This window comes from Vigna unguiculata, chromosome 6 (assembly GCF_037176805.1).
Source record: "Vigna unguiculata cultivar grain cowpea cultivar isolate G323 ecotype 2 chromosome 6, ASM3717680v1, whole genome shotgun sequence".
Lineage (NCBI taxonomy): Eukaryota > Viridiplantae > Streptophyta > Magnoliopsida > Fabales > Fabaceae > Vigna > Vigna unguiculata.
The window spans coordinates 25,581,093-25,653,181 of NC_140797.1; the positions used below are offsets into that span (position 1 = coordinate 25,581,093).

At 34.1% G+C, this 72,089-nt stretch overlaps 2 protein-coding genes across 2 annotated transcripts; both read right to left on the bottom strand.

Moving 5' to 3' along the window:
- Window positions 1-18,588: 18,588 nt before the first annotated feature.
- Window positions 18,589-19,784, bottom strand: LOC146885685 (protein FAR-RED ELONGATED HYPOCOTYL 3-like). Its single transcript, XM_085675047.1, has 3 exons — window positions 19,249-19,784; window positions 18,740-19,175; window positions 18,589-18,597 (listed from the first exon to the last, which is right to left on the bottom strand). The coding sequence occupies exons 1-3, from the start codon at window positions 19,782-19,784 to the stop codon at window positions 18,589-18,591; spliced, it is 981 nt and encodes a 326-aa protein (XP_085531173.1).
- A 3,861-nt stretch (window positions 19,785-23,645) lies between these two features.
- On the bottom strand, window positions 23,646-49,106 carry NUDT3 (nudix hydrolase homolog 3). Its single transcript, XM_028076191.2, has 21 exons — window positions 48,890-49,106; window positions 48,615-48,794; window positions 47,708-47,785; window positions 47,192-47,288; window positions 46,304-46,437; window positions 45,354-45,435; window positions 37,790-37,876; window positions 37,335-37,441; window positions 36,796-36,967; window positions 36,490-36,719; window positions 33,339-33,420; window positions 32,602-32,667; window positions 30,376-30,453; window positions 30,177-30,272; window positions 29,774-29,880; window positions 29,477-29,645; window positions 26,488-26,571; window positions 25,808-25,902; window positions 25,632-25,722; window positions 25,387-25,533; window positions 23,646-23,929 (listed from the first exon to the last, which is right to left on the bottom strand). The coding sequence occupies exons 1-21, from the start codon at window positions 48,961-48,963 to the stop codon at window positions 23,876-23,878; spliced, it is 2,310 nt and encodes a 769-aa protein (XP_027931992.2). The 5' UTR covers window positions 48,964-49,106; the 3' UTR covers window positions 23,646-23,875.
- Between the last annotated feature and the right edge of the window lie 22,983 nt (window positions 49,107-72,089).

A 72,089-nucleotide genomic window follows, 5' to 3' on the forward strand; every position in this document is an offset into this window, starting at 1 on the left:
GGGATTTGTTGATCTAAACACTAATTATGGTTAAATATTTATTTTTTAAAATATTTTTGTAAATACCCGCGGATATCCGTGGATATCCGCGGATATGAAAAAAATAGACGGGTACCCGCATAACGGATACCCGACGGATATGGGTATGGGTACGGGGGAGTTACTACCCGTACCCTACCTACCCCGTTGACATCCCTACTAAGAAGTGTGATAAAGAAAAGGACTAAATTTGGATGGGGAGAAAAGTTATTTATAATAATTACTACAGAACATGGAAAGAAAGGGCACAACTGACATAACGTGGACAATTTTAAGTCATTATTTAATTTTTCTTTTATTTTGTTTGCAGTTTAACTCTCAGAAAAAGAGAAAAAAAATATAAATAAGTAATTAGGTGACAAATTGTGAATACAATTCAAACATTTTAAAAATGTCACCAATAGGAGAAATGACAAATTCAATAATGAATGTAACAATTTTGGTCATCGCTTTCATAAATTTTCTTTTACCAATTCTTGCTTATCCTTGATAATTTACTTTACTACAATTTATATTCTTGCAAACCTTCATCTCCATTATCTTTTTCATATATTTTCTTCTCCATTTTAATCTTTTTTATTTCTATCCACAATTCCATATCTGAATACAAAAAAAGACAACAAATATGATTGTTGAAGATAAATACATGAGTTCTTGATTGAAATACATATAAAAGGGAGTTCAATTATTTTGAAGATATTTGTGACATTAATCTACAGCAAAAGTGAATTATTCGACAAGTTCGTGTTAATGTGAATTCGTAAACATCAAAAACACTTTAATTCAAATTGAAAAACGTTAGTTTGGTAGTCCTTGTTGAAATTATAATTTCATTTGTGCAATACGTAGATATTCCATATTATAAAATTCGTAATACAAATTTATATTCTATATTATGCAATCCGTAATGTAAATTTGGAAAATAATCTATATATTATGAATTATATTATTTGTAATGTAAATTTGGAAAATAACCTAAAATGTAAATTGCATTCTAAATTGTGCAATTCCTAATGTAAATTTACATTATGAAATATACAATCTGTAAGGCAAAAGTCTCTTCGTCCACTGACCTCCACGGTTGTCCCTTTTGGCGTCGCTTCCCCAAATTTTGAGCATATCCCCTCATTGTTACATCATTCAGAAACACCACTACAACTTTGAATCCTTCGTCACAAACTCTGAGAGGAAATACCCCTAACCCACATCTCCCATTTGAAGCATATAGGTTTGACACAAGCATGAAGGGAATCTGCATGTACAAAAAAGTCATTACCTTTTTGCAAACTTTTCCATGATTCAATCTATCTTTTGAGCTTCCCTAAGAAGTCAAAATCCTTTAAGAAACTCTCTAATTGCAGTGTCGAATTTCAATCCAAAAAATTTCGAAACACTTAATCTGGAATATTCTTTATGTATTCTGGATCGAGTATTCTAGAAAGTATTTTTGATCTAGAAATGTCTTCCACAATACTCATTTTTTATTTTCTTCTATTCCAAAATATAAAAAACAATTCGGGGATGAGTGTTTAAGAAAATATTTATGGATCTAAAAATATTTTCTGAAATACTAAATCTAGGATGTATAAAAAAATATATTCCAAATTAAGTATTCCAAAATGTATTTCCAGATCGAGAGATACTTTTCGAATTAAAAAAAAAAATATGGTGAATCCAGAATGCATTGTTCTCTCTTTTTTGTCAATAAATGCACGTGAAGCATTCCTTCAATTGAGTTTTCTATGCTAATAGTCCAAGTCTTTACCATGAAAGATAGAAATACTAAGGAATGAAAATGCTCGTAGGATGAAAAAAAATAAAGGTAAATTTAGAAAACGCAAATTGTATGGCTGGTTGAAATCAATCCTCGTGTTAACAAAAATCATAACCTAAAAGGTGCAAATAATGGTAACCAGAATCAAAACCTAAGCAAGAGAAATGAATATTGACTTCAAGAATATCATGTCCTACAAAATTGAGAAATGTGGCTACAAATGCTCATGAGAGGAGGAATAAACATCAACTCGTGTACATAGAAAAAGTGAGTAACTCCCATCAGGATAACTTCTCTTTAAATCAATTTACATCTATTAAAAATGGAGTTGAGAATGGAAAGAGGTGCAGGGTCTGTCCCGCGCTTGAAAGAGAGGAAGGAATAATGAGTTTGATTTAAGGTTTTTTAAATAAGGTTAATTAGGGGTAAAATGGGTATATTAAGTTTTATGGAGGTGGAGGAAAAGAAAGGGTCGTGCAAGAAGTTATAGGTTAGGCTTCCTCTTGCAGAAAACAGAACAAAGAAATAGTACTGGATAATTCTCTGCCTTTATTTATGAAGAAACTCTCATACATACACCTCCCAAATAGAGAAAGATATCTATGAAGGATTCTAATAATTTGAGAAAATACTACTTTACTTTTAGCCCTAATTAGACTCAAAACATTTTTTTCATTATGCCTTTAACAGTGCAATTATAGTCATTAAGATGTTTAAGTTTGGTGTTGTTACGTTTGGAGCTGCTCGTTGCTATTAGGCTGCTCACTTGGGTTGCTACACTGTCATAATCTTTTGTTGCCCTTTTTTGGGCTATGACATCCCCTTCTGCATCAACAAACACTTTGTCCTCAAGGTGCAGTGTTGGATAGTCTTTTAGCATTGTGTCTAGGTTCTCCCAAGTTGCATCTTCGGGGTACAGTCCTTGTCACTGAACCAATGCTTCTGCTGCACCAGAATTTGTTGAAGTACGCTAATCAAGCACTACTAGAGGTTGCAACTTTGGTTGATTATTGAAATTTGTTGGTGGCAGTTCCAACTTAGGCGTCTCAGCTTGATTATTGAATGATTCCAAATTTAAAGCATGGAAAACTGGATGAATTTGAGCTCCAGGAGGTAAATCCAGTTCAAAAGCCACTTCTCCAATTTGTTTGACGATGTAGAAAGGCCTATAAAATCTTTAGGACAACTTTGATATTTTAGTATTCGTGTAGTCACTTGTCGATATGGTCGTAACTTAACTAGAACTTGATCGCCTATTTTGAAAGGATGAGACATTATTCTTTTATCAGCATAATACTTCATAACAAATTGTGTCTTGAGCAACTTGGAGCATAGCTCATCCAATATGTCTTAGCATTTTATCAAATCTTCATTCACAACTTCATTGCGACTAGTTCTTATAACATATTAAGGTAGTGAAGGTGGTGGTTGGCTATACACAAACTCATAAGGAGTCACCACAGTAGAAAAATGTTTGGTTGAATTATAGTGCCATTCTGCCCATTGTAAATATTTCCCCCACAATTTTGTTTCAACATGGACAAAAGCTCTTAAATATTGCTCCAACATCTTGTTGCTTCCGTTTGTCAATCACTTTGCATATGATAAGCGGAAGACATTCGTCGCTTTATGCCACTAATTCAGAAAAGTTCTTTCCAAAAATTACTCATAAAGATAGTGTCCCTATCAGAAATTATGTTTTTAGGCATGCCATGTAGCTTGCACACCACTGAAGCAAATAATTCAACAACCTTAACAGCTAAAAAGTTTGTTGGAAGCATTCCAAAATGTATTGCTTTTGTAAACCTATCAACAACCACCAAAATCACCGTATAAGTTTGGAAAGAAGGGAGCTCCGTGACAAAATCAAGGGATATATCCTCCCAAACTACAGTAGGAGGAGAAATAGGTTGTAGTAACCCATATGGCAGTTATGTGGGTGACTTGATTTGTTGACACACGACACACCCTTTAACGAATTCAACCATGTCTATCTTTATTCCTTTCCAAAAGAAGTTATCACTTAGACGCACATAAGTTCTATGTATTCCAACATGACCAACCATTGGTGTGGCATGGAATTCTTCCAAAAGAACTTGCTTAAGAGGGGATTGGAATATAAATCTTGTTGTGATAGAGCAAGATTCCTTTAAAATTCTTAAATCCTAGATGCTCCTATGGGCAACAAAGCATACTTTGGTACAATTGTTTAAGAGCTAAATTTGAATTGTAAGCCTCTTGTATATTTGCAACCAACTCACATTGTGGCATTGTCAATCCTATCATCTATGGTGAACTCTCATTGATCCTACTCAAGACATCGGCTACTCGATTAGCTGCCCTAAGTTTATACACAATTTCATAAGTGTAGCCGAGTAACTTTAACAAGTAATATTGTTGTTTAGGCATTTGCACCACTTGTGTCATCAATTCTCAAAGACTTTTCTGGTCTGTATGAATTGTGAATTTTCTGCCCAAAAGGTAAGTGCACCAATTTTTTACCGCATCAGTGATTGCATTCCCTCACACAAGTCAAAGCTGCGGGAAGCTTTAAGCAAACCTTTTTACTGAAATAGCAAATGGGATCATTATTCTGCATCAAGACTGCTCCCACTCCTTGACCCCATGCATCCGTTTCTATTATGGAATCCTTCTGAAAGTTAAGCAATGTTAACACGGTAGTACGACTTGTAGCTTTCTTCAACTGATCGAATGATTGTTATGCTTCTTTAGACCAAGTGAAAGAATATTTCTTAAGGAAGTTGGTGACAAGAGCGTTATTGAAGCATAATGTTGAACAAACTTTCTACAAAAACCAACCAGTCCCAAATATTCACACAACTGTTTAATAGTGGTAGGTGTTGGCCAAGCAATCATTGCATGAATTTTCTCTGGATCTAGATTGATGCCATCCCTAGATATTATACGGCCCAAGTATTCTATCAATTCCTGGGTAAAGAAGCACTTGTTCCGCTTGAGAAAAAAATTGTTAGTCACCAGCCATTGAAAAACAATATCCAGGTAAGAAATATGATCTTCTAATGACTTACTATATACTAGTATGTCATCATAGAAGACTATAACAAACTTACACAAATAAGACTGAAACAGTATATTCATAGTTGACTAGAACGAAGCAGGTGCATTACACAACCCAAAGGGTATTTCTAAAATTCAAAATGTCCCTCGTGTGTGCCAAAGGCAGTTTTTGAAATGTCACCCGTGTTCAGTCTGATCTGGTGGTACCCAAAGAATAAGTCTAGTTCAGAAAACCACTATGACCCATAAAGCTCATTTAGCAATTCTTCAATGGAGGGAATAATAAATCGATCTTTTACTGTTATTGCATTGAGAGCTCTGTAATCAACATCGAACCTCCATGATCTATCTTTCTCTCGCACTAGCAAGACCGGGGAGGAGAAAGCACTATTACTTCGTTGTATAATTCATTCAGCCATCTTCTCTTTGATCTGATGTTCAATCTCACGTTTTTGAAAGTATGAACATTTGTAGGGTCTGACATTCATAAGATTTGACCCTTCCAATAGGGGAATGTGGTGATCAGTTGCTTAGATAGGAGGAAGGCCTCATGGTTCCTTAAACAATTTGAGATATCTATTCAAAATTTCCTCAATTTCTGGTAGTAGTGAAGGTTTAGGAAGCACCTATGATGGGGAGAGCAACTATAATTGAAAATATTCTACTATGACATCAGTAGAAATCATCCTTTTGAATTGATGTATAGTTGTTTCTTGAGGTGTTGTCTAGTGTTGGCCTATGAGTTCAACCAAGACTAGCCCCAATGTCGTGAGTCATTGTACCCCTAATATTATCTCAACTCCACTTAAGGGTAACACAAATAGATAAACCAAAAGTTAGTGAGGGCCAATTGTAATAATACCTATCTACAAACAGTTGAACATGCAAACTCCTCTCCGTTTCCTACCAAGACGTGAAAGCCTTGAGCTGGAGCAACTTGAAGGCCCAAAAATTTAACATGCGAGCTTGGATGAAGTTATGCGTGCAACCACTATCCATCAGTACTGCAATTGGAGATGCATTAACATGGCCCAACACCTTGAGAGTTTGGGGAATTGAATGGCATATCAATGCATGTAAGATGATTTGGGTCAATGTTGTATCCAGAGGTTTCATTGGGTTATTAGGAGTCAAGTCACTATATGGAGGGGACTCAAGTCAAGGTCATCAGTTTCTGGGTCGTTCGGTTCAACAATCAATAGCATGGACTCCCTCTTACATTTGTGACCAGGCAGATACCACTCATCGCAATAATAACACAAGTTCTTCTCACAATGGGTTTTGTGCTCTGCAGGAGAGAGTCGTTTGATGGCAATTGAATTAGGGTTTGATTTGGGTTTGATGTGGAAAGAGTTCACACTTTGGGTGGTGTAAGAAAATGGGTTGATAATGGTTATGGGTTTCATGGTGGAGGAGGAAGATTGGGTGTAACGGTTTGTGGAAGAAGCTTTGATAAACTTTTCTTCCTGCAATTTTCCAAACTTATGGTTTGAGACAGTGAAATCAGTTGGAAAGCTTGCACCTCTCGTCATATTTCAGGTTTAAGTCCAGAAACAAAGCAATTGAGGAAAAATAGAGGGAGTAACCCCATAATCTAGTTTGCTAGATATTCAAATTGATTTTGATATTCATGGATAATGGAAGTTTGGCAACGCTTGAACAAGGCTCCTTCATAATGTGACAATGTAAAAAAAACTTCTAAAGCATGAAGGAAATTCTGCCAAGTTTAGATTAGTTTGTTATCATACATCCATTGGAACCAAGTAAGGGATTTCCCTTCCATGGAAAAGGCAACCATTTGAAGTCTTTGATCTTCTGGAGTCCTATGATAGTCCAAAAATTGTTTGATTTTGAAGATCCAAGATAATTATTCAGAACCATCAAATAGGGGCATATCTAATTTCAGAGAGGTTCGAGTAAAGGGTTGAAGGGTAGAGTCATTTGTTGTGAGATCTCCGGAAGCATTATGAATCGCCACTTGTGCTTCCAAATTGGCCATATGAATACTCATTGCTTTTTGGAACACTTTTTGACTCTCAAGCAGTTGAAGAATGGAATCCAGTCTTTTATCGCTCTTTGATGATGCCATGAACTCTCAATGAAAGCACCAAATGTAATGCCTATTTTATAGGTTAGGCTTCCTTCTACAGATGACAAAATAAATAAACAAATTTGGATAATTCTCTACCTTTATTTATGAAGAAGATCTCATACATATAATAGTTTCCATACGCCTCCCAAACAGAGAAAGATATATATGAAGGATTCTAACAACCTAAAAAGATATTGATTTGCCCTTGCCCTAATTAGACTAAAAATATTTACTAGATTATGCCTTTAATAGTGCAGTCATAGTCATTAAGATGTTTAAGTTTGATGTTGTTATGTTTGGGCATGCTCCTTGCTATTGGGCTACTGCTCACTTGGGTTGTTGCACTGTCATAATCTCCTATAACGGCTTCTTCCTGCACCCCAAACCATTTCTCCTGTACCCCTAAAACTTTCCTTATTTCCAATTTTGCCCACAGTTAAAGTTAAATGAAGAAAGAGAAAAAACAGTAAGAAATATTCAACTACACTACACACCTGCACCTAGCCAGGGAATTTGAATATGCTTTTGCTGTAGGCTTGTGCACCCCCAAAGAATCTTGTTGACCTAAACGCACATTTAAATTTAGCTTCTCTTTTTTCCATTCACGCTTGTTGCTGCCTCTTTCTTCGCCTTCATTTTTCCATTCACCCATTGACGTTGTTGTGTTGTTGTGTGGTGAAGATCATCAAGCACTAGCAAGCACCAATCCAAGAGCAGTTCGCGACGACGCTTCCAGCATTCACAAACAACCTTCCCCTTCTGCAGTTAATCCATACACGTCGTCTATTTAAGTTTTTTCAAATTTTTAATGTTTTTTCGTGAATGTTTACGGTGATTGATGAATCTATCTATCTATCTATCTATCTATCTATCTATCTATATATATATATATATATATATATATATATATATATATATATATATATATATATATATATATCATGATTCCATCTACGCCAAAACGGGTCTTTTGATATTTTTTTGTCTTATGAAATGGATTACAAAATCTGTTTCATGATTGTTAGCAACTGATTCCAAAAGTCGTTTCTTGCGTTTTTTATATGAAACGAATTACAAAATCTGTTTCATGATTTTTAGAAACGGATTCCGAAAGCCATTTCGTAAATATTGCGGTTTTTTATATGAAATGGATTACGCAATCCGTTTCACAACTTACAGAAACGAATTTTGAGATCCATTTTATAATTTGGTTTTGTTAATTTTTAGACAGATTTTGCGTTCCGTTTCATGTATTTGGAAAACGGATTTTGATATTCGTTTCTTTTTAATATTCTATTTTATTTTATTTTAGTTTTAATATTTATTTTGTTCAGTTTTTGACTTCATGGTTAACAGAGTGATATATATATATATATATATATATATAAATTTAAAGTTGAACTCATTTTAAATTTTACTTTTTTATTTAATTTATTTCTTAATTAATTATATAAAAGAAAAATTGTAAAACAAATTAAATTAAAAAATACTTAAACCGTAAATTAAAAAATTATTCATTCTATTATAACTATTTTTAATTTATTTAAAGTAATATGTTTTTTAAATTTTAAATGTTTTATTTATTTATTAATTTTTGTTTTATTTTATTATGTTTTCATATTTTTTAATATATATCTGAAAATAAAATTTTATATATATATATATATATTTAATTTAATTTAATTTAATTTTTAAATAACTTTTTGAAAAATAAATGTAATTATAAAAATAAATTAAATTAAATGATAATTAAACTTTAAATTAGATAAAAAACAAAAGCAAACATTTATTTCGGTTCTTTTTAAATTTATTTTAAATTTAATGTCTTGTGAATTTTAAGTATTCTTTTAGTATACTATTTTCGGTTTTAATCGTATTTACATATTTAATGTATACTTTAAAAATAAAATAATATGTTAATATATTTTAACAAATATTTTAAAATAAAATAAAATATTTATATTTATATAATTTTGCTTTTATATAATATGCTAAACCCTAAACAAAATTTAAAACAGTAGTTTTGTTTTATGATTTTTATTGGATTATAATGTTTCAAACTTTGAATTATAGATATGGCTAGGACACGAGAAAATTTATCTAGACATGGTTCACATGATGCATTCGAGAGTTCCAGACAGGATGCTGCACGGAGGAGACCGACAGCTTCAGCTCGTAGAAGGGGTCAGCACAAGGCTAATGTTGTTCAGGATGATGTTGTTGAGCATGAGGTTTCCGATGTTCCTCAAGACGAGGAGCAGGGGATTCATAACGATGCTGCAGGATTTCCAGGTGGTCCGTCTGATACATCTTTATTGACTCAGTACCAGGATCATGTTGCACGAATGATATAGGATGGTCAGGTAAGTAAGAAGTTTTTATAAATGTTTAATTTTATTGTTGTTATGTATTTTTATTCTTTTATGTTTCTTTTATGTTAGGATCGAGTTGTGAAAATAGTCTCCTATATTAAAAAAGTGAAGAAATTAGGACATCCTCACCCTTCTATTCTCCCATTTGTGGTAGCTTTTAGATTATCACCTCTGTGCGATATTTTATACGAATATACTAATCTTTGGTTAGTATTGGGTTTCGTGGAGAGATGACATCCTGAGACTAATACTTTTCATCTACCCATTGGGGATATGATCATCACTTTAGATGACGTCTGGTCGCTCCTCCATCTTCCCATCACTGGACAATTTTGCTCCACTGAAAATATTGAATATGAAGATTCAGTTGAGATTTTGATGACACTTCTTGGTGTTGATCGGGCCATGGCTTGCGATGAGCTGAATCAAAGTCGGGGTGCACAGGTCAGACTTAGCTGGTTGAGAGAGTTGTATGATAGTTGTTGTGATAACGAGCTATGGGAGTTTGCTGCACGTGCATATCTTTTGCACCTTGTAGGGTGCACGATATTTGCTAATAAAAATGCCACCTATGTTCGTACACATTACCTCGAGCTATTTAGAGATCTCCCGACATGTCGTAGATATGCTTGGGGAGTTGCTGCTCTTGTCTACTTATATGAGCAGCTAGGAGATGCCAACTTTGCAAATACAAAGCAATTAGCTGGATATCTACCTCTTCTACAAGTACCCTTTTATATTACATTTTGTTCATATTTTACTTGTTTTTTGTTTTATATCACAATAGTTAAATGAAATGTTATTTGATACAGGCTTGGATATATGAGCACTTCCCTGCATTGGGAAGGAAGCAATTACGGGATACATATGTGGAGACCGAACCCCGTGTCATACGTTATGTCACTGGACGCGCTATTTCTGCTATAACTGATGTTAGACTCCAGCTGGATGCCTTGACATATGATGAGATGATTTGGAATCCATATGTAGCACATAGAGCTGGTCGACCACTTCTAACAAATGGTATGTTTTCTGGCTTCCTGAGGCTTGGTACCCTCGTACACCGTCATCTACCAGAGCGTGTGCTGCGACAATTTGGCTTCATGCAGCCTATTCCATGACCACCGAGTTCGCTTCCCATGGTGGACTTTGGGACTATTGATGATCGGTGGAGAAACCACAAGCAGTTTGTCGTAGTTCAGGTGCTCTCCGCGCCAGCTCCTTTTTCATGTTCAGATGGATATTTGTAGTGGTTTAGGAGAGTCTCCCATCCATACATTTTACGCGGAGTTGAGACCGACCGACCTAGCCTTGTGATTGTGCCTCAACTTCGTCAGAATTTGCCAGATGACATAATAGTTCAGAGGCGTCACCGTCATCATCTTCTGGTGGTTTATTGGTATGTTACAAATTTATTTGTTCATATTTTTAGTAACTTAAATATTTGACATTAACTTGGTATTATCGTAGGGTGTCGTTAAACGCATTGTCAGTGGTCTTCAGCGGATAATAGACTGTAGAGACATTAGTGAGGGCACAATTGTTGGCAAAAGCAATACAAGTCTAAATGCTGAAGCAAGATTTTGATGATGATAAAAGAAGCCATGAAAGCCATCTGGAAGCCAAGATGAAGACCATGTGTTGTAGTGTTTAAAGCTATCTTGTAAAATGTAATTAGATTAGTTAGAATCAGTATTGTACAAGAAAATTATAGTGCTTCTCGAAAAATCAAAGTGATAATCGATTATCACTTAGAATAATCGATTATCCTGAGTTGAACAAATTTTTTCCAAGAAAACACTGGAATAATCGATTATCACCTCTGATAATCGATTATCTGCTAAAAAATTTGTTTTTCATAAACCACACTGGAATAATCGATTATCACTTGTGATAATCGATTATCCTGGTTAGTTGGGCGCGACTGTTCAGCTTTTTGACCTACTTTCTGAAACCCCTATTTAAGGAACCTCAAAGTTACTTCTCACTTACCTTTTTGAGAAGCTAGAGTACTAGTGTTGTGACTGCAAGAGAGTTCTCAATTGAAGCTTTGAAAAACCTAGTGTGGGTAGAGCGATAACTTTTCCTGAGAGGTGTTCTAGGAGATTAAGTGTTGCTGCTGTTGCTAGGAAAGCTAAGGTCAAGGTTCTCTGTGTGATTCAGAGAAAGGTGTTCATCTCTTGTGTGATTCAAGAGAGGTGTTTTCTTTCCTTACACTCTTAATATCTGATTGTAAATCTGTTACTTATTAGTGATTTAGTTAATCTCTTTTTTGAGAGATTAACAACTGGACATAGGGTCTTTTGATCCGAACCAGTATAAATACTTGTGTTCAATCTTCTTCTCTATCTCTTTATTGCATCTATTATTGTGTTTAAAGAAATTATTTGTTGATCCAATTGATAAATTTTGGAAAAATTTAAAATATTAATTTTATTTCTTAAAAACCAATTCATCCCCCTCTTGGTTTTGTCCGCACGCTCAAACATTCCGCTGCGCGATACCAACAATTGGTATCAGAGCTTGCTTTGATAGTTATTCAAAATTTTCGAAAATGGTTGGACAAAATCAAACCTTTGCCGAGGGTGCGTCTATCAACAGACCTCCTCTATTTACTGGTGAAAATTATCCTTTCTGGAAAGTTAGAATGCAAATTTTTCTGGAATATGTTGATAGAGGTATTTGGGATGCTGTTTTAAATGGTCCATTTGTTCTTGTTAATATTGTAAATGATGTGCAGGAACCAAAGCCATTCTCGCAATGGACAGCAGACGAAAATAGAAGAGCCCAGTATGATGTAAAAGCTAGAAATATAATTTCATCTACCTTAACCCTAGATGAGTTTTACAGGATCTCAGTTTGCACCAGTACACAAGAAATGTGGAAAATATTGCGTGTAACCCATGAAGGAACAGACGATGTGAAAAGAGCACGCAAGAACTCCTTGATCTAAGAATACGAAATGTTTCGGATGCAACAAGGAGAAACTATATACGATGTGCAGAAACGATTCACACATATCGTCAATCATCTCACAGGTCTAGGTAAAACTTTTGACACTGATGAATTAAATATAAAAGTTCTTAAATCCTTGAACAGGACTTGGCAGCCGAAGGTGACAATCATCACAGAGTCACAAAATTATGCGACAATGATGATGGCGGCTCTGTTTGGAAAGCTGAGAGAACATGAGCTTGAACTAGGCAGATTAAATGATGAAGAAGATATTGGAAGAAAGAAGAACATAGCCTTTAAAACTGAAATGGTTAAAGGCAAAAGACAAAAGGAAGAAGAAGATTCGGATGATGATGCAAATCTTAGTCTTATGATTAAGAAATTTACAAAATTCATGAAGGCCAAAGGTAAAAATCAATTCAAAAGCAACAAGAAGGATAATCAAGGATCATCCTCAAATTTCAAATGCTATGGATGTGGAGAATCTGGACACGTCAAAGATGACTGCCCAAATTCAAAGAAAAGTGAAGAAAAGAAGGGTAGAAAATTCTTCAAAAAGAAAGCATACATAGCTTGGGAAGACAATGCCTCAAGCTCATCAAATTCTAGCGATTCTGAAAATGAAGAAGCAAATCTATGTTTGATGGCTAATCATGATGATTCTGACAGTGAGATGACTTCTAAATCCAGAAGATCAATGTGGTATCTCGACAGTGGTTGTTCAAGACACATGACTGGAGATCAAAAGAAGTTTAAGAACTTTAAAAAGAAGGAACAAGGATTTGTCACTTATGGGGATAACAACAAAGGAAAAATACTTGGAACAGGTGATGTAGGTGGAGGAAATACTTTGGAGATCAAGGATGTACTTTATGTAGAAGGACTAAAGCACAATCTTCTCAGTATAAGCCAATTATGTGATAAAGGACTCAAAGTAATATTTGAGAGTGATTACTGCACTATTCATCAAAAGGAATCCAAAGAAATAGCCTTAAAAGGTATGAGACACAATAATATTTACTTGATTGATCTTGATACTACATCATCTAGTGATATAACTTGTCTGGTTGTTAAAGAAGAAAATCCCTGGTTATGGCATAAACGAGCTGCTCATATTAACATGCAACAATTAAACAAACTGATTTCTAAAGAATTAGTAATTGGATTGCCAAAAATAAAGTTTGAAAAAGATAAACTATGTGATGCATGTCAAAAAGGAAAACAAGTAAAATCTTCATTTCATTCAAAAAATGTGATTTCCACATCAAAACCTTTAGAACTTTTGCATATGGATTTGTTTGGTCCTTCAAGGACAAAAAGCTGTGGAGGGCACCTAGAACTCCTCAACAAAATGGAGTTGTAGAAAGGAAAAATAGATCTTTAGAAGAATTAGCTCGCACAATGTTGAACGAATATGATGTGCCTAAATATTTTTGGGCTGATGCTGTGAGCACTGCTTGTTATGTATTAAATAGAATGCTCATTAGACCAATTTTAAAAGTTACCCCCTATGAATTGTTTAAAGGAAGAAAGCCTAATGTAGCACATCTAAAAATATTTGGATGCAAATGCTTTGTTCTAAATAACGGAAAAGAAAATTTGGGTAAATTTGATTCTAAAGCTAATGAAGCTATTTTCTTAGGATATTCATTAACTAGTAAAGCCTATAGGATTTTTAATAGAAGAACCTTGAATATGGAAGAATCTATGCATGTTGTTTTTGATGAAATTGTGGACCTTGAGGAGAACCCTCTTGAGTCAAATAAAACAAATGCAGGTGATGAAGAATATTTCAAAGAAGCCCTTGATGAGATGTATCTAAATGAGAATCCACTGATTGAACCTGAAGATCTTGCCAAAAGTTGGAAATCACCTAGAAGATTATCTTTAGAAAATGTCATTGGAGATATATCAAAGGGAGTTGTTACTAGAAATATGTCAAATTTTTGTATGACTGTTGCCTTTGTTTCACAGATAAAACCCAAAAGTGTAGACGAAGCTCTTCAAGATGATCAATGGTGCATAGCAATGCAAGAAGAGCTGAATCAATTTGAAAGGAATGAAGTTTGGGAACTCATTCCTAGGGATGATTCACACCAAGTAATAGGAACAAAATGGGTGTTCAGAAACAAGCTGGATGAGGATGGAAACATCACTAAAAACAAAGCCAGACTTGTAGCAAAGGGATACAGACAAGAAGAAGGTATAGACTATGATGAGACTTATGCTCCAGTTGCCAGGTTAGAAGCTATACGTTTACTTCTTGCCTATGCTTCTCTCATGAAATTCAAACTATATCAGATGGATGTCAAAAGTGCTTTTTTTAATGGATTTATAAAAGAAAATGTGTATGTTGAACAACCACCTGGTTTTGAAGACTATAAGTTTCCTAATCATATTTATAAATTAAAGAAAGCATTGTATGGATTAAAACAAGCACCTAGATCTTGGTATGAACGATTAAGTACATTTCTGTTAGAAAATGATTTTGAAAGAGGAAAAATTGATTTAACCTTGTTTATTAAAAGAGTAAATAAGCACATTTTACTAGTTCAGATTTATGTAGATGACATAATATTTGGGTCTACTGATAGTTCACTATGTAAAGGATTTGCAAGCATAATGCAGGGAGAATTTGAAATTTCAATGATGGGAGAATTGACATTCTTTTTGGGTCTTCAAATTAAGCAAATGGAAAATGGAACCTTCATTTCTCAATCTAAGTACTGTAAAGAAGTACTTAAGAAATTTGGAATGGATACTGCTAAGGAAGCAAGTACTCCTATGGGAACCTCCTGCTATCTAGACAAAGATGAATTAGGAATAGAGGTAAATCAAACTATGTTTAGAGGCATGATAGGTTCTTTGTTGTATCTTACTGCTAGTAGGCCTGACATTATGCAATCTGTATGTGTGTGTGCTCGTTTTCAAGCCAATCCAAAAGAATCACATCTTACTGCAGTAAAAAGAATTTTAAAATACTTAAAAGGAACTGCATGTTTTGGACTATGGTATCCTTCAGGAGCATCTCCTAATTTGATAGGCTATTCAGATGCTGATTATAGTGGTTGTAAAATAGATAGAAAAAGTACCAGTGGTACTTGTCACCTCTTAGGTAGTTCATTAGTCTCTTGGCACTCTAAGAAACAAGCTTGTGTGGCTTTGTCAACTACAGAGGCTGAATACATAGCAGCTGGAAATTGTTGTGCTCAAATTCTTTGGATGAAACAACAACTAGAAGATTATAATATCTTTCTAAATCACATACCTCTGAAATGTGATAATACCAGTGCTATTAATTTAACCAAAAATCCCATAATGCACTCTAGGACAAAGCACATTGAAATAAGGCATCATTTCCTAAGAGATCACATTAATAAAGGAAATTGTGAGATAGAATATGTAGATACAAAGCACCAATTAGCTGATATCTTTACCAAACCTTTAGCTAAAGATAGATTTTATGAACTAAAAAGAGACTTAGGCATATTAGAAATCTCTTAAATTGCCAAAAACTCAAATTCCTTAAAAATCCGAAAAATAGCGTTAATAATCGATTATAAGTGTCAATAATCGATTATCAGACTCTCTTCAAAAATCCCAAAACATACTGGAATAATCGATTATTTTGGGTAATAATCGATTATCCTTAAATTCTCAAACTTAAAATTCAAAAATATTTTGTAATAATCGATTATTTTGGGCCATAATCGATTATCCTTAATTTTGAGCCAAAAATTAAAAACTCACTGGAATAATCGATTATCACTTAGGATAATCGATTATCAGCTCGTCAGACTTCATATTTTTGCCCAGTTCATGAACAAATAATTGATTATCATCTTAGAATAATTAATTATTACACGTCGTTGGACCAACAAATTTCAAAAACTAGCTGTTGCAACGGCTAGATTTGCATCAAATCGCGTGTATATGGTCGTTGGAGTCTTCTCTCTATAAATATTAGCCATTTTTGTCACCAGAACACTCTTTTCTCTTCATCAACACTCAAGACCCTCTCCTTTTCTCATTTTTCACAAACTCTCAAAGGCTTCCCTCTCCTTTACTTAAACCATGGCTGAATCCTCTCGTAGAAAGATTCCTACACGCAGAAGGACTGCATCTCATGCCTCTCAACCCTCAACTGCACCTAGAACAGCCTCCATTGAAGGATGGATTTCGGATGAAGAAAAAAAATCTGAGTTCATCACATTGTGGAAAGACAAACCCCTCATCACTCCAAAATTCATCCAGTCTCAATGGTTTGTAAATCGCCATTTCACAATTCAAAACTTTTTGGCTGAACAAGGTGTGAAATTCTTCACAGAGATGCAAGGCACCTACTACCCAGATTTGGTACGAGCCTTTTACTTCAATTACAAATTCAGAGATGGAGTTGGGTTCACAAAAGTGAAAGGTGTCCACATCATTTTAGATGATGATATTTGGGAAAATGTTGCACAATTTCCCATTCATGATGGCACATCTCCAATCCTCACGGCTGGCATTGAAGGGTTCAACAGAATTTTTGCATATAGATCCTTTATGCGACGCGCAGATCAAGAAATAGGCCGCCAATTATTAGCTGAACCTCTCAAAATCGATGAGCGTCTACTTCACTATCTCATTGTTTGGATTTTATGTCCACGTGGTACAAACCACGCACAGTGTAGTGAAGCAGATCTTATGATCATATATGCCATGCTCAACCACATCCCTATCTATTGGCCAAGCATCATTCTTGACACCATGCTCAAAGCCAAGAGATTGCCTCAATATCCTCTCCCGTATTCCTTGCTCATCTCTCGTGTTTGTGAGTATAAAGGGGTAACTGTCTCTGATGAACACTCTCATAAGACAACTGCAACAAACAAAATTACGGAAAACTCCTTGAAGCAGATGAAATATTTTCCTTTTGGGAATACCTACATTCACAAGGATGATATGCCGCCCTCCGACAATGAAGAGGAAGAAAATCCTCCCACTGCTCCTATTACTCCTGTTGACACAAATATTGGATCATCCAGTGGCGTTAGTGGCTCATCCTCTTCTTTAGAGGATCACATTCTAAATCTCAACTAGAGATTTGAAGAATTCTTTCTTCTCTCCACTCACAGACATGAAGAAGTCACTAGCTTAATTAGAGGATTAGATTCTAGGATCTCTAACTTAGAACATAAATTTGATAAATATGAGGAAGATGATGACATGAGTCAAGACTTTTAAAGTCTCTATCATAGTCTATTTTTTAAATTGTAATCTATTTTCCAGTTTTATTATTTTCAATAAAAGTATATTTGTCTTGTTATTCTTTACCATTGCCTAATTGAGGGGGAGCTTCTTTATTAAAATTTTTTTTCATATGATCAAAACAGGGGGAGAAAAAGTTTAAACGTTTAAACCAAACAGTGCTACTAACAAATCTACTTGTAAGATATTTTGATTCTAGATACTTTAAACATATTGTTTTGATCATCATCAAAAAGGGGGAGATTGTTGGCAAAAGCAATACAAGTCTAAATGCTGAAGCAAGATTTTGATGATGATAAAAGAAGCCATGAAAGCCATCTGGAAGCCAAGATGAAGACCATGTGTTGTAGTGTTTAAAGCTATCTTGTAAAATGTAATTAGATTAGTTAGAATCAGTATTGTACAAGAAAATTATAGTGCTTCTCGAAAAATCAAAGTGATAATCGATTATCACTTAGAATAATTGATTATCCTGAGTTGAACAAATTTTTTCCAAGAAAACACTGGAATAATCGATTATCACCTCTAATAATCAATTATATGCTAAAAAATTTGTTTTTCATAAACCACACTGGAATAATCGATTATCACTTGTGATAATCGATTATCCTGGTTAGTTGGGCGCGACTGTTCAGCTTTTTGACCTAATTTCTGAAACCCCTATTTAAGGAACCTTAGAGTTACTTCTCACTTACCTTTTTGAGAAGCTAGAGTACTAGTGTTGTGACTGCAAGAGAGTTCTCTGAGTGTTCTTAATTGAAGCTTTGAAAAACCTAGTGTGGGTAGAGCGATAACTTTTCCTGAGAGGTGTTCTAGGAGATTGAGTGCTGCTGCTGTTGCTAGGAAAGCTAAGGTCAAGGTTCTCTGTGTGATTCAGAGAAAGGTATTCATCTCTTGTGTGATTCAAGAGAGGTGTTTTCTTTCCTTACACTCTTAATATCTGATTGTAAATCTGTTACTTATTAGTGATTTAGTTAATCTCTTTTTTGAGAGATTAACAACTGGACGTAGGGTCTTTTGATCCGAACCAGTATAAATACTTGTGTTCAATCTTCTTCTCTATCTCTTTATTTCATCTATTATTATGTTTACAGAAATTATTTGTTGATCCAATTGATAAATTTTGGAAACATTTAAAATATTAATTTTATTTCTTAAAAACCAATTCACTCCCCTCTTGGTTTTGTCTGCACGCTCAAACATTCCGCTGCGCGATACCAACAACAATTGCTTGGGATCGCACGCATGAGTTATTGCAGATGACTCGTGATGCCAGTGAAGAGGAATGGTCCACATGACATGAATTTCTTGGAGAGGAATCATCTCAGGATCATATCGTGCTAATTCACACGCACATGGAAGACCATAAGTTTGTATGAGAATGCAGCCACAACGACTAGTATCGAATCCAATCTTCTTTACTCTTTCTAACTCTGGAATAAGGAGTTCTAAGGCACATCTAGAAATATTTCCCACTAATCTTCTATAAATCAATGCCTTGTAAGAGTCACTCATCAGATTTAGACTTCTTTCAAAAGATGCCTTTATTTCGTTATGTTGCAAGATAATAACGTGAATTTCATCCCAACACGAACAAAGGTCTCCCACACTACTTCCAAGAACTTTCTTCAGACTCCAGTGAGCAGACTCAACCCTAGTATAATTTATACATGGAATCATATAAACCATTAATAAAAAAATGAATTAATAGCAAAATGCAAACATACCTGTTTGATGTTGTATTCCCTAAATGCATAACTTTGTTCGTCCATGCCTTCACAAAGTATTTATTGTAAGGAATGATCCACGAGTCATTAACATATTCAAATAATACAGGCCATGACTGGCAAACAAGCTCAAGACGGTTAACACAATCATTAAACTTTAACTTATCTTCGCAGTCCATGACATTCTCCCAGGCTTGTAGTACAACATCCCATGCATCAATAGAATTCACTAACATTTTGCACTTTGCCTGCACATATTTTTGAATATGGAAACGACATAGAAGATGATAACACTCAGGGAACACAGTGCCAACAACATTCATTAGAGCCAGATCCCTGTCAGTTACAATGACTTGTGGACCACCCTTAGACGTCATAAACAGACCTCTTAGCCTTTCAAGAGCCCAAGTGAAATTATTTTGCTTTTCATTGGATAAAAATGCAAACGCAACTGAGAAAGTTAATCTTGTTGAGGTCACACCAACAATCTCAAGCAATGGCAACCAATATTTGTTAGTTTTGTAAGTATTATCCATTAAGAACACAATATTGAATGAATTTAACAACTTCACAGCATCAGGATGAGTCTAGAACAGATCGCTAACCACATCAGATTCATCAACACATCTACTAAAATGGATATAGTGATCACATTCCAACATCAACATTAATTGTTGTAACTCAGTCCTTGAACCTTATATTGAACGTTTGTACCTATATCTTGCATTATATACTTGCTTCAAAGTTGTAACATTACACTCATCTATTTCTTTGAGAGTGAGAAGTATATTTGCAGGTTTTACTTGACTTTTAGTCATATCAATAAGCAACGACTGTTCAGTAGACTTCAATCTACCCGCATAAGGGTGACCAACTAGAGTAGATGAGACATCGTGATTATGGTAACCACATTTTACGTTCAACACCCATCTCTCCCCTTGAGAGATGGGTCTCCCTCTCAATCTAAAGGGACAATCACATTTTCTTGTCCCAGACAAACTCGGTTCTATATCACATTTGTATTTTCTATATTTTCACCTCTTTCACAACCTAATAATACATGGGTCTTTCTTCCTGGTTGTCCATTATATTTATTTGATCTTAGAATAATAACAACAAATCCAAGATTAAAAGCAACCCCTCTAACCCACTTAATTAAATCTTCACGTGCTGGGAAGATATCATCGATTGTAAAATGATATGTATAATCTTGTTCGCAGATATCATGAACAAAATTAGAAAAGTCTGACATGAGACTACAAATTAGTTGAGAATCCACTTGAGAATCCAAGAAACTCAAATAACTAAAATGGTGATCTTCCATAATGAGCTATAATAAAAAAATAAAATATTTTAATACGTCAAACAACCCCATTAAGGGCAAGCACATAATAACATATAAGAATATCATAAAACAATGCAACACGTATCAGAGAAAACAATGCAACACGACACCTCACTAGACTGTCTCACCTATTACACAACAGACACTACATATGCAAAGTAAAGTTCTCATAGAGATGCAAAGTTCTTAGACAAACACGAAGTTAGACACAAATTCTGCCAACATTTCATCAATTTCAAAACTGTTTCATCAGAGTCAATTCACATTCAAAACTGATTGCATGGTGGTGATATTCAAAATTGATTGCATGGTGGTGATAGAGAATATTTAGAGAGTGATACAAACCATTTTCACCTCACTCACGCACCAATACACACTCACTCACAAACTCACGCACACCACTGCACTCACTCACCAACACACTAAATCCACATTCAATACCAACACACTAAATCCACATTCAATGCGCACATAAACACCTAAACAACATTATTTTATTTCATGAACAAAAACAAAGATTAGGGTTAATAAAAGGTCAAGAACCCTTCATTTAAAAATTTCAAAAATGAAATTCAAATTTAAAAATTTCAAAACGAAATTCGTGATCCGTTTCAGAAAAGTATGAAGCGGATCCCGAAATCCGTTTCATAAAAAATTTATGAAACGGATTTTGGGATCCGTTTCATACTTTTCTGAAACGGATCACGAATTCCATTTTTGGAAAAAAAATTAAAATTTGTGAAACAGAATTCGTGATCCGTTTCAGAAAAGTATGAAACGGATTCCAAAAGCCGTTTCATAAAAAAACATGGAAACTTTTGAAACAGATTATGAGATCCATTTCATATTTTTCTGAAACGGATCACGAAATCTGTTTCACAGAATAAAAAGGAAAAAAAAAATACAAAATTAACATTAACATTCCAACCATTCAAATCAAATTACAAAACATTTGGAAGGAGGCTAACCTGCTAGCAGAAAAGACAAGAGGAGAGCTTTCAAGAAAAAAATGAATGAAACTGAACCTCGGACAGGGACCACCTTCAAGGACAGAAGAGAATGAAGCACAGTGAGAATGAGAAGAGAATAAACAGGAGAGTTTTCAAAAATAAAATTAATGAAACTGAACACGAACCTCCTCGGACCAAGGACCACCTTCAAGGAGAGAATGAAGCACAAAGAAGAGAATTAAAATGAAGGGACCATTCAGAAATGGGACCACACTTAGAAAGCACAAAGGACTTGGAGAAGAAAGGGAGACGAGAAAGAAGCTATCAAAATAATTTGGGGCTGCAACTCAGATAAACAAAATAGTTGTCATAGTAAATATCATTTACTGCTCTTCCACCCGTTTTCACCCACTGTCAGCTACAAATTAATTAGGGGTAAAATGATAAATTTGGGAGATACTGAAGAAAACTTGGAGGTGCATGGAGAAGGCGCCTCTCCTATTGTCCTTTTGTGGGCCATGACAAAGAAGCACCTAGAGGTGGATCTACGACCTCCAGTATCTGAGGCCAATCAAAATCACATATAACAGTGTAAGAGAAATGGACTTTTCAACAACTTATTTCATAAAAAGACCATGAAAGGTGCCTGAGGTACCAAAGAATTCTCTTGAATATAACCTAGAGAGTGTCAAGAGAAGTTGCCATAAATTGGCAATTTTGTTGATAACATAGCCAATTTTAAGTTTAGTAGAAGATCACGAATGAGAAGAGATTAATCGGGTATCTGTTTGACTTCAATATCAAAGAAAAAGTCTAAGAGGCCAAGGGTTAAGAAAACAAGTTAAATTGAGTTGCTACTTGTCGAAATGAAGAGTACCATCGTGTAGTGCACATAGTATTTAAATAGTAGTATTTGCATATTTTGTAATTCCTATTCCACCCATAATTTATTGTTCCGCCCAATAATATGAAAAATTATTAATATAGTCATTCATTCATTGTCAATTTGGCACTATATTTAAATTATCTAATATAATTATAACTTTGATGACTTGATATGAAAAATATAATTCTGTATTATGTAATATAATATTATTTAAAATTATACCATTCAAATATAGTTCAAAATTAGGAAATACGAAATATAGGTTTAAATAGAATCTCAAACATAGTTTTAAGCTATAGAATATGAAATGTAATTCTAAATTATTCAATCTAAAATATAATTCCAAATACATTAATAACATATAGTTTCATATTACATAATTTAATATACAGTTATCCATTACATTCTAATATACTGTTCAAACTACTACATTTTAGATTATTCAATTTGCAACTATGTTTTATATCAGTTATTCGACCTTTTTTTTTACTTTATATTGCATACATCTAATTTACAATTTATTATAGATTATGTAGTTAAAAAACATTTAGGGTTCCATAATCTAAAAAAAAAACATAGTTATAAATTGACTAAAACGTAATTTTGAAATTGTTCCAAATGACCTTATTCTTAAATCAGTATTAAAACAATAATTGCAAGTTTTTTGAAACAATAAATCCGTAACATTTTTAAATATATTCCATAACTTACCCAGAACATGTAATCAGGAAGATGTTCAACATATTTGGAAAAGAGTGAGACTTTTTATCTAAATAATAATAGACAGATGTAATAGTAAATGTTTTATACCCGTGATAAAACAATGTTTAATACCCTAACTAATATGGCGCAGAATAACTAATGAACATATTATTCATAGTTTCTCAGTGGGTAGTTGTATAACAGCAGATTTATAAGATTGATTTTAATTTTTCTAGTTTAGAGCATTGAGCATGCTTTCATGATCTTAAGATACCACTTTTACTTGCTTCCATCACACTCCGTAGTGCTTTCACCTCTCCTTTTCCTTTCCCACCTCAGTCTTCTCATTATCAGTAACATATTGTACACTGTTTGACTTAATTTCTTTTTCGGGTGACATGTAAGATGTTGCTCTATTTCCAGATCAAAATATATGATAAACCCAATCTAAGGTTTACGATGCAACCTTTCACTATGTCCTACCATCAACAAGAGTGATATCAGAACTTAGGAATTCAAACGATCCAATGTAAGTTGTGCCATTCATCATTGCGTAATAACAACATTGTAATTTAATTAACGTCTAAAAGACACCGATTGCTTTTATTTGAATCAATGAACGGTAAACAGCAACATCCCAAAGAAAGAGAAGTATTCCATCGTTACACAGTAACAACTAGCTCAAGGATAGGCTTACAAAAAGATGGTACAGCATCGAAAATTTGCACATTGCTTCTCTTGCCTTCATTGTAATATTTTGCTGGCAATGGGAAAGGTTGGAGCTACATCAACAGGTACCTAGGGTACATACACCATACAATATATCCGGAATTAGTTTCTGTATGCACAAACAGACTATAGAGTCTAATAAAAATAATTATAAGATTTTAATAATACGATCAAGATTTTAATAATTAATTTAATTTCCAGGTCCTCACAGTTTTCTTTTTCCTATATACTTCTAGTCGAGATAGACTAGGCCATGCTATTCACATATTTAAGCTGGAAAATGCAAATCTTCGTTATTCACATATAAAATGCATTAAGTACATATATATCAATCAGATGTATGTAATCAAACTGAATAAAAGAGAAATTATTTTCTTCTAATTTTGAGATTAAGCAAAGTTGTTTAATAGACATTTAAGTTGCCCTCCAAAAGTTGACACATACTATGTGAAACTTCATAATACCCACTTTTGCGTATGCTTAATAGAAAAGGTGAGCCAATCAGAGTAGTCAATTTACCAAAAACAGATATAGGTTCTAATGTCATGTAGATAGAGAAACAAGAAAACATATGATTTTGTGTATTTAGATACAACGGAGCTATTTAATTTATAGGGGGGGGGGGGGGGGAAGCTTAATACAAAATATTCAGAACATAATTACAGAAAATAGAATTAGGCTAATAACCTAAATACAGAATTTTACCATTACTATACTCACAAGATTCTAACAAAACTGAAGATCCAATTGCGTATACAGACCAAAATTGAACATAAATGGAAGTATAGGAGCTAAAAAAGTTAATTGTAGCCTTAAATTTAAATTTTAATAATATATCATACTTAATAATAAAATAATATAAAATTATGAGTAATCAACATGTGTAGATTAATATGATTGACTAAATTATATGTTGAGATATAAATTAATAATAGTGAAAGATAATTGGCACTTATTTGAAATATATACTTTCATTTATCTTAATGATATTTTAGATTTATGAAGAAAGTGAAATTTAAGTCAAATTCAACCCTATAAAAGCAGTTTGTAAGGTGAGATTTGAACTCATTTGTATACTATAATTTGACTTTATCTTTATTTGATGTGCGCTCTTCGACACACCATCTTAGGCCTAGGACTAAACATATCCAGCAAGACTAGAGGAAACCCAATAGTGGTGATAAGAGGCCCAACACCTTGCTAGGAAGGTTTTTAATAACTATGATACAATCTTAAAAAAAGTAATATTTAAAGTCTAACTCAGCAAAATCGGCTTATAAGATGAAGTTTGCACCCTCTTGTATGCTTTTCATAAGATTAAATTAAAACTAAACAAATAAAAAAATATAAAAGACTGGTTCAAAATAGTTTTTCTGTTCCAGCTTTTGACCAGATAGCGTTGATTTTGAGAAGCCAGAACTTTCTAAGCTACTAGGCTAATCACCAGACTGGTTCCCAATTGAACCAGGCTGTCTGCTCTGGTTTTAAAAACAGTGCAACTAACACAGTACTGTGGTTGATAATACCTGAATATTCTCCAACTTTTTTAGAGCAACTTTCAGTGGTTCAGACAACACGGAGTATTTCTGGAGAAGTAAACCAGCAGCCTCTTTATCACCTTTGGCTTGTAGGGTGAGTATCTCCCTGCTCAAGCTTTCAACTGCTTCTTCAATCTTGAGGAAGAAAAACTTAATTAATATCACCCATCTCTAGGCAAACAAACTCAAGATGGGGGGACATGATAGAAACACTAATTTTAAGCCAGAAATACCTTGGTAAAATCAACAGAAATTGTGCCTTCAGTATTCCATACAAAGGCTCCTTTCTCATATAACCAATTGAACTGCAATGCTTGTCCTTTTCTGACAATATGCAGAAGATTTAGATGTTAAATTACCTCACAACAATAAAACAAGATGAAACTAGAATGTAAAGTTAGCAGCGCACCCATGAGCTTCCTCTAAACCAAAACGTACTGAGCGGATGCATCCAGCAAGAAAAGAAACATACATCGACTTCAATAAACTTTCAGAAAGCAAATCCTGGCAAAATCATAGAGAAAATCAATGACATTAGCATCTTCTCTAAGCTCCAAAATAAAGATGTCTACAAAACCTAAGAAGCCAAACACAAAACAAAAACAGTGAAACAACTTAGCTACCAAGTGATGAAGACAGACATATAAAGCATAGTTAATATTTCTACAAAAGGTGTATAGCATTGATAATGTCTGATCTTAAGTAAATATATTAATTGTACAGTTGTTCAACAGTTGTGTAAATTGTCAAGTGAAGAAAATTCCGTTGTCCTACCAAGCCTGAACATGGAAGTTTGCTGAAAGAAAGGAAGTTTTACCATTTGTGCTCTATAAGTTTGCATAGTCATGTAGCTTAAGAATATAATGTAAGACTTATTGTCTAACATGGATTTTTCAGGGGGTTTGTTTCGTAAAAATTCAGAGATATAGAGTGAACAGTTAAGCTCATGGTTTCCCTTCTTGTTCCTGTTCCTTTTACAGGTTTTCTCATAGTTAGGACGACTCCTGATCTTCCTGTAATGTATTTATTTTCCCTCAACATATTTCCTTTTTTAATCCTGTGAGCAAATAAAAGAGTATAATAACTAACCTGGGAGATTAAAAACCTCAATGCCCAAAGGCCAACTATATCAGCTTTTGCTTCTTCCACAGCTGAGTGAAATTCTTGTAATTCCTGCACGAAAAGGAAAGACATTGCAGTAATCATATACAAATAGATAGGTGCAATAAAGTATACACAGAATAATATTTTTCTAAGCTAAAGATGTTTCTCATTACGTGATTGGTAGGATCCAATGATTACTGAATGCAAAAGATTTGAAACATATACATCCATCTAATAAAAGACAGAGAAGTCAACTTCACTGTGTTATACCATACTATTAAATTGGTGATAACTGTTAAATTAGCCAAACCAATCCCAAAATGACTGTTTAAGGCTCGTTCCAGATGATAGGTTACTTGATACGAGCTCTAATGCTGAACCAGGAAGAAACTTCTTAGAATTTGGAATTAGGTTCTAATTCAACACCACAGAATCATTTTGCATGGTGAAGACAACCCATGATTTATATTTTTCTTTAAATTATATCTCTATTTAATGTAAGACTTAATCAACACATTTGAGGCTACAACTATGCCAGCCCTCAAATAGGGCATAAATAAGGCAGCTAGGGCTGACTACAATTAAGGCTGATTTCCAACAACCCCTCACAATTAAGACTGCAATATCTTGAGTCTCACATTCTTCCATCCATGAAACAGGTTAACTCTATTGATCTAGCTCGTGTAAACTATAGTAAACTCGTTCAAACTAATCTAAACTCACAAGTCGAATGATGGTTCCGCGAGTTTAGTTGGGTTTCATTTTGGGTGTTGATTTCATTGTTATCTATATCTAATCTTCATTCATCTGTTATGCATGTCAAATGTGTCGCAATTGCAGAGGAGTGGAACAGAACACCACCCTCCCACTCTTGAAGAAACAATAGTGTCATGCTGCAATAAAGATTGAAACAAAGCAGCAAAAGTGAGTTTCATGGCTGTTTCACAAGCTCATTTTTTATATTTCAATTTATTTGTTTGGAAATTGATGCAACAAGCTGAAAGCTTCTTGATCTTCAATTTGGCTGGTAGTGTTAGAAATGTTAGAAATATCTTATAATATCATAGAATAATTAGAGAATCTTAGAAGATCTCTTAGGATTTATTCCTGTACATTTAATAATTAACTTCCTTATTTAATTAGGATATTTATAATTATAGGGATATCTTATTAGAAACAAATTTATTCAAACTAATTTATATGCATATCATATCATGTATAAATAAAGTCTCCTATAATCATTTGTATTTACTATAATTTGGCATCTATACAATCTACCCAGCCATGGGTGTGAACTACAAGAATGGACAAAGGTAACATACCCAAAGACATGACATGGCAGAGTTAACACTAGGTGTGAAGAAGGAAAGACGGAAAAAACGTGTTCAATTGGAAAAAAAAACAAAAAAACATTCCAAACATGAGTGGACAACCTGTTGATGAGATATATGGGCTGCTTCTCATTAATAGATATTAGAAACATACAACTGGAGGACTCTAGCAACTTCACGGAGAGGACTATTCCTACTTTTCGCAATTCCATTTTGTTGATAATGTAATTTGTATGATTTTTATCAGTAAAATTAATTCCTTGTTCCCCTGCGTACTATACGTTGGTATTACAATTAGAGGTCCCTAATACTAGGAGCTCTACATTTGCTGCTGCACCAACAAATAAACAACCACATGCCACCACTATCTGCCTTGTCATTATGGTTGAGGACGGTGGTGGGTCAAAGAAGTGCACCCAATGCAAGAAATTGCATCGTTTAAGGAAATCCCACATGTCGTCACCAATGCCAACGTCTCTGAAAAACCTTGAGTTTGTTCAGAAGGACAGTGACTTCGAATTTGTCTCAGCTTTGAGTACATCTGAGATTTTCAATTCTCTTATGAAACAGGTTCTCTTTTCTAATAGATCTGGGATATTTTTTATGTTTTTTTTTTAATATCAAAGGTGAAATTCATTCCTCTCGGTCCTAACGATCTTCAATGTAGTGAGTACTTATGAATTTGATGACCGAACTATTTGCAGTGGACCTAGTACATTCAGAGGATCTCAAGAGACGGTCATGATTAGATCACATTGATGGTGGAGAATTAGGGTTAGTTGACCCTAATTTAAGTAGTTGGGATAGTGAAGACTCATTGATTATGACTTGCAGACATTCCATGGTTCTCGAGATAGGTAGAAACTTTATGGTCTTTTCCTCCACTGAAGAAATATGGGATGCTTCAAACAACTCTTGCCCATTAAAAAAAGTTTTTTGTCTGTTATGACATTGAGACCAGAGTCGTCAAAACAACAGAGGGTTCAATATCATGAAATTTTGAATTGGTTGTGGATCAAACTAGAATATTACCACCCGCTACCAGACTACCCATTGATATCTAATTTCACGCTGAAAATGTCCAATATCAAGCATGAACGAGTGTGTTAGAGATCCCACTTCAACTTGAGATATGAGCAAGTTATAGTATGTAAGCAAGTGCAAACCTCACCTTTTATGAATTGATTCTGTGGGAGTGTGCTAAGTTTAAAACCCACTTTTTAAGATAATCTATAAAGATTTACCTTTCCTTGCTATCTCCGTGAAGAGTTTTATCACCATGCATGATATTATTAGTCCTATTCAATTGTAGTATGTACTATTCTCGCTCTCTCACAGATACAATGTTTCATCCCTAACCTTGCATTTTCTCACACTTGCCTAATGATCCAGCATTACCAAGTTTAGTCCTATAAACAGCAAGCTTACCATATATACTTATAGCATCATATCCAGGGCAAATTTTATTAAGTAAATGTAATAATAATAAGTAAATGTAATAATAATAATATTAATATTAATATTAATATGACAATCAATTTAGTGCCTCGGACTAACATCATAGTCTGGCTAATCTGTTAGTAAGTTTAACATGGAAATTTTAGCAATCAAAGAAATTGATCAAGTGAGGTATTGTAACTAACCAATCTGACAGTAGACTTTTGGCCATTTGGAAGTGTTATGGTATGCGGTCCAATTCCATGGCAGCATTCATGGCAAATTGTGTGAGTAAAGAATGACTCAAAATCTACAAGTTCTTGTTGCTCCTCTGCAACACAAGCAGCAGCTATAGGAAGAAGAATATGCTTGAACCTGTTAAGAATTGACAGGTTCCCCCAAGATAAATAATCCATTTAGAAAAGGATGTAACCAAAAAATGCAATTCATAATTGTAAATGGTAACTTCAACAAACTAGAAATTTAAGGGCCGGAAATATTACTTAGCCTCTGAAACATTCTTAAGCATGACCATTGATGTTCCCCGGTCTTTTACAATACTCTCATCATTTGGTAGATTGAAAGCAAGAGTTTGCGGTCCCTTCACATCCTGAAATAATTCATAAGTGTAAAATTTCCAGTTTTAAGCATAAATAACCCATTAAAATGGAGAATGGCTTTGGAATTTTATCAGAAAAGATATGGAAAACATTTCCGAGCATAATAACTGCTTAAACCAGATATTATGGACTGTATAGTTAACCCATTGAAATTCAACAAGAACTCCACAATTACTGCCAGAACTGAAAACTCAGAAGCATCTTTCTACTTCTATTACACACATACCCTAAAACACACACACAAACACAGAGACTCAAACAGTATTCAAATATTCCTAACACTTACCCCAGCATTATATAGAAGTTGGATAACACGGATAGGTGCTGCCGACACATCTTTTGATTTGTATGCACTATCCATAGGGAGGTTTTGCTCCAGAAGCTTAATAGGTAGAAGTATTTGAGAATTAAGGTGTCAAATACACTTATTTAGAAAAAATAAAAATTACAAAACTAGCTCTCAATGAAATGCTTAAAGTATAAACCTGCAAATTATCCCCAAAGAGTTTCAATTGAGCTGTTGCTTCATCGTCCTTGATTCCAATATATGCTTCAAAGGTAGCCTAAAAGAATTGCAAAGCAATTATTGATTCCTTAATTCAAAGTTAGTGTCATTTGTCATTCCAAGTGGGATGCTGGAAAATTTCCAGTAAATTTAGACATTCAAATAATTTATATTCTTTATTCATGATAGTATAGAAGAATTTAGAGATTCAATGCAAAACAACACATCCGTATTCAATAGATAATTTCAGATATTCTTCAAGCTTAATTGACCCAAAATTTGGTAAATTAAGCTCTCTAGCCAGTCAATGTTACTTTATGCTTACCTCAAAACAACTTTACAAACCATATATTTTATTCATTTGAATGCTTGCATAATCCTGCCAAGTATCACTTTTGTCAAATAACGTATGTGGATGTGAAAATGATAGTGATGATGGAAAGATATTTCACATATGATTGTCGGAATATCTTCCCTCAATGGATTCATCCAGTCAATCTCAAATTATTCAAGAATTGTTGAAACTATTAAGAACCTTTGGGACTACAAGGGGCAACAACTTAAAATGTTAAAATCCGATGGTAAGTAGATGGTAATGAATAGAAATTTTCCTTCGACAAGCCCAGATTTGTCAAACAACTTCATTAGATAGTGTAAAGAATAATTAATTTTATATTTTGAGAAACTTCATAAAAGTTGCATTATGTTCTACGTAATTGTTGTCTAGGGTCCTAAGCGTGAACTGTATTTTGTTTCTTTTTCTCTCTATTTGTACTTCTTTTGCAAGAATACACATATCTATGTATATATAAATGAATTTGAAGAAAGATCTAAGTAAGATCTCTGAAGTAACTTTTCTCATATATTCTTTCTTTCAACTTAGTATCTCAACAGATCAATTCCTCTTTGCCTATCTTTATTCAACGAGGAAATGCCAAAGGGAGAGGGAGAGTTTATTCAACTAGTAGGTAGGTTTGTTGGGCCTATCATGTCACTTGCTATTGGATCACTCACAAATATTTATTCCCACACTCGAGATGTCCCGTCCTTAACATGAGGACATATGTTGGAGATTGCACATCGAATAGAGATAGGTCAAATTATAGTGTATACGGAGACATCAAGACTGAGCTCGTTAACTCAAGTGATTAGTTACCAGATATTTTCACTAAGTCTTTACAGGGATCGAGAATTGATTATATTTGTAATAAGCTTGGTACATACGATTTGTATGCACCAGCTTGAGGGGGAGTGTTAGATATATTGTTACATATATTAGATATCTTATCTTTATCTTCTATCTTTAGTTTCTTTGTTATTATTCTTTATCTTGTATTTTGGGCTTAGCCCATGTCTCATTTATTATAAATATATTACCCTATGTGTAGTTTTACAGAAGGGAGAGATTAATCTCAAACCCTATTTTCACTATATTCAATACTTTCCTTTAAATGAAAATACTGCTACAGCCTATTTGTCCAACCATAAGTTTCTTCACCTGCAAAAACAAGAATATCATGTTTCCTCACCGTGAGAGTGTGGTTGCCACCTGTCTTCTCCTTCCCCTAAGCTCTTTTGTCCACAAAGGTCAAATTCTTGCAACATCCTCTCCAACCCACCCATTCTTTATTCCATTCTTATATTCACCATACCCGTCAAAAAGCACCACAGTGCTAAGATCGTGGCTCTAAATACCAATTGATAAAATTGATATTAAAAAGAATAGAGATAAGTTTTATTGCTCTCCATACTCCAATTCCCATACCAATGTAGTTAGTAGGTAACAGAGTCAATGATCAGAAAGAGTTTTAGTACAACAATACAACTAAGGTTATTAGAGAGAACCCCACTCTCCACAATCCTTCTCACTAATCTCCAAAACCTGTCCCCTCTCTTCACTCATATGACTATTTATAATAGTCCATTACAGATGTTTAATTACAACTTTTTCCTTTTTTTGTACACTATAGTGAAGTTATCGTCTACTTTCTGAGAGAGGGTGTATTGGGATAATAATCAAGCAACTCTACACATTGCCTCCAACCTTGTGTTTCAAAAAGAGCAAAATACATAGAAATTGACTGTCGTTTTGTTTAAGAAAAGTCATTATCCAAGGAAATTTATACAGAATTTGTTAATACATACAATCTTTATGCCCCAACTTGAGGGAGTGTAAGAATTTATATGTTTCATTGTTAGGAATTACCTTATATCCAAAAAGCTTATCCTCATAAGTTTCATATGGCCCAATAGTGACATCCAACTTAGAGTCCTGCAAGAAAACAGAAAGATACAATTTTTTTATCCTAAAATTTATCACTATAAAAACACATTACAGTGAGAATACTAACATTCATAATTTAGAGAAACATTACTAAAATCGCTCACTAGTAAAATAGCCTATCCATGAAAGCATAATTTTTCAAGTAATTTCGTTGGGTGCAAGACCATTTAATAAGTAAAGGCCAAAATTTCGTAATGCTTTTTTAATCAATTCAGATTCAAATTGATCGCCAATTCACATTTTCTGTAGCGACCCCAAGATTTCAAAGGTTTATGTCTTGCTGATTTGCACGACACAACTAAAAACAGAACCATGCCCTCACATATATTAAAACAATTTGGCAATAAGTTAAAACAATATAAGATTAATAGTATTTGTTCACACAAAAAATAAAAATTATCACCTTCTACATAGATAAATCTTTGGATTTAGTCAGGCATAGGCAGTTAAGATAAAAGACGTGATGTTTTCTATTTTGTTTTGCAAAGGAAAGTAACCAAATTATGTACAGAAGAGAATGGAAATAACACGGTCAAAAGTAGAACAAATATTTTAATATTATCATGAAAGTAGAGTAGTGAGTTCATGTCTGCATGCATGACTAAGAATCCAGACACGTGAACTGGTGGAACCGTGATAAATGACAGGATATGACTAACCAATTCCAACCAGGCTATATCTGAGTCATAATAATTATTTGAGAGGAAAGCATCAGCCTTGCTATGTAGCAGCCTCTTCAAACTACAGCAGGAAGGAACGAGTTAACCAGCGTTTGTTATTATTTAGTGTCCAAATATTCATATTGATAGGATAATCAAGTTACACCCACTTCATGGGGCCACACATAATAAAAAGCTCAAAGAACAGTAAAAGAGTACAATAAAGTAATTCATAGTATAGTACAGTGTTATCGATATTGAATAATGGAAAATATAGAGGACCCAATAAAGAAATACAATACATACATACAGATTATTAAAGAAAAAAAAGAATACAAAACTATAATTGTAATGGAATAATAATGAAAGAGAACATAACCAATAATAATATTATGACTAGAAATTCAAATAACAATAATATCAAATCAAAAACACAACAAATTTCAAGTTCAAAACATAAAATAACAACAAAACATAAAATAAATTTCTTAAATTTCTAATTATCTGACTATTCTTTAGTCCCAACATAATTTTCTTCAATATATCCAATGGGACATATGCCCCCTCTCACTTCAGAAAAACTCTTGTCAAAGTTAAGTAAATATCATGCAATTCATTCTCAATCCCAATATAAATCTTCCATCTGCCCTCCTTGTTGGGGTTGAAGTTGCACCTGGGACCTTCCTTAGAAGCATGAGAAGATCCAATAAAAATACCACCAATTGATAGCTGCTATCTTTTATTGATTGAGAGCAACTACATGCAAATTCAAAAGTATCACAAAAGAAACATTTTTATGTCAACTTTTTAAAATAAATTAGAAAACATAATTTCTAGGGTACTAAATGATGGATGATCAAAACAAAGGTAATATAACAAGATTTTGATAGCACAAACAAAGAAATTTGATTCTTAGTGCTATGCATCTTGTTAGCCTCCTCTAGAAGGTACAAGCCATTGTCTTCCTTGGCAAGTCCAATCATTTTCCCTTTTCTTAGATTCTGAAATTGGCAGGTTGTAGGATTAAAAACCACCAAACATGTAAATCTATTGTAAGCTTGTGAACAAAAACGAAATTGGCAAGTAATTTGGCCACATGCAAAACACATCCTTCAGAATTAGATTTTGGTTCATCATAATATCTTCTTCTCCCACAACTTAATGAAAGTGCCATTTGCAACTGGAAACTTTTTTGTTGCTTGGACAAGATCTATAAGATATAAACCTAGTAGATGATTCACCCTGTGGTCTACGGATCCAAGGTCAACTACCTAAACACCTTTAGACGAATTTAAGGCATTGAGACATAGGAGTAATGAATATTACCTGAAAATGCTAAGAAGCATTTACATGAGTCTCCAGGTTTTGTTAATGTGTCCAACAACCCCTTAATTTCATAATATCCTTATGTTGAACTCTGTAGTGGGTTGTGAAGAATTGCTTCTATTGGGCCTAGTTGTGCCTTATGGACTTTAGTACGTCCTCAACCTTGAATTCCTTTAGATGTATGTTAAGAAATGGACTTTAAGCTTAACTTAAGCCCATAAAATTAACTTATAAGGTTAGGTTTGCACTCACTTTTATATATATATATATATATATATATATATATATATATATATATATATATATATATATATATATGTATATATATATATATATATATGTATATATATATATATATATACATATACATATATACATATATATATACACTCCAAATTAGCAATATCTCTAGTTGATGTGGGACTTCTAACACACCGCTTACGTCGAAGTATATACATCTCATGCTTGGGACTACACATTAATGGGTGACCTGATACCATGTTAAGAAGTGGACTTTAAGCCTAACTCCAGCCCACAAAGTCGGCTTATAAGGTGAAGTTTGCACCTACTTATATACTCTAAATTGTCCTTATCTCTAGTCGATGTGATACTTCCAACAGTGACCAATACCAGTTTGAATTGGAAGGCCTCCCATGAAGTTTTCAGCAATTGTCTTGACTCAAGTGTGTCACAACTTCTTACATTAGGTACACCAAAGGGAGTCTTTATTATATCTTTTAGGTATATCTATTCCTCCTACTTCATTTCCAGATGAAGTGATCAGTCTTTGTCCAACTTTCTTCCCCTTGTTATGTACAAGCAAGGTTGAACTTTCAGCTGATGGGGGTTTTAACATTACTCCTCTACAAGCCTCTTTTGCCCAAAACACAACCATTGTCTCATTGAGTGAGGATAGGTCTTTCCTTAGCACTTGAATTCTAACAAAGTCAAACTCATGTTTAACCCTATCAAGAACTTGTAAATCTTGTCCTTCTCCTTATATTCATTACCTTTTGCTTCAAATTGCTCATAATGGTCTAACTTTTGCCACAAATTTTGTAGTGTACGGGCATAATCACAAACTGAGTAAATCCCTTGTTTTGTTTCAAAGACTTTCATCTTAATCTCATAGATTTGGACAGCATCATCAACTTTGGAATAATTTGCTTTATAGGTATCCCATACTTCCTTAGTTGTCTTCGTAAAAAACATATCAGCATCACTCACTTCGGAAGTCATGGCATTCCACAACCATGATAGTACGCATCCACCTCATCCCATGCTGCAATTTTGGCATCCAAAGACTGGAGGGTTGTCAGTGCATTGAGATGACCTGATTTACCCATCCCTATTAAAAACGATTGATTGATGTATGGCAATACAGGCCTAGAAAGAATACAGTGAAATGAAGAAAGTGTTGGTGGTGTTGCAGTGATGCAGGCTGCGCAAGTCAATATGGCAGAAGAAAGATTTATTTCCAGCATGTTTCATTGTATTTTCGCTTTGGTTTGAAATTTGAATTGTTCCATACCATGTTGGAAGTGTAGTGCACATCTTCGAGCTTGCGGTGGGTTGTTCGAGATATAAAATGTAGATTATAGTTTGTTGAATCACTTAGAAAATTAGTTGGGAAATTAGTGGTTCAGATTAGCCATATAATTCTCATTATACTCTTACTAAAATATTTTTATTCGTTATTAATACAATCGTATTTTCAGTTTTATATGGTTCTCCCAATTTCCTCCTTTGAATCATGTTTTCTAACATTTAACATAGAGCAGAAGAATGAGCGCTTACTAATGAGAATATGGACAGAAAACATTACCTTGGCGAGTCGGTAATGTCTCCAGCTTTATGCAATAAATCGGCAGCTTTTGCAAGAAGAGGCTGGTATTCTTCGGAGTAAGGAACTATATATAGATCATGAGAACTTCCTTTGTTATCAGACTGATGAGAATCTAAAATAAATTCACTGTGCCTTTTAATAACACTGAAGAATCCTGTTGCCTCTTTCTGTTCATCCTTTTCAAGACTGTCCTTCCATAAATCAAACTCCTGCAAGATAAAACTGTAATAATTTTCAAATTTGCAAATGAATTCTTTTAACAGCATATATTTGGTGTAATAATACCATTTTGTCCATGTCAGGTGGGTAGAAATTAGCGCCAGCAGGTTTCGGCACGGGAAATGCTGCTCTGTATTCCACACCCTTCCAATCTCTGACTGTCTTAGTCGCGTTAGAGAACAACCTTATTGCTGAATCTGCAGTTGTCAAGAATGCCACATCTTCATCAAGGCTAGACCTGTCAACAATTAATAGATAAATTATACAACATGACTGGACATAAAAGGGCCATTTTACAATAAGTGGGTTCCTCCGTTCTACTCTGAAAATTATATGAACACAATTTGCAGTGTTCAAGGCAGATGCATGTTTATATATCTGTCAAGAACACTGTCCGATCCTAGCAATTTCATGTCAAAACTTATCTTGGATGGTAAAAGAGAGCCTTGGATTAAGATAAAAAATTCTGTAGAAAAACTTAAAATAAAGTGACAGAAAATGAGCCAAATAAGTCCAGGAAGGCATAAAATAATATCAAAGTCTGTCTACAAGTCTACTGTAGACACCATTCAGTTGGCAGACTGAATTATCAAGAAAACACTTACCATGGGCTCTTGTTAATCTGATAATAGGACCATTTCAACTTATTTAACTCTGATGAATCAGCATGCTCCTTCAACCAATCTCTAAGAGCTGGATTACTGTACCATGACTGATAGTAAAATAAATAGATAAACTTCAGCAATGTACACTATCATGTGAACATATCCATCTTGCTAGTTCTACTCTACCAATTACAGTTCAAATATTAGAATAACTTTTCGAGCAAGAAACAAGTTACCCATCAAATTTCATAACATTATTAACAAAACCAAGGTATCAAGCATGCTGCATGACACGTATGAAAAATTTTGCATGGAGAAAAGATTAACAGCCAAGTTACCATTAAATTTTACATACTTCATGAGCATGAAAATTAAACAAATAGCATAAAATAAATAGAGACAAGATACAAAAACAAAGAAATACAAACACAGTATAAATGGATTGTAAACACAACCTGTAGAAGAAAAATTTCATCCATTACAGCTGCAGCCTTCACAACCAAACCCAAAGCCTCTCTGTCCAAATCTGAAAGCCCAGATAACTGCCAGAATGAAACATTAAACTTATTTTAAGGTTAACTAGCAACCACAAATTTTGGAACAAAGTCAATTGATAATGTTATTAATAATCCAAGGGAGGATAAACTTAACCAATAATGATATCATTGCCTTTGTTGAAAAGTGGACTTCAAGACTAACTCGGCCTCACAAACTGGCTTGTAAGGTGAGGTATACACTCATTTATATATTATAAATTGGCCTTATTTGTAGTCGATATCGCACTCCCAACACATCCCCTCCCGCCGACACATATATAAGTGGTCCAATAGCGACCCAGTAGGGAGTGAAACAATAGACTCAACAAACTTTGCTTGGAGAGGCTTTAACTCGTGGCTATGGAGAAGTAGATTTCAAGCCTAACTCACCCGATGAAACCGACTTGTAAAGTGAGGTTTGCACTCACTTATATATTGTAAGTTAGCCTTATATCTAGTCGGTAAGGGGCTTTTCAAAAACCTTCAACATTTATAAAAAAATGTTGACAACACTTTCTAACACACTCTTTCTAAAATACCCTTGGTAATGGCTTATACTTCTAGTTAATTTATTTTAAATAAAAAATCATCCAAAACCTTGATAGTTAATCACACTCGCAAATAAGCACCACAATATTTATTGCCTAGGTCATACATGCGCATAAACGACAAATGATTAGGAATAATTATCCACAGTATATCTATATTGGTTGGAAGAAAATATCTTTAGAAAATATCCACAATATCCTATTCATTTCAGCGTACTTTTGTTTCTTTATTTTAAAGATTTTGATTGTTATTCATAGAGGTGATGAGAATATAATTGGTGTGACTGTTATCAATAGAATAATTTGTATTCCTAATATAATTCAAGTAGGTATCACTCTATCTTTGGAGCCCTATTTCTGCTGTCAGGTAAACAATTGCCACTATCCAGTACCATAGTCAACTAACTAGTGAAATTTAAGCCTAACTCAACTTTACTAAACTGGCTTGATAATGTAGGTTTGTCCCCACTTATATACTATTTGGCCTTACATATAATCAATGTGGGATCTCCATTACACCCTCTCACACCGAGGATATCGTGCATGGAAGTCAAAGGGAGCCCAACAGTAGGAGGCATGATAGGCCCAAATCTCGTCAAAGATAAACTATGAATGGCTCTAATACCATATTTGACTCTGATACCATACAAAGGTAGTGGAATTTATACCTAACCCAACCTTACTAAACCAACTCAATAAGGTGAGTTTTGCTCCCAACTTTATATTATAATTTGGCTTTTATTTATAGTCAATGTAGGATCTCCAACATTGTCAATAAGGTAAGTGGTGCACTAGAAAAGTATGCCCCCCACTACACCAATCACAACACTAGCAGATTGTCATCAACATATTGCACAAACCATCACACACTACCTCTAGTATCAATGCATGTAGCCCACTTGCAGCTACCACCACAGACAAGGTCGTTGTGACCTCCTTAGCACGTTCAGAGGGGTGGTGACATGCCATTTAGCATTGAGTAGATTTGAGTTTTCAGTTGTCTGGCCAAATGGGTTCCCATTATTGTGCCATTTTTTTTTCAATGATGAAAGCATAGAAGGAAGAACTTGATTGCCTAAGAACAATGATTGAATCAATAAGTCCATTAGATCGCATATCCTATCCATGAAAGGTAAGAGTACATTCAATATTGTTGGCCCAATGTATTAGAAATAGGTTGGGTCCTACATTGTGCAAATTTTTGTTCCCAAAACCAACTAGCTTGAAGTTGTGTTAACTTTCACACATCTCATCAACAAGTTACTTACTCTTGTCTTAAATGGTAATAGTTCTGTAAAGTCTCTATTACCTTTTGTTTCCTCTTCTCTCATAATGTTAAGTCTACCTAGCTGAGTCTTTGGATGCATGTTCACTCATAATACTAATCACAATAAATTAGATCCTAGATTTCTTAAAAGTGTACTCATTAGTTAACCTTCAAGTAAAAAGGGGTACAAATGTTATCATTGTCAAAGTTATCGTCTCTTATGTCACCATTGTTGCCACTGTTCTTGAAATAGAAAATTTTAGTTAGCCCTCGACTTTAGGGCGTGAAAGCACTTCAAAGGGGGTAAAGGACTTAAAATGAAAGAGCTATTCTTGTCATTACCATACCATATTTATATTTGCATGATGGTCAAGCTCTAAGCCATCATAAATAGCAAAGATGAATGCTTTTCGAGTTGTTCTTGTTCTAACAATTCATTTTTGTTGGGACTTACACTAGTTGGATCCCAAAAATGTCTTTCTCCTTATAGCTTTAAAAGAAGAAGTGTACATGGAGATTCCTCTAAGATTTGAAACTTATTAAATAGAGTGAAAAATAAGTTTGGGATTAATCTCCCTTGTGTAAAACTACAAATAGGGTAATGTATTTATAGTAAAGGAGACATGGGCTAAGCCCCATATACAAGATAAAGAATAATAACATGAAACTAAAGATAGAATAATATCAAACAATATATATAACACTCCCAAAATTTTGTGTATAACCCTTGACATAAGAGGAGCTTTGAGGTGACCAATAATACCATCAAGATCATCTTTGATAGCAAAAAGACACCTGCAACCAACAACAGATTTCCCAGACATTAATGGGACAAGCTCCCATGTTCCACTACTATTAAGAGCACTAAGTTCATCTAGCATGGCCTGATGCCAACCAAGATATGCTAAGGCATCACGAACAGATTTGGAAATGGTCACAGAAGAAATAGATGAAAGACAGGTATAACAAGGTCAAGACAATCTATGATAACTTAAAGCAATATAGTACGGAGAGGGATTACGTGTAGAACTTATACCTTTTCGGAGGGCAATAGGAAAGTCACGCAGTGGATGGTCAGACGCAAGTGTCAGAAGGTCAGACTCAGGTGTAGGAGTTGGAGGAGACAAAATAGTTAGTACTTGAGTTGAGTCACTCGGTCATTGTTGAGAATGATGTCGGCAACCATAAACCTAAAGGGATGGTGGAGAAGAAACTAACGACGGACAAGACACACCTGAAGTATCACAAATCACAAGAATAGTGATAGTACAAGGAATATGGACTTTATTAGATGGAGACTAAGTTGGAAGGAGACAGACTTTTAAAGTAAAAACAAGACTCATTGAAGGTGACATCTGCAGAAACAAAATAGTGATTCAGAGAAGGAGAAAAACACTTGTATTCTTTTTGTGATCTTGTAAACCCTAAAAAAAACACATTTGTGTGATCGAGGAGACAATTAATCAAGACCAAGACTAAAATTGTGAACAAAGCATGTAGAACCAAAAACCTTTAGAGGTAAGGGATGAAGAAGTTCATGAGGAAATAAAATGGAATGAGGTATTTTATTATCTAAAACCGAAGAAGACATGCGATTAATGAGATAACATGTAGTAAGAACAACATCACCCCAAAAAGATTGAGGAACCAAACCATGAATTAAAAGAGTACGAGTTGTTTCAATAAGATGTCTATTTTTATGCTCAACCACCCCATTTTGTTGAGATGTATACACACAAGAAGTTTGATGTAGAATGTCATGAGAAGCCATAAATTGGTTAAAAGAATTGGTAGTAGTCCCAGGGATGATTGGGTAAAGGAAATAACACAATCAAGAGAACAGATTAGACAACTAATGGATAATAAGTTAAAAGGAGTCTCAGGGACATAAAGAACATTATCAATGGATAAAAAAGGAAAAAAATTGATAGTCTCCACACCATGAGCTACAATACTAGACCCTTTAGCCACTGTAACAAAGGGTAAATTATCAGGAGAGGACAAAGAGGAAAACAAAGATTTGTTACCAGTAATGTGATCTATATGGCGTCTAAGTCCAACACCCAAGGACCAATAGACAAAGATTGAGTCAGACCAGCAAAAGATGTACCTATGTGGACAACAAAAGTCATGGAACTAGAGAGCTTACAATCCTCACTCCTTTAAGAAATTCATTGATGATAGCAGATTTGTCAGTGGCGGTAACAGATGAAAGAGGGTCCACAATATATGGTTGTGATAGAGAACCAGTTTTAGCAATAGCAGTAGATTGAGGAGGGCGACCATGTAAGACATAACACCGATCAATTTTGTGACCGAGCTTACCAGAATGGTCACACTTGTGATGCCATTTTTCTGGCTTGCGAGAGCGGTTGCGATCATCACGTTGAGATGCCAAAGCAAAAGAATCATTGGCAAAGACATGTATATCATTGAAAGGTTGATATGGCACACGCAAAAAGGTGGAACAAGTAGAAGTAAAATTGGATATAACAGGAGAAGCCAAAATTTGATCACGAACATGGAAATATTTTTCAACAAGTCCGCGTACAATCAAAACTATGAAGAACTTTTATCGTTGCTCGATTTCTTTGGCAGGAGTAGAGGCATGAAAAAAAGCATTCATCTTACCTAAATAATCAGCCATAGGGTCCTGAGTGCGAGGAGCAACAACTTTAAAAAGTTTGTGACAAACACCATATAGACATTGACTGTAGGGATGTCAAAAAAATCTGTATCCGTAGGTATCCGCAGATAAAACCCACAACGGGTAGAAAATGGATATTGTAAATGAATACCCGTGGATAACAGGTATGGGTATTTTTAATACCCGCATGTTAACGAGGCAGGTACGGGTATCATAGTATCCGTACCCGTGAATACCCGTACCCGCTACACTCTAATTTAAATTAGAAAAAAAAAACATGATTAAAATATTAACATATTGATTTTGAATGAGTTATTTTTTTATCAATTAGTTTTAAAAAAAAAATTAATTTCCTTGTAAATTGTCATTCAACATTATTTAAATGGGTTATTTGGACTTTGTTTAAAATTTATAAATGTTATGTATTGTATTTTATTTGAATTTACGATCAAAATAAGTTGTTAAATTTTTATTTTTATTTTTTTGTAAATACCCGCGGGTACCCGTGAATACTAAAAAATTATGCGAGTACTCGCATAATGGATACCCGACGGATATAAGTATGGATACGGGACGGATATTTATCCAGCGGGTAGGGTAGGGATAGCTACTACCCGTAACTTACCTGCCCCGTGAGTGTCACTGGTGTACAACAATTTAGCCTTTTCCAAGACTTCATAACATGTGTCGTAGGTACGAAACATTGGTTTCAAAGAAGATTGAATGGTATTCTTGAGAACCATGCATAAGTGAGCATCAATTCTTTTCCAACAGCAAAAATCATTGAGAGCAACATTACTCACTTTGAGAGTAAGATGATCAAGATACCCCTGTCGTTTAAGCCAAAGTTTAACGTTGTACCCACGTTGTATAATTCTTGCCATCTAACTTATCAATGGGCAAGTGCACATTGACATTGGTAGGAAAAGCTAATGAGTCAGACATATTAGAAGTATAAGTGACAGATGCAGAAGAAGTTGTAGCGGAAGACGCCATGGAGGAAAGAGAGAACCCCTAAATTTTGATTGTGCTCCAATGGAAACACTAAGCCCAGATATGGAAGGAAAGATGAGGCTGACGCGAGTCCAGTAGTGTTGATCGATGTCGGAGACGACAGCGCACGCACCGCCACGCACAGCAGAAGTGGACGGCGGCTATGACATTCAAACAGCATGTGTGAGCGCGTCGGACCTCCAATGATGGCAAAACCAACGACGTTAGGGTCGCCTGGCCAAGACGAACAGAACGAATTGGTCACCGACCAAAACTGGTGCTCCGGCAACGGTGACGGCAAATGCAGATACAGGCAAGGAAAAAAATTGTAAAAGAGCCTTAGACTCTAGATACCATATTAAATAGAGAGAAAAATAGGTTTGGGATTAATCTCCCTTATGTAAAACTATACATAGGGTAATGTATTTATTGTAAAGGAGACATGGGCTAAGCCCAATATACAAGATAAAGAATAACAACAAGAAACTTGTTGAGATGTAATATTTTATTTATCATGTATGGGATCCCTTCTTTAGGGTTAGGGTTAGGACTGGGCCTTGACTCTTTGTATTCTGCTTATTATTTTCTTATATAAACAGTAGTAAAACAGTAACAGTAACAAGTTTTTCACTGTTTCATTTATCTGAAATCTCTTCAAGAAGATAGAAGATAAAGATAAAATATCTAATATATCTAACTATATATCTAACAAAACTCATAATTCAAGGAATAAGGTATGCCTTCTAAAGAAGACCTTATATGGTCTTGAGCTTTAAGAGAAGAAGTGTACATTGAGATTCCTCTAAGATTTGAAATTCATAATTCAACGAATAATGTATGGCTTCTAAAGTTATATGGTCTTGAGCAATCCTCAAGACTGTGATTTGGGATATTTATGAAAGCAACACCGAGAAATGAACATCTCGAGCATGAGATTATATATTTGTGGATAATTCAATAGGAGCCTAATAGCGATGGCACAATAGCCACGATAAATTTGACTATTAGAGATTCTAAATGTCTCAGATACCTTAGGAAGTAAATTTAAATTTAACTCAACCTCACAATATTGGTTTAGGAAGTAAATTTAAATTTAACTCAACTTCACAATATTGGTTGGTAAAGTAAGGCTTGCATCCCACTTATATATTATGATTGGGCCATATTTCTAATCAAAGTGAGATCTCTAACAACAAGAAAAATCAAGGAAGTCATACTTTATATGTGAAGCACTTCATTACAAGTAAACTCACTATACTACCAATCTATGTGGATGATACAATTATTGCATAAGATAAAATAGAGAAACTGCCTTTAAACGAAAAGAGGCCGCTTATTCCAAAAGTCAAGTATTTCCATTGAATAGAGGTTGCTTATTCCAAAAAACAAAATTTTCATCTCCAAAGACAATATGTACTTAATCTCCTCAATCATCATTTGGCTAACTGACAAATTTAGATGTTATTTTTGTTTGAGCAAATTCAATGTTCATTGCAATTACGCAGTTGGATATCACGCCAAAAAGATCAGAACTGACAGATAAACATTAGCTAACAAAATTACCATTGCAATACACTAAAATACACAAGTGAAACGATCAAATAACATGGATAAAAAGATATTACAGCTACATTTTTTTTCCATATATTCATAAGCCCCCGTCATTTCAAACATACCAGTTTATTTGTACAATTTTAAATAGAAGGTTTCAGTTTAGTGTTTGTCTAATCTTATTTTAAAAAACTAAGCAATTTTCAACTTATTTTAATGAGCAAATCCTATCTACATCTTAAATAAGTGATTGTTTTAAAGTTTGCTTATTTCAAAAACACTTATTTAAGTTTAACCAAACTTTCTCAGACTAAGATGCATTTGCATTCCAGGAGAAAATATTAGAAATACAATATTTCAACAGTATAGTTTTCAAATCGACAATATGGAATGGGGGAGACAAATAGCTAAACAGTTGATAGATACAGGTCAGTACAATTAATACAAGAACAAAAAACAGATAAAAATGTAAAAAACCTCTGCACTAAGGGAAACAGGAGCATAACGACTTATTTGCTTCTGTAGAGTCAAATTGCGTGCTACAGTATTTTCCTTGTACCTTCAACAAATATGCAAATGTATGGAATACCAAAATAAGTATATAATCAATGTCTTCTTTAAAGATCATGTAGTTTTCTTTAATAGAATATAATCAGAAGTATATTTAGAGATAAGAAAGTTGAGTTTGGCCATGGGATTATATTGTAGGAATCTGCAGTTAAAAGGAAATATACATAGTTTAGTTTGAAATGAAAACAATGACACGCTTACTATTACATATTGGTTGCCAATTTTTTCTCTGGCATGAGATGGTTGGCACATTCCATGAATATTCAGTTTGCCCATTCACTTTGTACAAAGTTTCTTGGTATATTTAAAATGATTTGGAAAAGGGGACAATATCACAATTTTGTCTACATATGGTTTTTTTTCTATATCTGCAGAGGAATACCCATACTTTTAATGGCCAGTATTTACTGGGTCAAGCCAACATCTAAGACTATGCCTGACCCTAATAAGACAACTTCTAAGCTATGAAAGTACAGACACTCTTATTGCAAGAGTTGTCAAAATGTTAGACATAAACCCGGCAAGTTCAAATAGTTTTGGTTCAGTCCCAATTCTTTTCTTACCTTGTTTTCTTTTCTATTTGGAAGGACATCTCATTCTTTCTGTAGTTGTAACTTGTACCTCACTTCTTTTCTATTGAATAAATTTTACTTTAAAAAAGGAGAAAATAGAAAGACATGGCCATCTGAACTGGGACTGAAGTTCTATACAGGTACAAGGAATCAAACAAGAATAATAATACTTTTTACGAGAGTTATTGCAGATTGAAAGAGGTTTTGTTTCACATATAAGAATCTTTTATTCAAAACTTAATTATAGTATACCAAGAGTTGACCAAAACATAAATTCCAACATACCTCTTTTCGATTACATCAAAGAGTTGACTGTATTGTCCATTTACATCATAGGGGACATAATCTGAATCTTCTTTGGCCAGTAACCTTTTGTATTCTTCATAAGAAATATATTTAACAGCTGAAACCTCTGATTCCTGCCAATGACAGAAGATCACCTCATTAAAGATCAGGAAAAATTAAGATAAAATAAGTCAAGCATGCACCAAGAAAAGGCATAAAGGACATGAGAGTAATGGAATTAGATTAGCACATCAATTAAATATCTTTTGTCTACAATCAACCGTGTAGAGAGAGTATATGCTGCCAGCCCATTATCTACGGTCAAAATTGTTTCATTGAGCTTCACCAAAGATGTTAAACATTTACGTAACTGATGTTATAAATATTTTTTTCTGGACTAGAATATCATGGAGTTTACTTCTTCTAGACAACTGCTACCAGATATTTAAAAGTAACTCCCATGTGCCAAAGAGTTAATTAAAATGAAACAATAAAACAAAAAGAATTATATCCAATAGTTCACAGATTACTCTAAATTCAATCACTAAGACAGAATTAAAAGACATAAATAGACATTAAACAAGAATAGATACCCAGATATGACCATAAAAACTCAAGTTCTATTCTATCTCAGTATATAAATCCAGTAATTAGACTCAAACCACAGATTACAGAACAGAAACTTTGAAATAAAACTAAATCATAAAAAAATATGGAATGATCACAAATGTCATACCTTTAAACTGAATTCTAATACTTCTAAAACAAGCTAAATTTGTCAAATAATGAAATGATATAAAGGCTGGTTCCATAATCAAATAAAGGCTATGAATTATGTCTCTCAATGAGATCTAAAAGTCCAATTTGACACAACTTACACATCCTCACCTGAAGTGCAAAGGCTTCCAGAGGTATAGGATCAAGAGTTGTTACCAGATACACATCATTAAATTCGTTATTGATGTATTTTCCATCATTTATGACACTGCATTCCATATTTAAAGATCATATTAGCTAGTCTGCAGATAAATAGGAGAGAAATACATTCGTTGAAGCTAAAAATCTTATATGCGTACAATAAAAGAAACACAAATCAACTTAGCAGTCTCCTTCATATGCGGAAGAGACTCCACTATAGTCTAAACAAACCCTCAATTGAAAGGAAAATCAGAGGGTGTTTACTTTTTCTTCCACTTTTAATTTTCAGTGCATTTGTTTTCATATTCAGTTTTCAGTTTTGTGAGAAGCAAACTAAAAACGGGAATTTTAGAAATAGAAAACAGCATAAAAGCAATGTCGTAGCATTTATAAAATGATAATTATTAAATAATAAAAAATTAAATAAAAATAAAAACAAGACTTTAACTTTTTGTCAAATACAGAAATACACCATATACTAGTTACCTGTGCTGGAGGGAAATAAATATCAATTCAAATGCATCCTTGGGGAGGATTACACCCAACTCTTCTTCAAGCTCTCTCCTGAAAAATCAGTCACACAACACCACCAGACTTGATATTTTTAAGGACAGACATAATTTACCTTTTAATATATAACTAAACAAATACAGTAGCAACCCGCAGTCAATTTGGTTTGGTTTCTCCGGTACCATCGCTCAATTTTGATCTTAACTCCTAAAACTAGCGCACGTCTAGGATCATGCCTTTCAAAGGTCATGAACTAACTTTTCTTCTTTCATTTGTGTGTCAAATTACATTAAAGACGGGAAAGCAAAAAGCATTGCTTCTATTGAGTGCACGTACCCAATGGCCACTCACAAAGCCAAACACGCTAAACGTCAGTAACTAAATTAGCTGCCAAAGACAACATGACTAAACCTACTTGTTCATATCGTCAAATACCAAATTGACTTCTCATAGTGCACACAATACTAGGGGAGTGGTGGTTAGAAAAGCATTTCCTGTTTTCACGTTGTTTTCTATTCTCTGAAATTTACACAAAAAAGGTTAAATGAGAAAACAAAACCAAAAACAATATTCAATTTATATTTCACCGTTTCCTGTACAGATTCTAAAAACACCAAACAAACAAACTGAAAGAAAAAAAAAACAAAAAAACATAACAGAACGTTTTTCCCCAACGACAAAAGTAATGTTGTCCAACGAGATTTGATGTTTAGCACAGTAATACGCCACGACATTTAAAGAAATCGTTTCCTATAGTGATTATCGAGATGAAACTCTAATTCTGATTAAAAAAAACAGCAACAGAACGTATGTTCCGGTATGCAAGTCCTGTGCTCTCTCCAACCAAACACGAACGAAACGGTAATATGACAATGCAGAATACCTAGCAGTGATTAGCGACGAATCGCCAGCGGAAATGTGACCGGCGCTGGAGATATCCCAAAGATCAGGCCACGAGTCCTTGCACGAGGCGCGGCGTTGGAGGAGCAGCTCCTGCGTCCGCTCCGCGAATAGCCACACATGAACGGCGCGGTGGTAGTCGCCGTCGCGATGCACATCTCCCCTGAACATAAACACGCACACACACAAATGCAAGCGTTGTTATTACGCACGCGAATTTGAGGAACTGTGGCGAAGAACGATTGAGTTCGCGATTACCTGGGCCGGGAAACGCCGGTTTTGAGACCGGTTTTGGTTAGAACGTCAAGGTGTTCCACTGCTTGCTGCTGCATCTCAAAGTGTTGTTGAATGAACTTCCGTGGTGCGGGGAGTGAGTGAGGGAGTCAACTATAAATCTGCGGAACGTGAAATCGGAATGGAATCAGCAACATGTGCTTTTCAATCTTATCATGTCTTATCTTTTATTTTTCCTCACCCATAGCATGTTCTTATCATTACTGTCACGGTATTATTATATTACGCCATCCCTTCTTTTTTTCTCGAAGGATTTATATTTTTTAATAAATAATTTTATCTGTGATTTTTAAATTTTAAGCTTTTTTTCTCGAAGGATTTATATTTTTTAATAAATAATTTTATCTGTGATTTTTAAATTTTAAGATAACATAATTTTTATTTAATTAATATAAAAAGAGAAAATTATTTATGATAACAAGAAAAATATAATGATATACAAGTATTATTGAAATAAAAAAATTATAATACATTAATTATATAATTTACATTTTTTATAAAAGATTAAGTTTTCTTTTTTTGTCAGTATTAGAAGTTATTAATAATGAAAATAAATTAAATATATTTGTAATACTATTTCAAAATTTATTTATTCCTTATATTGATACTTTATTTTATAAAAAAAAATTAAATAAATTTATATTTCCATTTTAGTGTTAGCTATGTAACACGCCGGTCCCACCGAGTTAGCAGGCAGGCTCATTTTCACGTTGCGTTCAACTCTAAGGTTTAAAAACAACTTGACAAAACTAATACTAACATAACATATGTTCGGAGTGAAAATTTGAATTAAATGTGACATGGCCTCTTTAATTGGTTTTGACAAATTAGGTAATATTAAATATGTTCACTATTTGTATAACTTCTTCAATTGCCCTTTGAATGATCGGAATCCATCATCTCACTCCATCCTTAAATTAATTTCAATTATTCAAAAGAGGAAAAATAAATAAATGTAGTGTATTTGTACGTGTGTTAGAAGGCATTTTGACAACTTGTGTCTATATGTACTCTACCCTTATGATATATTATTAGACCAGTTACATATCAGCTAAGCAGGAAATATTCTTTACACGTCGGAAACATCTCAATTACTTAAGCCCAAGTGTACTCGACACGTATTCTTTGATCCAGCACCATAACGACCTAGCCGAATACGTGTCAACCAACTAGGATCGACACATAGAAAGCATTGACCAAATTGACTAGCTTAAGATCGTGACTAAAGTATGATTAAGCAAATTGATTAACTAAAAACTAATTCAAGTAATTAGCCACATGGACTAGGCTCATCCAAATAAAAAAGTCCATAAATAAAAGGGTTAAATATGTTTTTGGTGTCTTAACTTTCAGTAAAAATTCGAATTAGTCCATTTTTGAAACTTTGACCTAATTTTCATGACAGTATTTAAGTTAATATTGAAGTGAAAATGTGTCAAACAGTATAAACAACACAAGTATAACCATGAATTGCGTTTGAAACGCCAAATAAACTTAACAAAATATGGTTAAAAGGACTAAATTCACACATTTCTAAAGATGGAGGACTAAATTGGTCCAAAGTTTTAAATAAAGACTAATTCCAAATTTCACTGAAAGGGACCAAAAACATATTTAACCCTAAATAATAATATAAATAACATAGTTTACGAGGTATCAATTTGCATTCATTAATTACCATATTTATTACCTACTGACACAATTGGTTGACTTGAGCATCTTTTGCATGCACAACCCCTATTCAGCTAGGATAGGACGAGTACTCTTGAAAAGGACAAGTACCACTGAAGATGGAAGCTTGGAGTGTTTTTGTGTGCTTGTTGAAGTCTTTGTAGGATATATTTGGATTTATAAGAACAATTAGCGCCCACTGTGGGGTTGACTTATGTTATGGTGTTATGGTATCTACAAGAAGAAAGATGGTTGAAGAAGCAAGACCTGGATCCTCCTTAAATAACACAGTCATTATCCTTAAGTCCTAGATGAAAATGCAGTAAGAGCTTACTGTGTTTGAAAGAAGAGTGTTGAGGAGATGAATGCCTTAAGGCCGGAGAAGGAGACTATCTAGAACACTGTCTCGGTGCACAAGGTCACATCGCACCCGTGCACAATCAATGAGAATGAAGGAGAAAGTGGTTACAATACAACTCTTAAGACTGAAGGAGCAACTAACACCTCCATGGAGGCAATAGGAGCTCGTCGACACCTCTTCACTAAGGACATCACAATGGAAGGCCCTCAACCTGGATTGTTGTGACAAAAACATTGATCCTCATGAGCATTTGTCATGTATATCACCCAAATCAATCTCTACTTGACTAACGATGTTATCATGTGCAAGGCTTTTGCTACGACCATGAAAGGGCACGCTCTAGAATGGTTCACGCGCCTACCCCTCTAAACCATCGAATGTTTTGATACCTTAAGGTCGTCTTTCATGACGCAATTTGTCACTAGTCGGCATCACCATCTCACTTCTCTGTCACTTCTTAATGTCAGGTAGGAGAAAGGGGACTCTCTACGAACCTTCATTGACAGGTTCAACAAGGTTGCCTTGAAGATTAGGAACCTGAATTTAGAGGTGGTCTTACACTACATGATCACAACACTAAGGTTGGGACCCTTTGTGGACGATTGTGCATAATGATGCTTGCAAGGATGAATGGGTTGAGGCAACATGAGAGAATACATAAATAAGATTTAAGGCAAGACCATGATGGTTGAAAATAAAGGAGCTAATCGAGATTTAGCACCAAAGAGCATATTCTGCCAAAGAGAGCCCAAGCCTACCAGGTTATTACAATACACACCCTTGAATGCTCCCAAGTCTCATGTGTTGGAGGAAGCGTTGCAGGCGAACCTTATACTACCACCCATAAAATCTCAAATGCCACCAAATGCAAATATGAAGAAACATTGTAGATACCATCACAATTATGGTCATAGAACAAACGAGTGTGATGCACTCCGATACATAGTTGAGGAGCTGGTCCAACCTTTGGAGAAGACGATTTAACAAAGACCGTATTTATCTGGTACTTGGTCATAAATGCAAACACATATTACAACATTCTACTCGGACAACCATCACTCAACCTGCTAGGCGTAGTGGTGTCCACCCCTCACCTAACCATGAAGTTCACCTCTTTGTTGGGAGAAATGTTATCATAGTCCATAGAGACCAAAAGATGACTCGAGAATGTTACAATGTGAGTTTGTGACTCTATTAAACTTGAATTATTTTACTCACACTTAGAGTAAACAAAACCAAAATCCCTTTAATGAAGTATAGGAAAATCCTAAGTATCAAATTCAAGGAAATGGTGTGTATCAAGCCTAGCTTGCTTTATTTAATCTCGCTAAAACGAAAAATAAAAATAAAAGAAAACAAAGGGGAAATTAAAATGAAATAAAGAAACTAAAAGAAAGTGCATAATTTTATTCAATTAAAACTAAACTAAATGCATGATTGAAACTAAAAGAAGATATGCATCAATGCAATGCAAGACGCAAAATATGAGATGGAATCTAATGGGAATGGTGAAATGACCTTTAAATTGGCATGAAGGTGAACCTAATTTGAAACGCATATTTCCCTAATTCATATGCATGAATCCTATAGAGGTATTAGTATATGCATGTGCAGAACCTAATTAAACATGTAACTAATGCAATAAAAAACAAAACCAAAAATCCAGACCCTACACCTAATCACAAATGTTGATGCTATTTGGAGCAAATAAATGTGAAAGAATATGGCAGCAAAGAATTAGAATCGAGTTTGAATTGTTGTAGTGAATTTCCAAAGATGATGCTAAATGTTCAAGCATAAACAGCCACCTAAGCAAGTTCTCTGGCCAAATTTTCAACCCACAGCAGCAACCCAAATAAGCAAGTTCCTTTCCAACTGCAATTAGATGGGGTATGAGTTATGTATGCAGATTTAAGGCGGAACTCCAGACCGTAGCTAATTCTGATTTGTAACAGGAAGTTGAAATAATGTACAATGCAAATGAAAATATAAGTGGAACCCATTGGCAACAAAAAGCTGAACTATGACAAAGAATTCATATGGCAACCGTGAATCAGAATTATGACAGCAGCAAGAGTGACCATAAAACATCAGATTAAATTAAGGCATATTAATGAAATGTGGATGCTTAAATGGTTTATATGAACCTAGCATGATGATAAACAAATAAGAGTCCAACAAAAGCCCCTAGACAAAATTTAATATACCAAAAGCAACCCAATCAATTAAATCTACATTTAGGTACATGCAATAATGAGATGGACTACTTATGCAGATGTAGATGCAGATGCAATAATTAAATATGCATGAAATATGATTAAAGCTACCAAAGACTATAACATAAAAGCATAAGAGGAACCATTATTAGAGTTCATGAATCAATCAACTCACTACTACATTAATTAAACCAAAGACATGAAATATAGATGGGTGCATAATCATAAATCAGCAAAGTAAAAAGGTCAACTGAAAATGTGCCTAAACAGAAATTCACAAAGTTGAATAAAAATAAATCTACAAATTGATTCAATGATCAAACTGGGATTCTTTTTTATGTGAATCTAGAGGGGTGGATTCATTTTATGGATCTATCTAGGTTGGAATGCTAATAAACAAGAAATTTGAGAAATTATTTAAAATGAGAAAATGGAAATAGATAAGAAGATAGAGCGGAAATTGATAGACGTCATACTTCCAAGAATGGAAGATAAGCCTAAGAGTTTAAACACACAAAGGGAAAAAGGACCTGAACCTTTGATAAAACTCAGGGATTCTTGAATCACTCAAGAACTTAGGAGAATCACTTTCACTAAGATAGAAGAGATAAAACACTAATATTTTCTGAATAAAACTCAACTTACTTCATTGATGAAAATGGTTCAGCTTATATAGAAGTTTTAACCACTTGAATTACAAAAGACACATAAATTGAAATTACATCCTACTTAAAACTATTAATGATGCTACTACTTAATGACTGATTGTAACTAAAATTATGGCAACCCAAAAGTCACCAAAAATAATTCTGCTAGACATTCTCTTAGTCTCCTAAAGGCTGATGACTAAGTTGCAATTGGGCCATTATTACAACTTGAAATAAAACTAAACCAGAGTCCAATAATTGATTAAACCAAAACATAATTTGGTAAGCCAATTTTACAATGAATTGAGCCATATTTAAAAAACTAATAACTTTAAAAAATAAAAAAAATTGCAGCAAAGTGCGTGATTATTTCAATCTACCAAATCTCTTCCATCCATCGTGAATCAGCCTCAATCTCTCTTTTGGATTAGATCTCTCGCACCAACCTTTCCTTCGAGAGGGATCACTCATTAGGTTTTGGTTCTTCATGATGGAAGCTGGATCAGAGCACGTCTCATTTTTAATTTCCCTAATCTGCAACAAGGGATCGATCAACCTTGTAAGTGAAACACGCATTTTGAAGTCAAAATCTTTAGTTGACTAGAGGGGTTGATCTACAAATAAGAAAGATTAGAGTCATGGGGTCAAAAACTTAAAAATAGCAAAGAGAAAGGGCTTCTTGGCAAACAACTTTTATTAGAAGGGATAATTATAAAGAGAAAAAAACAAAATACAATAAAAGAATACTAAAATGTATCTTTTTATCAAAATTTTCTAATGTCTCTCTTTTTTTAAGCTATCAACAAAAACTAATTAATTTAAGACAAAAACATATTTATCTAACTTAAAAAGAAAGTTTAAGAAAGGAAAAATATTGAAAAATGGAGTGCTAACAAACTCCCCCATAAATCAGGAACCTGGCACCTTGCGGTATAAAACCAGCGCCCGATGGTTCTTGTTGCGCGAAAAGTACGAAAAATAGCGCTTTTTCATGAAAAGAACACCAACACGCATTGCCTAGCAGTAGCTCTTCAACGGAGGCAGTTCTTAACAAAAACCTAGAAACTAGGTTGTTTTAACATGAGTCGCTTGGCGGCTTTGAAGGCCCACTAGGCGGTTTTTGGAAAATTTTCAGAAATTTATCAAAGTCCAGAAAATCATGCGTACATGTTAAGACTTTGGCAAGTGTACCAAGTCACGCAAGTAGTAACCAGTAAGACCGGGATATCGTTTCCCAAGACACTCGTGTATACTAATTAATTGCGTAATTAGTGACTAATTTAAACTAATGAATAAATCCATATTCAGTTTCAATTTATGAAATTAAATTTTGCATAAATGATTAAAATTGAACTTTGGAAGTTAGAGACACTTAGTGAATGGAAAAGATTAGAAATGATATGACTTGATATTGTCGGGGTTAGAATTCACCAACTATGCTCTCATGCAACTACAATTTGACATCCTCTTCATTAATATGCTAATGCCAACCCACAAAATTACTCAAACCCTGATTCCTTAATGGATTGAGCCTAAATTTCCTTATTAAAAGTCAATTCCTTGAACTCTTAATAAGCAAATTTGCTTTATGCACTAAGGTTTAAGACAACCAATGGGTCAAGCCTCATTCCTAGGTACAAGCTCCATTGAGTTTTCTTATTCCAAATCTAGGTTTCAAAAGATATTTCCACACCCAATGAACCAAAAATCATGCAATGGATGGCTAAATCAATGCAAGCATTAAGTGAAGAAACAAGAAGACTAGCAATTAATGAAAGAGTCATATATATAATCAAAACATTTGCATTTACACAAGAGTTTCGTGGCTACATCTAACCCCAACAAAAATGGGTTTAACTCTCCATTGTCATGGAGAGCTCAAGCTTACAAATGGAAGAAATGGAAGAGAAAGAGATATAAAGAGGAAGATGGAGTTGTTCCCACAAGCCCTAACACTCCTCCAAGCTCTCCAAATGTGTTCTTCGTGCCTCCAAAATGCCAAAGAAACCTTTCCCCTCGCGAAAACAAAAGAAAAAGAGCCAACTTGCCATATTAGCGAAAACTAGAGCTTGGAGGAAGCTTCTCACCGCCATGCGCTAGCTGCAAACAGTGGCCAAACTTCCCATCTACCGCCGATGGTGCCCAAGTGCCGCCAGGAGGTGACCAGTAGTGGCACCTGGCTGGCACTTGTCTGGCGCCTGGCGTTGACGGTATCTACCGTCTGGCACTACCTTTGTGGCGCTAGGCGCTTGCTGTTGACATTTTTGCACTTCTACTTGCTGTTTCGGTTACTCATTTGTTTGGACTCTTGAAACAAAGCTTCCAATCTATAAATAGACAAAAAAATGGGGATTAGTGGTATATTTAGATCAATGTAACCTAAAATGTATTCATTTACAAAAGTAAGATAAATTTGAGGATTAAGTACGTTAAAACCTTTGGAAGAGATGATTTTGCTGAGAAAATGTAGCTTAGATAATGGTAAAAGTTAACATTATCAACTCCCCCAAACTTAAAACCTTGCTTGTCCTCAAGCAAAAAGGTAACTTGGCCTAGATGAACAACACAATTGCAATGATCTAGCAACTCAAGAAAATATATGTCAATTGTGCTTGCTCTTATTTGAAAGATTGTTTGGCACATGTGTTTCATTAGCAAGGCAAGCTAAAGCTATGGTGCTCACAAAACAAAAGCTTCACAAGTGCATGCAAGAGTTTATAAGGGATCAGCAATCATGGCAAAATGTTTCCTTGATGAATGGGAACCACTTCTCACAAGAACAAGTGTTTCACTCAAGCCCACTGATGTATGGATATAAACAACATTCTCTCCACCATCACAATGTCACACAATTCAACTTTGCTTTTTGTTCAAAATGGATAAAACTCTCACAAGCATTCTATCATCACAAGGGCTTTTATGGCTTGTATCATGGCTAGGCTAAGAAGGAAATTTGGTTTTTTCAGGATAGCAAAAGTACCTTGAGCTAAGAGAGCAACTATTCAAATCATGAAAATATATTTCTCCCTTCTCTATTGAACAAATGAAACCAACTCCCAACTTGCTTGCACCAATTTTCTTTTCTTTTCTTTTTTTTGAATGAATTGAACCAAAAACTTTACAATTTTTCTCATGCTCCCTTGTATCAGCAATAATTCTCCCAAACTTGAACCATACTCATGACTAACAATCATTTGCTCTTTCAAGCTCAAAGTAAGGTAGTCAATAACTTCACTATGCTCAAGGTTCAAGGAATGAGGCTCAAAGAAGACTCAAACGGTTTGCACAAGAAATCAACTTGAAAAGGATTGGCTCAATTATGTAACAGGAAAAAGAAAGATGGCCTTGATCATCTGTAGCATGCAAGTAAATGATTAGCAAATGAACTCAAGCAAAGTCAATTATGAGTCCACAATGATAGCATTCACACAAATCAACTCTAGGGCACAACCTCTCACAGAGTACTTTGGGTTCCACAATTGTCAACATATGCCAAAATCATTGATCACAATTAAAATCAAGCATCACTATATCAAAATGAGAACAACCACAAGCTCATGCTCACAAGCCAATTCAACATCATTTCATAACAAGCACAAAAGATGATCATGAAAAGTACTAATTCAATGCAAAAGATTAGTTCACCACAACCAAGTTACAAAGTTCAACACAAAGCTATAAAGTTCAATACTATCAAAAGAAAGTTAAAACTGAAATCTAAAAGCATAAATTAAATCAGGACTATCAGCAAAACAAGTCTTGCAAAATATGATTAACTCTCTCCAAACGCTCAGGCGTCATCCTCGCCCTCTTCGTTTAGCTCCTCCTCATCATCTACAGCAGCTGAGGCTCCACGTCCCCCAGTACTAGTGGCTTGGACCCTAGGCCAAGTAACAATGGCAGCAAACTCCTCAACTGATGGGGTGTGCAGCTCGGGAATCGTTAGGGAGATGCCCCTAAGCATGTTTGCATTGGCCATCCCCAGCCGGTATAAGGCTTGCATCTGGGGTTCCAAGAGCTGAAGGTGATCGAGCTTGGCTTCCAAAGCCTGCAACCGCATATCAATGGTGGGAGTTGCCTCAAGCTCGGGCTCTGGCTTAGGCTCTACCTATGGCTAATGGCGCCTCTTGGGTCTGCGAGCAACTGAGCAGAACCTCTGAAAATATGAAAAGTCTAGGTCCTGTGTTACTTTCTCCAATAGGGGTACAAATATGTCCGCCCCTTCCAGGTTGCAAAGATGGGTGATGAGAGAGGGATGGCCAAGAGCGGCCTTGCCAACGGCGTTGGCACACCGATGGATCTCACAATTTGTCTTTTAATGGTGTCTTAATTAGCAATGATGAAAGGAAAACGAAAATGACATTAAGGCTAAACTTAATTGTCATTCAAAGTCACTTATGGACTAATTTTCAGCCCCTCTTGGCTGCTCCTTGGCCAGCTAGGGTTCCTCTACCCTTTCACATTCATGCCAAAACTAATTTTAGCAAAAAGAAAGTTTAATGTGGTTCTACCAAGGTTTGAACCCATAACCATGCCAATGTCAAATCAATGCACAACCATTCAACCAATTCATGTTTCATGATAATTCATATAATTCTATGATTTTATTATCACTCAACATGATCAAGCATATTGTTAAAATAATAAATAATTAAATAACACAAAAATGACATACTTAGGACTTGAACCTAAGTCCTTTCACACAAGTAAGTACTCTAAACCATTTAAGCTAGTACTTTTCCACATCATACATGTCAAAATTAAATTTCATAAAGGCTCTCACTACCCACATTTATTAATTAATTAATTATTTAATTAATTAAATTTAGCGGATCTTACACACCACTCATGCTAATAATGTTGAACGAGCAAATGGAGTGCTCATAGAAGGTCGAGGCCTAAGAATAGAAGTGACGATAAATGAAGAGGACGAGAATAATATAGGTCAACTCTTGACTGACAATGTTGATTTATTCTCCTAGACGACCTAAGGGTAGCTTCTCACAGGTTGCCTATTTTTAGTGAAGTCAGGTCGGTGTCCTAGAAGAAGTAGAAGCTAGGAGAGGAGATAAGGTTGGTTGCTAATGCCGAGGCTAAAAAATTAGCACAAGTCGACATCGTCAAAGAAACGCGTTACACAACATGGCTAGCCAATGTTGTGTTAGTGAAGAAAGCAAATGGGAAATTGTGAATATGGGTAGACTACATGATCTTAATATGGATTGCCCGAAGGATGTAAGACCCAAGAAATTTAATTAATTAAATAAATAAATAATTAATAAATGCGGGTAATAGGAGTCTTTGTGACAATTAATGTTAATTGTTATGACGTGAAATGGTACTAGCTCAAATGGTTGAGATTATTTGATTGTGTAGAGATGACTTGAGTTCAAGTCCTGTGTATGCCAATTGTGTGTTATTTAATTGATTATTATTTTAATAATAATATTCTTGAGCATGATGAGTGATAATATAATTCTAATAGTGTGTGTTCTAACCTTGCTCAACACAAATTAAGCTTTCTTTTTGCAAAACTTATTTCTTTGGCATGAATGTGAAAGGCCAGAAACCCTAGCTGACAAAAATGGGCAGCCAAAAGGGCTGAAAAAATAGTCACTAATGAATCTTGGCTCAATTTTGATGTTTTTGGAGCTTCTAGGTTGATTCTGATCGGGGAAATATGGAGTTGCATTTGTGGTTGGTTGTTAGATGATAGAATTGTTGAATTACGTGGTGATTGGAAGTTAGTTAAAGGAAATTATATGAACACTTACTCTACGATTTGGAAATTTGGTGTTTTATGTTATGAGATTAATTAATGTATGAATTTCAGAAAGAATTATTATGTTCACCTTTAATTTGATAATTAGAGCCTCTGAATGCATGATTACATGATTAGATTGCAGAATTAGGCAGAAAAAGGCGTTTTGGGATTTTAGGGTTTTTTGGTAGGTGCAACAAAATTTGGGTTCCCTAGAAATTGATGTGCCAGTTGGCGGGACGTAATCTGCCACCAGGCGACAGTGCAGGTCAGAGTAGTAGTTTTGCTTCTGGATGCGAAGGGCACAAGGGAAAATCAATGATGAGTTTTGGGGAGAATAATATGAATGAATTAGAGCGATGATAAATCACAAATGTCTTTGGTCAAAAAATCCTACACCAACACGTTTCCAAAAATTTCTGCACCAAATGGCCTAGGCAAGTTGCGGTCATGAACATGTGGCTGCAGGGGCTAGTTTTGGATCAACCTACACTTGGCAACGCTGCAGGGTGGGCATAATTTCAGTTGGTCCACCAAAGAGGCTATTTCGCTTGGTAGTTTCATGACATCACAATCTTGTTATTGGCAAATGAATTAAATAGACCCAACCAACAAAAATATTTTCCTTGAACCAATAAACGGAATGGACCATGCAACTACAACTTCAAATCCAAACTTCAATTGATATTTTGGATTGGACCAGCTATTGATGGATCATGTGGCAATTGCTATTCTCCAATTTGCACCACATCAACAATAGCTGAATCAAATTTCGCGTGAATGTGGCAGGTGCACCCTTCGAATTTGCACTCAAGACTTGTGCCTAAAAGAATTATCTACACTTGTGCCTAAAAGAATTATCTACACTAGCTGCACCATATCAAAATTGGCCTGGAGAACCTCGAGACTTGATAAAAAACTCATTGTTTCATAAAACTCAAATCTGAATACAAATGTGTCTTACAAGGACTTATATACTATGGGCCAAAATACCAAAAAACCGAACACAACTTAAGGTCTGATATAGCCAAAGAAAACATTACAAAAAAAAAATACAAAAAGAGTGCTTATTCCACTATCTAAAGCTATTTTGACATCTCTTTGAAGATCCTGGGCATGATTCCATCATCTTTTTTCTAATCCCTTGACGATCCTGAACCACACCTCCATCAGGGAACCTCTGTGATATCAGCATCGCACTCCACCGCACCAGTGACGGATATCGAACAATCCAGACGGTTTCAATAATTTTAATCCCCTCTGAAAATTCATTAATTTGCAATAATTTCACCATGGAGCAGCACTAGAAAAACAAAAAATGAGAAAGAGAATGGTTTTTTAATCATTTATGAGAGTTTCACTCATTAAATGAGACAAATAGCAATTAAGGTTCATGGCAATCAAGAACAAAACGTAAACATAAATAATCAATTAAACCCCTTCATCAATTTTCTAATTGAAACGAGAAAGTTAATATCTCCATATAATATTTCATGTCTTAGTGAACAGACAGATAACAATTAACGTTCATGGCAATCGAGAACAAAACGTAAACATAAATAATCAATTAAACCCCTTCATCAATTTTCTAATTGAAACGAGAAAGTTAATATCTCCATATAATATTTCATGCCTTAGTGAAGAGTTATGGAAATTAAGATACACTTATAAAAAAAGAACAATTATATTTTGTATCTTATTGGCTCTGATACCAATTGATAGAAATAAAATAATATAAGACACAATAATATAATATATTCATGTAAAAGTTTAAAGAGGATTGTGTACCAGAAATTAATGAAGGATCCATAGAAGCACGTAGTATGAGATACTACTATTCTCTTTCTGATAGGTATTCTTAAAAATAAGAGTGTTTTACGTTGTTACTTCAAAAACTGACTAATGGGGTATTAGTTTTATAACCTACCAGTAGAGACCAAGGACCTCTCAAAAAAGTATCTATTATTCAAGCCCATCACAGATCGTTTACTAAATAATCCAATCCATCATGGATCGTTCATCAGAAACCCAAAATTATGTATTATCCATACAATAATAAATTATGTGCAATATAATTAATATTAACAAATAATTTAATTTATTGATTAATGTTAATCCATAATAATAACAAAATAGAGAATAATAATTTTATATAATAAAATTATATAAAATACAATAATAAATTGAATCTTGTGCATTTTGTGTTGTTAATCCATATGGTTTTCCATTTCTATGTTAGTATTTGATTTCCACGCTTAATGCTTGTTTTGGTTTAGCCACCCATGCATGGTTTGTAGTTCTTAAGGTGTTGGAAAATGTCTTTTGAACTTAGAACTAAAATATGAATGCATGAGAATAAAGTGAATGAAATCTAGTCTTGACAATTGTATATAATCTATGTTAAATTTATGATGCATACCAACTGTTTGATAAAAATACAAAAAGAGTTTCCTAGTGTTTTTGTGAACTTTGTTATCTAATTAAGTTGTGAATTGCAAGAGTTGACATGTGCTGTACAAGTCCTTCTGGAGAGAACGATATATTTATTATTTGCATCATGCAACCAGTGCACTTGCCATTTTTTCACTAACAAACATCTCATGGTGCAACTATGTAGAAATTGATTAACTCATTTTTGGTACACCTTATAGACTTGATTGGAAGAATAGTCTCCATATGCACTTCCAGAAAAAGAAATAAGAATATAACAAAATAATTTCTTCATAAACTAAAATTAATTTATGTATAAATTAAGAATAAAATTTTGAAGAAGTTAATTGAAAATAGCTTTTTTATTAAGTCTTTATTTCTTTTCCATTGCATGTTTTCTTACACCATCAGATGCTTGGTAGTAGGTCATGGAGATTAATGTCAAAGTTGAAGAATCATGGAGAATAATGTGCATAATAACACATTTTATGTTGAAGAGACTTTACTTATGTTAGAATTGGGAGCCATACACGATTGCAATCCTTTGGTTGCTCGACATTGGATTGTTAGAGTTGCTTGATAAGTGTCTATTATTAGTAAAATTGCATATCATTTATACACTTATCTTACATGATTTCAATGTAATAAACACCAAAACAACCCCTTTTGCATTAGAATATAGAATGAGGAAAGAAAAAACAGTAAAAATTGGAATTTAATGTCTTTGTGTTGTTTTTGCAAGAAAATGAAGGAAATTAAGAAGTTGGTGTTAAGCCCCAAAGTTGTAGCTTAGTCAAAAGAGATGAAATGAGAAAGTTCAAATTATGAGTCTGCCACTGAGCAACGATATTGGTGCTGAGCCACATTTTAGGAAACCTTCACTACAAGGAAACCTTGAGCTCTAAAATGGTAGTTGGGCATCAAGAGAAAACTTCCATGGAAGAGAAAGCTCCATGGTTGATCACCAAGATGACTGCCCAAGCTTTGAAGCAAACCCAATCATGAAGGAAACCTCCATGGCTGACCTACTTGGAATGGAGCTAGAGCAGCACCCAAAATTCTATAAATACAAAGCATGTCTCTATTATTTTCATGTTGATTTTGTAAATCATTATAGAGAGAGAAAATCCATAGTTAAAATAGCTTTATATTGTATATCTCTTGTAAGCTATGGAAGGAGGAAAGCTACTCTATGTTCTTCATGTATACATTATTATGAGCAGCTAACTTCTTCCTAGTTGGGATTTGATGTAACTTATAAACTCTCTTTACCACACTTGGTTTTATATATATTATGTTCTTGAATTTACCTATTGGTTATTTGATTTGCTTTTATTGATTTGATGACTTGATCACTCATCATACTTCATCAGCACTAGATAGCAGAGACATCTGGTCTAGTGTTTAGATCCAATCAGATCTCCTAGTGCTTGGCATAAAGCAAACATGGTTATGTGACTTTAGTTGGTTTAAAGAGTATTGTTCTTAGTGCAAGGGTTCCTCCACCTGGATAGGGATTATTCTTCATCTGATGCCCTTAAGTCCTAATACTACATGTCAAAACTACGGAGAAACCAAAAAGATAAGACAAAGTCTGCAAAAAACTAGATTTTGGGTCTGAGAGTCGGTTAAGCGTGGGAAAGATATTAGCACCCCAGAACGCCTATCCTAAGATGGTACCTTTAATTAAATGTGTAAAAGGATGTGATTTTTTAAAATGTTTATTTTCCCCAAAAATAATAATAAAAGAATGTACGAAATAAACAAAATTAATTTTTTGGTTTTTTGGGCCCGACAAATATTAATCCTCATTCCTACATATTTCCATTTACAATAGAGCATTAGGGTTACATAGTTCTTTAGGAACCTTCTTGAAATTTTTGATTTAATTTTTGAATTTTTTATAATTTTGAAATTTTTTTTTATGTTTTTTAGTATTTTTTAATTATTTGAAAATGAGTGTCACGTGACGTGAGTGGTCAGACAGACACTAAAATTAGACAAAGAATTTTTTTTTGTTCTTTATATATTTTTTTATATTTTTTAGAGAAAAAAAGAAATTTCAAAATGAGTGTCAAGCAATGCGAGCGGTCAGACAAACACTAAAAGAATTAAGGAAAATATTTTTTATGATTTTTAAAATAAAATATTTGTAAATAGTAGAAAATATGTACCTAACAGAAAATGCCAAAGTTATGTGTAAAAAAGAAAAAACACGTAAAATATTAAAACAAAATATAATAAAAAATGAGAATTCACAAATTAAAAGAAAAAAAGAAAAAAATAGGAGTGGTGTACCTTCCAAACTCTTCAATTCCTCTTCTTCTCAATCAATCTCACTCTCTTTTTCTTTACATTACAACTACCTTTTCTCTTCTTCTTTTTTTCTTTTTTTTACCTCTTTCAATATGTTGTTTTTCCAAAAGAGAGATAAAAATGAGGTGTGTATGTGTGAGTGGTGATGGGAAATGTAACATCCCGGCCGGATATTACTAATTTAAATAAAATAAAGTAAAATAATATCAAATATGTCATTATTATTCAAAGTTCTTTTCCAAAACACGGGAAAATTAAAACCTTACTAAAATGTCTCAAAATTCAAAACCATAAAGTAAACTCCATTTTTACATAGTTCAAAAATGATCAACTAAATGTTTACAAAATAGTCAAATATAGTCTATAAAACTTCCCAAGCTAACCCCTCTTCGGCTTTAAGTGTCACCAGCTCCACCTGAAACAACGTCTGCTCCCGTGTAACGAATTACACGATCATCGCCAAACACAAACAGAAAGGGTGAGCTCATGTAACAATATAAACATATAATTTAATACATAGAAGTTCACCCCCAAATTAATTTATTTCAGCCAATGCTTAACCAAGAAACCTTATTACCCTAAGGTTTCCAACCCACAATTTCATGATCATGGACTCAGGATATATAGGCTTCCACGAACCTACATGTTCATTGTTCTACCTCTATGAACCTCCCCGCCCGTAGTCCAACACACGTGATCCAACAACTACGAACCTCCCCGCTCGCAACAACCCTCAAGTGTGAGCACGAAACATACGAACCTCCCTGCTCGTATCCTCACACGAGAGCATCATAATATGAACCTCTCCGCTCATATTATCACTTGTTCACCACCAACCATGAACCTACCCGCTCATGACACAGTCAAACACCTCCTGGTCCAAGTCCATATCGCAACATATTAAAACGAAATTAAAAAAACACACGGCCTATATAAGATACATACTCAAGCTAGTCTTAAGGATTTCAATGCTTTCACGAACCTGCCCGCTCGTGGTCCAACTCTACAAACCTCCCTGCCCGTAGTCCAACTCTACGAACCTACCCGCTCGTAGTCCAACATGCGTGAATACCTACTATGAACCTCCCCGCTCACAACAGCCTCAAGTGTGAGCACGAAACATACGAACCTCCTCGCTTGTATCCCCACACAAGAGTACAACATATACGAACCTCCCCGCCCGCATCAATCACGCATCTCAAATCTCCGTTATGAACCTCCCCGCTCGTAACTAATCCAGCATATCACTGACCAAGCCCTCAAACCCATCCATGCAAATCCATTTTCAGTAGACCCTTGCCCATGCACTATCGCCTGGCGCTGTTAAAGCGCCACCAGGCGAAATGGAAGTGTAGACCGCTTGGTAGTTCCACAACACTGTTAGGCATCACGACACACAAAGCTTCCCTATTTCTGGTTATTGCCTGGCAGTTCACTCTGCACCATTAGGGGCTACACCGGTAATGTGACACTACTGGTTTTAGGTACTCTAATTAAGTTCTTAGCATCCAACTATTCAATTCTCAAACATCCAGAATCCAAAATACGCATTCATATATTTCATATACTTAAATTTACAACATCACAACTCATATGCATCATTCAAATAAAGTGTTATACCTAACACAATCATAAACAATCAAACAATATACAACCTAGGAAGAACACATAACCATTGCCCTAAAATATCGCACGGACAATAAAATAGTAATGATGATAATAACAAAAATAAAAATAACAACAATAATAATGATAATAATTATAATATTAATAAAATGAAACAATAAAAATAAAAATAATGAAAATAATAATAAAATAAAATGAAACAATAATAAGAAAATAATAATACTAATAAGATAAAACAATAATAAAATAATAATAATAATAATAATAATAATAAAATAAAGCAATAATAATTATAATAAAATCATAAATAAAATAAAACAATTATAAAATTAACAATAATAATAAAATAAAATAATTATTATTATAATTCTAATAATAATAATAATAATAATAATAATATAAATAACAATAATAATAATAATGTTAAAATAAATTAATAATAATAATAATATTAAGGAAAGTAATAATAATAGTAATAATAATAATAATAATAATAGAAATAATAATAATAATGATAAGAATAATAATAACAATAATAGTAGTAAACTAAAATAATAATAATAATAATAATAATAATAATAATAATAATAATAATAATAATAAATGTGTTGTGTTTAGAAGAAGAACTCTAAACACGCATCCTAGAAGTCGAATGCAAGTAAAGCTAATTAATTAAATACCAACCTAAATTAATAAAATCACCTCTGTAATCCCCATCTATAAACCCCTTTCTATAACTATTCTCTTCCCCTCTTATATAATATATTAAAAATTATTAATTATACCACATCATAATTTCTATGAAAAAAAACACCACCAAAGAAAAGTACTAATTATTCTAAAACCTTAACTGCAGCATACCAAAAGTTTAGTCACTACCAAAGCTTAATATCTAAAAGTTACAAGTCATATATAATATCAAATACAAAAAAAAGTCATCCCCACTTCTAACCTTCTTTAAATATAAATATATATATATATATATATATATATATATATATATGTCAGGTTTTACAGAGGGGGTTTCACTAGGGAGATACAACACCAATGAGATATGAACCTAACCACATAAGACATTGACACCACTCTCAACCCAAAACCTTAAGGCAATGGGTTTATGGGTCTTGATTCTTATATAGTGCTCTACTTTCTCAATTCTGGTCAATGTGGGACTCAGACTCACACTTGGAGGCAATGGGTTTATGGGTCTTGATTCTTATATAGTGCTCTACTTTCTCAATTCTGGTCAATGTGGGACTCAGACTCACACTTGCATTCTTAACAATCTCCCCTTCAAGGGTGAGTCCCTTCAACCACAGTACACTACCCCTCCAGCGGAGGCTGACGAGTACTCCTTTTCTGCCCTTTTCTGTACCGCCGTTCTTCTTAACGGGACACGCTTACCTGGAACCCTTACCTGGGACTCTTGCCAGGAAGACTTTCGATACTAGGACCATACTGGTACTGCACTCGTCTGAGCCGGGGTATTAACCATCGGCTCTGATACCACTTGTCAGGTTTTACAGAGGGGGTTTCATTGGGGAGAACAACACCAATGAGATCTGAGCCTAACCATATAAGACACTGACACCACTCTCAACCCAAAACCTTAAGGCAATGGGTTTATGGGTCTTGATTCTTATATAGTGCTCTACTTTCTCAATTCTGGTCAATGTGGGACTTAGACTCACACTTGAATTCTTAATAATATATATATATATATATATATATATATATATATATATATATATATATATATTAAAAAAACTATTTAGTGTAATCGAAGTTCTACACTATAGCAGATAATTTGTTTCCTTTTTTTTCTTTAATATTATATAAATTACTATATGATGAATGTCGTAAAATATCCTCCTAAAATATTATAACATACCATAACACCACATTATCTACTTTTTCAGATAACTAAAAAAATGAAAGCTTTAGAGTACAACCCCAAGTCACGCCACTGTAAAAGAAAAACATAAACCTTAACCTTTCCTTTGCATCATTCACCCACAAATCAAGAAAACCTCAATGCATTCATGCTATATTAGATTTTATATCACTAAAATTCATCAATCATATACTTAACATTTAAACGAAAATTTGATGATACTCTATCACCATTACAATCAAAATTTCTAAAATATAAAACAAATGCATCATATATTTTTTGTTTTTATTGTAAACAATAATTCAATCAAACAAAACTTAAAATCTTCTTTCGAAGGAAGATATTAAACTAGTCAACTCCCCTTAGGGTTTTCTCTACCCTTTCATATTCAAGCCACAACTATTTTTTTAACAAAAAGAGTAGTTAAATATGAGTTCACCAAGGTTCAAACCCATACCATGCTCAACATCAAATCAGTGCCTAACCACTCAAGCAATTTATATTTTATGATAATTCACCTAATTCTATAATCATGTTATCACTCAACATGATCATGAATATTATTATTAAAAATTAATAATAAATGACATACATAGAACTTGAACCTAAGTCCTCTCACACAATCAAAGTAACCTCAACCATTTGAACTAGTACTTTTCCACATCACATCAATCAATATTTAATGTCATAAAGGCTCCCACTACCCGTATTTATTAATTATTTATTTATTTAATTATTTAAATTTTTAGGGTCTTACAGGAAAGAATTAGAGAACTATAGAGAATATATTTTCAATCCTTTTCGACAATATGTGTATTTATATCCATACATTGCAATATCATTGTAATCCTAGCCTTAATTGTAATGAACAATATAAGGAAGGAGTTAGTCATGATAGCAGCACATTACGGGAATTAAATCATAGCAAATCAAAACATAATATCAATCGTCATCAGTATTGTTGATTCTAATTATTAGAATAGATATTGCTTCTAATTATTAGAATCATATAACTATTTTCTCTATTAGGAACAAAGGGTAGAAAAACAAAGAGTGAGGACAAAAATATGTTGGGTTGTTAGGCTCATGAGGAGGAATGTGATAATTAGAAACAAATTGGGATCTCTCTCTTTTTTCCTTTTTTCCTTTTTCTCATCTCTCTATTTTTCGCTAAAATTAAAGTTTGAAAATCTTTGAAGAAAATTTTATTGCACCTTTTTTTATTTACCATTAACTAAAAACATTTTTTTTTATTTTTTTATTTTTCAAAAATAAATTTATTCACCCAGACGAAATTAAGTGTTGACACTAAATACATGAGGTTAGAATTACAATTAAGAGTACTTCTATAAACACTAAGATAAAGAACATAATTTGTTGATAATCAAGGGTAGTGCAGTTGAGTGGAAAAAGCCAATTTCAATCCCAACACCTAATCAACATCATTTATCTTTGTTTATATTTAAACGTGTTTTCACTTTATAAAAACCAACCCTTATTATTGTTTTATTGCGAAATTGAAAGTAGATTATAGATCACTACTTTATCATACCAAATACAAGTGACCTTAGTGCATGAATTTGATGAAGTTAGTGCATGTGATCATGTGAGACTGATGAGACTTAATGAAGAATTGAAGTGATTGGTAATTGATCAAGCTTGGGGGTTATTGAATTTGAAATTGACATGAATCACAGACTGAATTCATAGACTTTATGACATAGTGGAGATTACCTTTGTCTTCTCTCTGTCTTTTTAATATGTTAAAAAGGGTTTTAACAGGTTAAAAGGGTGCTGCATATAGTTTTGGTATTAATGTATTCAATCAGTTGAACTGTTATGCAATCAACTGATTTTACTTAAGTCAAGTGAAATCAACAGATTGTGCGAACAACTCAACCTGTTGAATTCACTTGTGCATACTATATAAGCTAGTTTTTCAGAGAGTGGGGAAAAAACTTTGATTTTTGAGATCAAAAGCAATGAAACCAATTTGGAATCCCTCTCTTTCAATTACATAGTGCGCAGCTCGTGGTTGAAGATCTTTGGATCTTGGAGCTTTTTGGTTGGTTTAGAGCATTGAAGGATGTGTTTTGGTTGGCAAGGGAGAGCCACCACCAAAGTTTGGTTATTCTTTTGCTTCTTCTGGGTGTTTCCTGGTGTGATTCCAGGTTTGCAAATGGAATCTTATTGTGTTGGATTTGAAATTCTTGTGGGATTCAAGAATCTTGGTTTTTTTATTTGATTCAAAAGTGTAATCTTTGTGGGATTATGTAATTCTTTGGAGTTAAAGAATTGTTAGGCTCAAGTTGCCTTGACAAATTGGATGTAGCTCATATTTGAGAGAATCAATATAAAAAATATTGTGTGATTCTTTCTTCCTTACATTGTTCTTCATTTAATCTTAAAGAAAATTATTTTAAAAATATTTGTAAGGTTTTCGTGTGAATTGATGTAATATGATGGTCTAACTAATTTTGCTATATCAATTGGAATCAATCTTGTTTGGTAATGCATGTTGTTTGAGTGATTTTCATGATTTGTGTTTTTCTACAAAATTTTCTAGTATATCAGTCTGTTGATTTTATATTTTAATCTATTGAATCATATTAGTCTATCTGAGTGTATATTGTTTGATCAAACCAATCTTTTGTTTTTTGTTTTTCAATTGACTAAAATGTGTTGTCCTGCAATAATTAACTTTTGAATTGTTGGTCAATTTAATTCATAGTAAAAGAGTTTTAAAATTTGAATTAAACATAATTTTGTCTACACAGCCAATTCATCACTGCCTTCTTACCTATGAAAGTCATTTTAAACCTAGACAAATTGACCCAGTGCATTCGTTGGATAAATTGACAAATCCTCATTTGGGTCTCAATAAGTTTTTGGAGTCGTTGTTAGGGATTTGCACTACGATAAATTAGTAGTTTGTAATCACCTTGAGTTTATTGTATATTTGTGTAAATTTATGCCGTAGTTACTTATTTAAATCTTTTTATATTATTATGGTACTTTGCTCACTTGATCTTGAGTTGTTGTGCATACCAAGAAGAGAACAAAAAATAATCTTGCTCTTTGACCAACAAATAGAAAAGAACTGCTAGAAGGAATAACAACAAAAATAGGAAGAAGAGGCAACACACACAATTGGAGCAGCAACAATAGCGAATTTGAGAAAACTCACATTTTCGAAGCTCAATTTAGTAGAATCAAGAGGAATCAATGGCAGAACATACTAAATAGAGGAGATTTTGTGCAACAACAAGAGCCAAGACAATTCTCAAGCATAGTCAAACCTACATGGGTGTGGAAGTGAAACCTGCCGTACTATCATTAATCACTATAAATGAGTTTGCATGAATGGATAATGAAGATACCTACAATCACCTAACAACTTTATATGAATTATGTGGCACCATGGGTTCCTCCACCTGGGTGGAAATCACCATGCGTCTAACACCCTTAGTTCTAATACTACAGGATGGGGTTAGAATTACATTTAAGAGTACTTCTAGCAACACTAAGATAAAGAGCATAATTTATCGATAATCAAGGGCAGTGCAATTGAGTGAAGAAAGCCAAGTTCAATCCTAACAGCTTAATCAACATCACTTAGCTTTACCTTTATTTGAATTGCATTCAAAGTGTTAAAACCAATCCTTCTTACTGTTTTATTTCAAAACATGAAGTAGATTATAAATTATTATTCTATCAAACAAAATCCCTATGGATATGACCTTGTTGTACTACAACTCACCAATGTAGTTGTTGGATAAGTTAAACCCTTAACAAGGGTCTCAACAATACTGATCGAGTGACTGAGTGTTACACTTGGGTGAGAAAGAAGGTGACTGAGTAGATTTGGAGGAAAAGTAAGAGTAAAACTCAAACATAGGAAAAAGGGAGAAGGTTTAAAAGAATGGTTGAGTTTTTATGAGAAAGAAGGAAGAAGTGAAGAGTAAGAGGTAGGGGGAGCTTACACTTTTTCATCTAATTATTTTCTTACATGGTTATGTGTGGTGTCTCGATGAAATATGGTGAAGGGTAACTCCGCATACTTGTACCGAAGGTATACTTTGTCGGGACTCTCAAAGGGAGTAATGGGAAGTGGCACCTATGTACCTCGTTGAGGCTCTTAAGGGGAGTAATGAGAAGTGACACATGTGTACGTTGTACGGGCTTCCAAGGATAGTAATGGGAAGTGACACATGTATTGGTAAGATACATGCAAGAGTTACA

Excerpts from the sequence above, each read along its gene's own strand:
- LOC146885685 (XM_085675047.1), bottom strand. The coding sequence starts at position 19,784 with ATGGATAATACTTACAAAACTAACAAATATTGGTTGCCATTGCTTGAG. Across the intron at positions 19,176-19,248 it reads GGGAATACAACATCAAACAG|GGTTGAGTCTGCTCACTGGA; the intron begins GTATGTTTGCAT and ends AAATTATACTAG.
- NUDT3 (XM_028076191.2), bottom strand. The coding sequence starts at position 48,963 with ATGCAGCAGCAAGCAGTGGAACACCTTGACGTTCTAACCAAAACCGGT. Across the intron at positions 48,795-48,889 it reads ACCGGCGTTTCCCGGCCCAG|GGGAGATGTGCATCGCGACG; the intron begins GTAATCGCGAAC and ends GTTTATGTTCAG. Across the intron at positions 46,438-47,191 it reads TGGAAGCCTTTGCACTTCAG|GAATCAGAGGTTTCAGCTGT; the intron begins GTGAGGATGTGT and ends TGTCATTGGCAG.